Here is a 72,089-nt window from a genome sequence, read left to right as displayed (position 1 = left end):
GCTTCGTCATAAACCTATGGAGGGGATTATTTCTGCAATAGAGTTAAAAAGGGACAAAGCAAAAAGTTATTGCAATCAGTCCCAAAAACTACACAGAAACCTACAACCCATACATAGCAGAGCCAAGCATGCCCCCTGTAACCTCTTCTGGTCACTCCCTCCAGACTCCTCTGTCCTCCCTCCAGACTCCTCTTTCCTCCTCCCTCCAGACTCCTCTGTCCTCCCTCCAGACTCCTCTTTCCTCCTCCCTCCAGACCCCTCTGTCCTCCTCCTCCAGACTCCTCTGCCCCTTCCTCCATACTCCTCTATCCTCCTCCTCCTCCAGACTCCTCTGTCCCCTCCTCCAGACTCCTCTGTTCTCCTCCTCCAGACCCCTCTGTCCCCTCCTCCAGACCGCTCTGTCCCCTCCTCCAGACTCCTCTGCCTCTTCCTCCAGATGCCTCTATCCTCCTCCTCCAGACTCCTCTGTCCTCCTCCTCCAGTCTCCTCTGTCCTCCTCCTCCAGACTCCTCTATCCTCCTCCTCCAGACTCCTCTGTCCTCCTCCTCCAGACTCCTCTGTTCTCCTCCAGACTCCTCTGTTCTCCTCCTCCAGACTCCTCTGTCCTCCTCCTCCAGACTCCTCTGTCCTCCGACTCCTCCAGACTCCTCTGTTCTCCTCCTCCAGACTCCTCTGTCCTCCTCCTCCAGACTCCTCTATCCTCCTCCTCCTCCTCCAGACTCCTCTGTCCTCTTCCTCCAGACTCCTCTGTCCTCCTCCTCCAGACTCCTCTGTCCTCCTCCTCCAGACTCCTCTGTCCTCCTCCTCCAGACTCCTCTGTCCTCCTCCTCCTCCAGACTCCTCTGTTCTCCTCCTCCAGACTCCTCTGTCCTCCTCCTCCAGACTCCTCTGTCCTCCTCCTCTAGACTCCTCTGTCCCCCTCCTCCTCTAGACCCCTCTGTCCTCCTCCTCCAGACTCCTCTGTCCTCCTCCTCCAGACTCCTCTGTCCTCCTCCAGTCTCCTCTGTCCTCCTCCTCCAGACTCCTCTATCCTCCTCCAGACTCCTCTGTCCTCCAGACTCCTCTATCTCCTCCCTCCTCTGTCCTCCAGACTCCTCTATCCTCCTCCTCCTCCAGACTCCTCTGTCCTCCTCCTCCAGACCCCTCTGTCCTCCTCCTCCAGACTCCTCTGTCCTCCTCCTCCTCCCTCCTCTGTCCTCCTCCTCCTCCCTCCTCTGTCCTCCTCCTCCAGACTCCTCTGTCCTCCTCCTCCAGACTCCTCTGTCCTCCTCCTCTAGACTCCTCTGTCCTCCTCCTCCAGACTCCTCTGTCCTCCTCCTCCAGACTCCTCTGTCCTCCTCCTCTAGACTCCTCTGTCCTCCTCCTCTAGACTCCTCTGTCCTCCTCCTCTGTCCTCCTCCAGACTCCTCTGTCCTCCTCCTCCAGACTCCTCTGTCCTCCTCCTCCTCCGGACCCCTCTGTCCTCCTCCTCCTCCCTCCTCTGTCCTCCTCCTCCTCCAGACCCCTCTGTCCTCCTCCTCCTCCCTCCTCTGTCCTCCTCCTCCAGACTCCTCTGTCCTCCTCCTCCTCCCTCCTCTGTCCTCCTCCTCCTCCAGACTCCTCTGTCCTCCTCCTCCTCCAGACTCCTCTGTCCTCCTCCTCCTCCAGACTCCTCTGTCCTCCTCCTCTAGACTCCTCTGTCCTCCTCCTCTGTCCTCCTCCAGACCCATCTGTCCTCCTCCTCCAGACTCCTCTGTCCTCCAGACTCCTCTATCTCCTCCCTCCTCTGTCCTCCTCCAGACTCCTCTATCCTCCTCCTCCTCCAGACCCCTCTATCCTCCTCCTCCTCCAGACCCCTCTGTCCTCCTCCTCCTCTGTCCTCCTCCTCCTCCCTCCTCTGTCCTCCTCCTCTAGACTCCTCTGTCCTCCTCCCTCCTCTGTCCTCCTCCTCCTCCAGACTCCTCTGTCCTCCTCCTCCTCCAGACTCCTCTGTCCTCCTCCTCCAGACTCCTCTGTCCTCCTCCTCTAGACTCCTCTGTCCTCCTCCAGACCCATCTGTCCTCCTCCTCCAGACTCCTCTGTCCTCCAGACTCCTCTATCTCCTCCCTCCTCTGTCCTCCTCCTCCTCCAGACTCCTCTATCCTCCTCCTCCTCCAGACCCCTCTGTCCTCCTCCTCCTCTGTCCTCCTCCTCCTCCCTCCTCTGTCCTCCTCCTCTAGACTCCTCTGTCCTCCTCCTCCTCCCTCCTCTGTCCTCCTCCTCTAGACTCCTCTGTCCTCCTCCTCCCTCCTCTGTCCTCCTCCTCCTCCAGACTCCTCTGTCCTCCCCCTCTATCTGCCATTAGGAGAGGGTCAGGGCGCCCCCATACTCATTACACAGTCCTAGTATTGTATGGCCACATTAATCCAGCAGGTGGACCAGGTCTGTCCTATACTGGACTTATTGGTACTGGTGCTGATCCAACCCAAATATATGCATCTCTTTATTTTAATGGGCGTCCTATAATGTCATCTGCTTTATCCACTACAGGAAAAACAAAATGGAGGACTGCAGAGCGGCAGCTGTAGCGGTAACTTTGGCACATAGAACACGAGACGGAAATAATTGAAAGAAAAAAAGGCGAGAAAATCAGTTCCCGGGGGACGCGGCGGAGCCACTTGGCTAATGTTCTTGGCTACAGTCAGACAAGCATTAAGCGGCAGGGGATAAGTATGTGTGCTGTATCTTTAAGAGAGGGGGAAAAGCACGCACGCGAAGGAGCTGGCGAAATTGTCCCAGTGGGTAGACCTGCTATTTGAATGCTGTTGGGGGGGTGAAGTACAGTGAATTACTCCATAGATGATAGCCCTGACAGGTGCTATTTGCTCCGGCGCCATAATGGAAGTGAAATGCAGCAAACCCTGCGCGCTGACAGCTCTGCCCGTGGAGGGGGCGGCCGGCGGTGGGGTGCGTAGATTCCTGTCGCCTTGACAGATGGGACAGTCCAACCCCAAAACCTCTAATCCCATCATTTCTTCTTGGCACCTGATGATTTGAAGCTGCAGTGCGGCAGGCGCCCAACATACAGGAAGCCTGCGCAAAGTAGAATTACACCGGCGGCCATTGGCGTTCACGACGCGTTATTAACCCCGTTGTAACCCCGGCGGGCAGCGTGGCCTCTGCGTGTCAGGACTCTCCGTAGACTATCACTATCCCCAACCTGTGGCTCTCCGACAGCTGCGAAACTGCAAATCCTAACATGGTCTCACCATATGCTGCTCTATGGTTATAGAAAAACTACAACTCCCAGCATGGCCTCACAACCTGCTGCTGCAACTAGAGCAGTTCTTTCCAACCTGTGGTCCTCCAACTGTTACAAAACTACAACTCCCAGCATGCCCAGACATGTAATGCAGCCTTTGTTTTCCATGAATGTTCTAACTGAGGGTCAGGTGGTTGATCACTCCACCTGTTACTTTTATCAGGCTGCTAGTACTAGAGGTTACCCAGGTGAACTCATTAGACCTGTGTTTCCCAACCAGGGTGCCTCCAGCTATTGCAAAACTACTATTTCTAGCATGCCCGGACAGGCGAAGGCATGCTGCGAGTTGTAGTTTTGCAACAGCTGGGTGTAAGAAACATCCCCTCTGGGCCCAACTGACCCTCACAGGGTTTAGGTGATTCCCTGGCACAGAACACCCTAAATCCATGAGGTGCATCAGCAACACATATACAGGAGTTCATTAAAGCCATTGTGGCCCCTGGACCCCCAGCAGCTGTTCTCTGTGTCCGTGGTTCAGCAAATTTTATCCACCCGGGGTCAGAACCAGGATACATTGGAAACATACAATAATCCTAATATAGTCAGTGAGACCCACAAGGAACACAGACCTATGGCCTGATGATAGTTTATAGAGGTTAGGAGGAAATGATAGATAGATAGATAGATATGAGATAGATAGATAGATAGATATGAGATAGATAGATATGAGATAGATAGATAGATATGAAATAGATAGGTAGATATGAGATAGATAGATAGATATGAGATAGATAGATAGATAGATAGATAGATAGATATGAGATACATAGATATGAGATAGATAGATAGATAGATATGAGATAGATAGATAGATATGAGATAGATAGATATGAGATAGATAGATAGATATGAGATAGATAGATAGATAGATATGAGATAGATAGATAGATATGAGATAGATAGATAGATAGATAGACAGATATGAGATAGATAGATAGATAGATATGAGATAGATATGAGATAGATAGATATGAGATAGATAGATATGAGATAGATAGATATGAGATAGATAGATAGATATGAGATAGATAGGTAGATATGAGATAGATAGATATGAGATAGATAGGTAGATATGAGATAGATAGGTAGATATGAGATAGATAGGTAGATATGAGATAGATAGGTAGATATGAGATAGATAGGTAGATATGAGATAGATAGGTAGATATGAGATAGATAGGTAGATATGAGATAGATAGATAGATATGAGATAGATAGATAGATATGAGATAGATAGATAGATATGAGATAGATAGATAGATAGATATGAGATAGATAGATATGAGATAGATAGATATGAGATATATAGATATGAGATAGATAGATATGTGATACATTGGGGATCAAAAGTTTGGGCACCCCAGGTAACAATTTGTATTAATGTGCATAAAGAATCCAAGGAAAGATGGAAAAATCTCCAAAAGGCATCAAATTACAGATTAGACATTCTTATAATATGTCACCAAAAGTTACATTTTATTTCCATCATTTACACTTTCAAAATAACAGAAAACAAAAAAAATGGCATCCACAAAAGTTTGGGCACCCTGCAGAATTTATAGCATGTACTGCCCCCTTTACAAAGCTGAGACCTGCCAGTGTCATGGATTGTTCTCAATCATCATCTGGGAAGACCGGGTGATGTCAATCTCAAAGGTTTTAAATGCCCAGACTCATCTGACCTTGCCCCAACAATCAGCACCATGGGTTCTTCTAAGCAGTTGTCTAGAAATCTGAAACTGAAAATAGTTGATGCTCACAAAGCTGGTGAAGGCTATAAGAAGATAGCAAAACGTTTTCAGATGTCAATATCCTCTATTCAGAATGTAATTAAGAAAGGGCAGTCATCAGGAACAGTGGAAGTTAAAGCAAGATCTGGAAGACCAAGAAAAATATCAGACAGAACAGCTCGCAGGATTGTGAGAAAAACTATTCAAAACCCTTGTTTGACTGCACAATCCCTCCAGAAAGATCTGGCAGACACTGGAGTTGTGGTACACTATTCCATTATAAAGAGATACTTGTACAAATATGGTCTTCATGGAAGAGTCATCAGAAGAAAACCTCTTCTACGTCCTCACCACAAAAATCAGCGTTTGAACTTTGCAAATGAACATATAGACAAGCCTGATGCATTTTGGAAACAAGTTCTGTGGACCGATGAGGTTAAAATTGAACTTTTTGGCCGGAATGAGCAAAGGTACGTTTGGAGAAGAAGGGGAACAGAATGTAATGAAAAGAACCTCTGTCCAACTGTTAAGCATGGGGGTGGATCAATCATGCTTTGGGGTTGTATTTCAGCCAGTGGCACAGGGAACATCTCACGAGTAGAAGGGAAAATGGATTCAATAACATTTCAGCAAATTTTGGATGCTAACTTGATGCCATCTGTGAAAAAGCTGAAGTTAAAGAGAGGATGGCTTCTACAAATGGGTAATGATCCTAAACACACCTCAAAATCCACGGGGGATTACATCAAGAGGCGTAAACTGAAGGTTTTGCTATGGCCTTCACAATCTCCTGACCTCAACATAATTGAAAATCTATGGATAGACCTTAAAAGAGCAGTGCGTGACAGACAGCCCAGAAATCTCAAAGAACTGGAAGACTTTTGTAAGGAAGAATGGGCAAAGATACCTCAAACAAGAATTGAAAGACTCTTGGCTGCTACAAAAAGCGTTTACAAGCTGTGATACTTGCCAAAGGGGGCAGTACAAGGTATTAACTCTGCAGGGGGCACAAACTTTTGCCGACGCCATTTTTTTTCTGTTATTTTGAAAGTGTAAATGATGGAAATAAAATTTAACTTTTGGTGACATATTATAAGAATATCTGATCTGTAATTTGATGCCTTTTGGAAATTTTTCATCTTTCCTTGGCTTCTTTATGCACATTAATAAAATTTTTTACCTGGGGTGCCCAAACTTTTGATCCCCACTGTAGATAGATATGAGATAGATAGATAGATATGAGATAGATAGATAGATATGAGATAGATAGATAAGAGATAGATAGATATGAGATAGATAGATAGATATGAGATAGATAGATAGATATGAGATAGATAGATAGATAGGTAGATAAGAGATAGATAGATATGAGATAGATAGATAGATAGATATGAGATAGATAGATAAGAGATAGATAGATTTGAGATAGATAGATATGAGATAGATATGAGATAGATAGATAGATAGATATGAGATAGATAGATAGATATGAGATAGATAGATAGATATGAGATAGATAGATAGATAGGTAGATAAGAGATAGATAGATATGAGATAGATAGATATGAGATAGATAGATAAGAGATAGATAGATATGAGATAGATAGATATGAGATAGATATGAGAAAGATAGATATGAGATAGATATGAGATAGATAGATATGAGATAGATATGAGATAGATATGAGATAGATAGATATGAGATAGATATGAGATAGATAGATAGATATGAGATAGATAGATAGATAGATATGAGATAGATAGATATGAGATAGATAGATATGAGATAGATAAATACATAGATAGATTTATTGATAGGAAATAGATATGAGATGGACGGTTGGTCCCGCGGTGTGTGTCTTGCCTGTATCTGGCGCTCGCTGCGCCGGTGAGTGTTTGTTTAGGTGAGTGCGCATGTTTGCGGAAGCGGAGACCCTGCTGGCGAGCGCACAATTAGCTAACAAGTGGCTGTTTTGTGTTGGATTGTGGCTGATGTGTTTTAAGTGGTTTTTTTGAGTGGAAAATGTCTGTGTGCGCGAGCTAACACACAAAGGCCAAGGGCATTAGGTTTATTGGTTTGCTGCGCACACATCTGACGTTACTCTATTAAGCTCGACCGCCGCCGCTTTTTGGTTGTAAAAGGAAAAAAAAGATAAAAAAGCTTAAAAAGTAAAAAGCAAAGCAAGAATAAAAGGCATGAAAAGATTCCGAGTGACTCCGGCAATGGGATAATGGTCTGCCATAGTCAGGACCGGAGGTAACAGATGGGACCCACCATTTCAGCAGGGGCAGCTTTAAATAAGAATGGCGCTCAGGAGCCCCAATAAAATGCGGTATGAAATAATTAGCGGAGAATTATATTGTTACAGACATAATACCGCAGAGAGTGAACCGCCCCCGCCCTCCATCTGAGCACTTTACTAAAACCATGGCTGTGCAGCGCTTGGTCCCAGCCCCTCAAGGACACCTCTTAGGGGGAAATCAGGAAACGCTTCACAACCAGAGCGCCAACAGAAGTAGTGAGCGCGCGAGGCCGGGGATGGCGGTGGCCCCATCACAATACATAATGACTACAACCTGTACTCTACACATGATGACGGTCTGTTCACACTACGCAGATTTGTTGCAGAAATTTCTGTGACCGTCCATTTATATGAACTGGATAATAAACCCCATTGAGATGTATGGAGGGGACTGCAAGGACTGTGGGTGAATATGACAGATAGATATAGGAGATAGATATGAGAGAGATAGATAGATATGAGATAGATAGATAGATATGAGATAGATAGATAGATAGATATGAGAGAGATAGATAGATAGATAGATAGATAGATATGAGATAGAGAGATAGATATGAGATAGATAGAGAGATATGAGATAGAGAGATAGATATGAGATAGATAGATATGAGAGAGATAGATAGATATGAGATAGATAGATATGAGATAGAGAGATAGATATGAGATAGAGAGATAGATATGAGATAGATAGATATGAGAGAGATAGATAGATATGAGATAGATATTAGATAGAGAGATAGATATGAGATAGATAGATATGAGATAGATATGAGATGGATAGATAGATATGAGATAGATAGATATGAGATAGATATGAGATAGATAGATAGATATGAGATAGATAGATATCAGATAGATAGATATGAAATAGATAGATATGAGATGGATAGATATGAGATAGATAGATATGAGATGGATAGATATGAGATAGATAGATAGATATGAGGTAGATAGATAGATATGAGATAGATAGATATGAGATAGATATGAAATAGATAGATAGATAGATATGAGATAGATATGAGATAGATAGATATGAGATAGATAGATATGAGATAGATAGATAATCTTGAAGGAGATCCGCACTCCACTCCAGTTTTACAGGTGCATGCTGGTATAGCCCGGGTTCAGCAGCACTCTGATTCAGATGAATAGTGTTTGGCTTTATTCAGCAAGTGAAATAGCGACATTTCAACCATCTCACACGGTCTTTGTCAAGCAAGTAACAAGTGCTACATTATATAGGTAGTGCCTCTGTGACATCATCATACATAATTATGTATCCATTTATAATATTGTACACATAATTATGTATGATGATGTCACAGATACACTACGCTGCGGCGCTCTTCCTCCAAATAAGTTACCCAATGGTATGGTAAAGTACAGGGTAATTTTATTGGGCACAATTCAACGCGTTTCTGGTCCAGGGATTGGACCCTTCGTCATGATAGATGCACCGTCCTGACGAAGGGTCCGACCCCTGGACAAAAACGTGTTGAATTGTGCCCAATAAAATGACCCTGTACTTTACCATACCATTGGGTAACTTATTTGGAGGAACAGCGCTGCAGCAATCGCATATTTAAGCAGTTTCCTCAGCCACACAACAACTTCACATATATCGTAGCTGGAACACAGGTACCGGGACTCTACAAACTCCCCCTCTTAAAATAAGCCATCCTCAAGTTCTGTAAACATGACGATTCTGTGCAGTTATGATGATTTGCAGTCTCACGAGCTTACATCATTTCCCATCTCTTCTGCAGTCCTTTTTGTTCACTCCCAGACCCGCACAGCACATCTCCTCATCTGCTGTATATGAACTTCATCACTATATGGTGAAAAAATCAGCAAATAAAGTCCAGATTGTGGAGGCTGCAGTGATGGTTCTGGGCCTTCTGGAAGTTTCTCCCATCTGTACACAGAGTGTTTGGAGCTCAGTGCCCAATGGGTTCTCGGTCTCCTCTCTTACCAAGTCTCCTCTCCTCCGATTACTTAGTTTGGTGGGCGGCAGATCTAGGAAGAGTCCTGGTTGTTCCTTCTCCTTCCATGTAAGAATTATGGAGGCCGCTGAGCTCTTGGGAACCTTCAGTGCAGCACAAATGTTTAGTCCCCTTCTCCACATCTGTTCCTCCTCACAGTTCTGTCTCTGAGCTCTACAGGCAGTTCTTTCCACCTCATTGCTTGGTGTTTACTCTGACCACATATATACAGGGCAGAGTCTTGTCCAATCAGCTGAATTTACCACAGGTGACTCCTACCAAGGTGCAGAAACATCTCAGAGATGATCAAGGGTATGAATACTTTTAGCTTTGCCTTTTTAATACATTTGTGAAGTTTCTAGGTTCTGTGATCACTTTCTCGTTGTAGGAGAGAACCGAATGTGACTATAGAGTGACAGGGTATGAATACTTTCTGATACCGCACATTCCCCTGCTTCCCAGCTCTCGGGACGGTTGATGATATTTGTAAACAATTCTGGTTAAAGATCAAAATCCCCATAAACAGTAAAGTAATCTGAGAGGTGGGATCAATAGTAAGGACCCTCAGACATGTGACATGCGGCCTCCAGGAGCGATCGATGAGCGCAGAGACTTGTGCAGGTCAGAGGTTCGGCCTCACATCTGTCTCTAGGCCAGGGCATCCTCCATCCAGGGCGGCCCTGAGTGTACAGTGATACGGCTCCAGGGGCCCCGGCCTGGGGGGCAGTAAAAACAGATCAATAGTGGGATAGAGAGGGATGTGTGACCCCGTGACCTCCAGTAAATCTGTGTTATGACCATGAGAAGAGCCCGGGCCCCGGAATGTTCTGACATAAATATGACGCCACCGTGTTAACCGCGTCCAAGGCCCAGAAGAGCGCAACTTCTGCTGGTTAAGAATTCACCAGACGACTGCATTAATGGCAGAGAAACCGCACAGATGAGCCGCCATAGTGAGCACAGCTCCGGAGTATAATACAGCAGAATAGTGAGCGCAGCTCCGGAGTATAATACAGCAGAATAGTGAGCGCAGCTCCGGAGTATAATACAGCAGAATAGTGAGCGCAGCTCCGGAGTATAATACAGCAGAATAGTGAGCGCAGCTCCGGAGTATAATACAGCAGAATAGTGAGCGCAGCTCCGGAGTATAATACAAGATAAGTTATGTATGTACATAGTGACCTCACCAGCAGAATAGTGAGTGCAGCTCTGGAGTATAATACAGGATCAGTACAGGATAAGTAATGTAATGTGTGTACACAGTGATCTCACCAGCAGAATAGTGAGTACAGCTCTGGAGTATAATACAGGATATAACTCAGGATCAGTACAGGATCAGTAATGTAATGTATATACACAGTGACCTCACCAGCAGAATAGTGAGCACAGCTCTGGAGTATAATACAGGATATAACTCAGGATCAGTAGAGGATAAGTAATGTAATGTATGTACACAGTGACCTCACCAGCAGAATAGTGAGTACAGCTCTGGAGTATAATACAGGATATAACTCAGGATCAGTACAGGATAAGTAATGTAATGTATGTACACAGTGACCTCACCAGCAGAATAGTGAGTGCAGCTCTGGAGTATAATACAGGATCAGTACAGGATAAGTAATGTAATGTATGTACACAGTGATCTCACCAGCAGAATAGTGAGTACAGTTCTGGAGTATAATACAGGATATAACTCAGGATCAGTATTGTATGTACACAGTGACCTCACCAGCAGAATAGTGAGTACAGCTCTGTATATAATACAGGATATAACTCAGGATCAGTATTGTATGTACACATCCTATCTGGATATTATTCCTGTCGGGCAGTGTGAATGGCGTTGTACCTGCTGCAGGGTGACATTTGGCAGGACAGGTATTAGCAGCGGAGCTGAGTATGTTGTATGGTTTGGGGTCATCAGGTGTGACCTTTGCCCTTACCTGCCCCCCCCCCCTCTCTCTCTATTATACACTGCGCTGTTATATACAAGGATCGGACTGTTACCTGTGTGCTACCTCTCGGCTGAGGGTCCCTTCCCCCTCCCCACCATTTGCCCCTGGGTCAGGAGGGCAGGTGAGAGGGGCTGGGAACTGTCAGAGTGTTTTCTGAGCCCCTCACACTCGGGGTCCAGATGGGCGTCCGGGCCCCGGCTCCCTCTATGAAGTCCTTGTCATCTTTGTACACTGTATGTATGAATGGTGTCCCCTGGGGCGGCCGCCCTGTGATGTGTGGATTGGTGTGTGTGTATTTACCCTGCTAAATCTCTCATCCCACTTATAAAGGACATAAGCCCCCCCGGCCCCCATGACTAGGCCCGAACATAATGTGTCCTTTCAGGGACTGGTAACAGGGCCTGAGAAGGAGGTGAAGGCCGCAGCCTGAGCCACACAAAGACACCTTGTTATATCATCATCCACAGGGCCGCGCGTGACCGCAGTGTACGGGGCGCAAACTTCTACTCCATCCTAATGTCATAGGATAGGCTTAGATACACCTGCTCAGCAGAGTGTATCACACATCATCATGGCTTAGGTACAGCAGCTGTGCAGACAGTATCACACATGATAGGATTAGATACACTATCTCTGCTGACAACACGTTAGGCACTAGAGAGTATCACACATAGCAGCTTAGATACAGACAGTATCACACACAATTTAGGCTCTGCAGACAGTATCACATGTGATAAGATTAGATACCTTATCTCTGCTGAAAACACCACACGTGAGGCAGTAAAGAGTATCACACATAGCAGCTTAGATACAGACAGTATCACACATGATAGGATTAGATACCTTCTCTCTGCTGACAACACCACACGTGAGGCAGTAGAGAGTATCACACATAGCAGCTTAGATACAGACAGTATCACACACAATTTAGGTTCCTCAGACAGTATCACACATGATAAGATTAGATACCTTATCTCTGCTGACAACACCACACGTGAGGCAGTAAAGAGTATCACACATAGCAGCTTAGATACAGACAGTATCACACATGATAGGATTAGATACCTTCTCTCTGCTGACAACACCACACGTGAGGCAGTAGAGAGTATCACACATAGCAGCTTAGATACAGACAGTATCATGATAGGATTAGATACCTTATCTCTGCTGACAACACCACACATGAGGCAGTAAAGAGTATCACACATAGCAGCTTAGATACAGACAGTATCACACATGATAGGATTAGATACCTTATCTCTGCTGACAACACCACACGTGAGGCAGTAGAGAGTATCACACATAGCAGCTTAGATACAGACAGTATCATGATAGGATTAGATACCTTATCTCCGCTGACAACACCACACGTGAGGCAGTAGAGAGTATAACACATAGCAGCTTAGATACAGACAGTATCATGATAGGATTAGATACCTTATCTCCGCTGACAACACCACACGTGAGGCAGTAGAGAGTATCACTCATAGCAGCTTAGATACAGACAGTATCACACATGATAGGATTAGATACCTTATCTCCGCTGACAACACCACACGTGAGGCAGTAGAGAGTATCACTCATAGCAGCTTAGATACAAACAGTATCACACATGAAAATTAGGTCGGGTTCACACTACAGAAGTGGAATTTCGGTTGGAGATTCGGCTGCTTGAAAACAACGTTAACCCATTCGTCTGCTCAATGTTCTGGCGGAATCCGCGCCGCAGACATTGCCGTCTTTGCGCGGTCATAGAGGGAGATTTATCAAAACCTGTCCGAGGGAAAACTGCTGAGTTGCCCATAGCAACCAATCAGATCGCTGCTTTCATTTATGGAAAGGCCTCTTAAAAATGAAAGCAGCGATCTGATTGGTTGCTATGGGCAACTCAGCAGTTTTCCCTCGGACAGGTTTTGATAAATCTCCTCCATAAAGTGGCGCCGGCTGCATCCAGAAATTCCCAAGTGTAAACCTGACCTGGCTTAAATTTTACGGAATGCGAATTTTCAGTGTCGGTTTTGCTGCTTCGTGAATGGGACAACCGAACGCCATTAAAGCCGATGGACAGGTAAAGTAGATCTTCGGCGAAAAATAACTTATCCGCTATCCACAGGGACCCCTGTGATCTCCGGAACGGGCCCCGGCTGTCAGTAGAGAGCCCTGTGATCTCCGGAACGGGCCCCGGCTGTCAGTAGGGACCCCTGTGATCTCCGGAACAGGCCCCGGCTGTCAGTAGGGACCCCCGTGATCTCCGGAACGGGCCCCGGCTGTCAGTAGGGACCCCTGTGATCTCCGGAACGGGCCCCGGCTGTCAGTAGAGCCCCCTGTGATCTCCGCAACGGGCCCCGGCTGTAAGTAGAGACCCCTGTGATCTCCAGAATGGGCCCCGGCTGTCAGTAGGGACCCCTGTGATCTCCAGAACGGGCCCCGGCTGTCAGTAGGGACCCCTGTGATCTCCAGAACGGGCCCCGGCTATCAGTAGAGACCCCTGTGATCTCCAGAACGGGCCCCGTCTGTCAGTAGGGACCCCTGTGATCTCCGGAACGGGCCCCGGCTGTCAGTAGAGCCCCCTGTGATCTCCGCAACGGGCCCCGGCTGTAAGTAGAGACCCCTGTGATCTCCAGAATGGGCCCCGGCTGTCAGTAGGGACCCCTGTGATCTCCAGAACGGGCCCCGGCTGTCAGTAGGGACCCCTGTGATCTCCAGAACGGGCCCCGGCTGTCAGTAGAGACCCCTGTGATCTCCAGAACGGGCCCCGTCTGTCAGTAGGGACCCCTGTGATCTCCGCAACGGGCCCCGGCTGTCAGTAGAGAGCCCTGTGATCTCCGCAACGGGCCCCGGCTGTCAGTAGAGAGCCCTTTGATCTCCGCAACGGGCCACGGCTGTAAGTAGGGACCCCTGTGATCTCCAGAATGGGCCCCGGCTGTCAGTAGAGACCCCTGTGATCTCCAGAATGGGCCCCGGCTGTCAGTAGGGACCCCTGTGATCTCCAGAATTGGCCCCGGCTGTCAGTAGAGACCCCTGTGATCTCCAGAACGGGCCCCGGCTGTCAGTAGGGACCCCTGTGATCTCCAGAATGAGCCCTGGCTGTCAGTAGGGACCCCTGTGATCTCCAGAACGGGCCCCGGCTGTCAGTAGAGACCCCTGTGATCTCCAGAACGGGCCCCGGCTGTCAGTAGGGACCCCTGTGATCTCCGCAACGGGCCCCGGCTGTCAGTAGAGAGCCCTGTGATCTCCGGAACGGGCCCCGGCTGTCAGTAGAGACCCCTGTGATCTCCAGAACGGGCCCCAGCTGTCAGTAGGGACCCCTGTGATCTCCAGAACGGGCCCCGGCTGTCAGTAGGGACCCCTGTGATCTCCAGAACGGGCCCCGGCTGTCAGTAGGGACCCCTGTGATCTCCAGAACGGGCCCCGGCTGTCAGTAGAGACCCCTGTGATCTCCAGAACGGGCCCCGGCTGTCAGTAGGGACCCCTGTGATCTCCAGAACGGGCCCCGGCTGTCAGTAGAGACCCCTGTGATCTCCAGAAAGGGCCCCGGCTGTCAGTAGGGACCCCTGTGATCTCCGCAACGGGCCCCAGCTGTCAGTAGAGACCCCTGTGATCTCCAGAACGGGCCCCGGCTGTCAGTAGGGACCCCTGGGATCTCCGCAACGGGCCCCGGCTGTCAGTAGAGAGCCCTGTGATCTCCGGAACGGGCCCCGGCTGTCAGTAGAGACCCCTGTGATCTCCGGAACGGGCCCCAGCTGTCAGTAGAGACCCCTGTGATCTCCAGAACGGGCCCCAGCTGTCAGTAGGGACCCCTGTGATCTCCGGAACGTGCCCCGTCTGTCAGTAGGGACCCCTGTGATCTCCGGAACGGGCCCCGGCTGTCAGTAGAGACCCCTGTGATCTCCAGAAAGGGCCCCGGCTGTCAGTAGGGACCCCTGTGATCTCCGCAACGGGCCCCAGCTGTCAGTAGAGAGCCCTGTGATCTCCGGAACGGGCCCCGGCTGTCAGTAGAGACCCCTGTGATCTCCAGAACGGGCCCCAGCTGTTAGTAGGGACCCCTGTGATCTCCGGAACGGGCCCCGGCTGTCAGTAGGGACCCCTGTGATCTCCGGAACGGGCCCCGGCTGTCAGTAGAGACCCCTGTGATCTCCGGAACGGGCCCTGGCTGTCAGTAGAGAGCCCTGTGATCTCCGGAACGGGTCCCGGCTGTCAGTAGAGACCCCTGTGATCTCCAGAACGGGCCCCAGCTGTCAGTAGAGACCCCTGTGATCTCCAGAACGGGCCCCAGCTGTCAGTAGAGACCCCTGTGATCTCCGGAATGGGCCCCGGCTGTCAGTAGGGACCCCTGTGATCTCCGGAACGGGCCCCGGCTGTCAGTAGAGACCCCTGTGATCTCCAGAAAGGGCCCCGGCTGTCAGTAGGGACCCCTGTGATCTCCGCAACGGGCCCTGGCTGTCAGTAGAGAGCCCTGTGATCTCCGGAACGGGCCCCGGCTGTCAGTAGAGACCCCTGTGATCTCCAGAACGGGCCCCAGCTGTCAGTAGAGACCCCTGTGATCTCCGGAACGGGCCCCGGCTGTCAGTAGAGACCCCTGTGATCTCCGGAACGGGCCCCGGCTGTCAGTAGAGACCCCTGTGATCTCCAGAAAGGGCCCCGGCTGTCAGTAGGGACCCCTGTGATCTCCGCAACGGGCCCCGGCTGTCAGTAGAGAGCCCTGTGATCTCCGGAACGGGCCCCGGCTGTCAGTAGAGACCCCCGTGATCTCCAGAACGGGCCCTGGTTGTCAGTAGGGACCCCTGTGATCTCTGGAATGGGCCCGGACGTCAGTAGGGACCCCTGTGATCTCCGGAACAGGCCCCATCTGTCAGTAGGGACCCCCGTGATCCATGGAACGGGCCCCGGCTGTCAGTAGGGACCCCCGTGATCTCCAGAACGGGCCCCAGCTGTCAGTAGAGACCCCTGTGATCTCCGGAATGGGCCCCGGCTGTCAGTAGGGACCCCTGTGATCTCCGGAACGGGCCCCGGCTGTCAGTAGAGACCCCTGTGATCTCCAGAAAGGGCCCCGGCTGTCAGTAGGGACCCCTGTGATCTCCGCAACGGGCCCTGGCTGTCAGTAGAGAGCCCTGTGATCTCCGGAACGGGCCCCGGCTGTCAGTAGAGACCCCTGTGATCTCCAGAACGGGCCCCAGCTGTCAGTAGAGACCCCTGTGATCTCCGGAACGGGCCCCGGCTGTCAGTAGAGACCCCTGTGATCTCCGGAACGGGCCCCGGCTGTCAGTAGAGACCCCTGTGATCTCCAGAAAGGGCCCCGGCTGTCAGTAGGGACCCCTGTGATCTCCGCAACGGGCCCCGGCTGTCAGTAGAGACCCCTGTGATCTCCAGAACGGGCCCCAGCTGTCAGTAGAGACCCCTGTGATCTCCAGAACGGGCCCCAGCTGTCAGTAGAGACCCCTGTGATCTCCGGAATGGGCCCCGGCTGTCAGTAGGGACCCCTGTGATCTCCGGAACGGGCCCCGGCTGTCAGTAGAGACCCCTGTGATCTCCAGAAAGGGCCCCGGCTGTCAGTAGGGACCCCTGTGATCTCCGCAACGGGCCCTGGCTGTCAGTAGAGAGCCCTGTGATCTCCGGAACGGGCCCCGGCTGTCAGTAGAGACCCCTGTGATCTCCAGAACGGGCCCCAGCTGTCAGTAGAGACCCCTGTGATCTCCGGAACGGGCCCCGGCTGTCAGTAGAGACCCCTGTGATCTCCGGAACGGGCCCCGGCTGTCAGTAGAGACCCCTGTGATCTCCAGAAAGGGCCCCGGCTGTCAGTAGGGACCCCTGTGATCTCCGCAACGGGCCCCGGCTGTCAGTAGAGAGCCCTGTGATCTCCGGAACGGGCCCCGGCTGTCAGTAGAGACCCCCGTGATCTCCAGAACGGGCCCTGGTTGTCAGTAGGGACCCCTGTGATCTCTGGAATGGGCCCGGACGTCAGTAGGGACCCCTGTGATCTCCGGAACAGGCCCCATCTGTCAGTAGGGACCCCCGTGATCCATGGAACGGGCCCCGGCTGTCAGTAGGGACCCCCGTGATCGCTAGAACGTGCCCCGGCTGTCAGTAGGGACCCCTGTGATCACCGGAACGGGCCCCAGCTGTCAGTAGGGACCCCTGTGATCTTCAGAACGGGCCCCGGCTGTCAGTAGGGACCCCTGTGATCTCCGGAACAGGCCCCGGCTGTCAGTAGGGACCCCCGTGATCTCCGGAATGGGCCCCGGCTGTCAGTAGGGACCCCTGTGATCTCCGGAACGGGCCCCGGCTGTCAGTAGGGACCCCCGTGATCCCTGGAACAGGCCCGGTTGTCAGTAGGGACCCCCGTGACCTCCGGAACGGGCCCCGGCTGTCAGTAGGGACCCCCGTGATCTCCGGAACGGGCTCTGGCTGTCAGTAGGGACCCCCATGATGTCTGGAACAGGCCCAGTTGTCAGTAGGGACCCCCGTGACCTCCGGAACAGCCCCCGGCTGTCAGTAGGGACCCCCGTGATCTCCGAAACGGGCCCCGGCTGTCAGTAGGGACCCCTGTGATCTCTGGAACAGGCCCGGTTGTCATTAGGGACCCCCGTGACCTCCGGAATGGGCCCCCGGCTGTCAGTAGGGATCCCGGTGATCTCCGGAACGGGCTCCGGCTGTCAGTAAGGAGCACACGCTCCATTCCTATGAGTACAGCTCTCGAGCAACATCGGCGACTCATAGAAATGAATAGAGCAGGTGCCGTCTACCGATAGACTACATGTGCTGCTCACTGAGAGCGCCGGGGTCCTGTCCTGTGATCACATGGGGCCCCTGCAGTCGGACCCCCCCCCCCCTTTGCAATCGGATGCTTATCCCTGCAGATAGGGGATGTTATTTTTCACTCATACTTTAATTTCGTCTGAATTCTGCACAGAAATTCCGCCATCTGAATCTTACATCGGTATTTGGGTATTATATATTTTTTCGCGCCGTTTCGTTTGGCGTCACACATGGAACGTATAGACGTGAGGCGTTGTGTCCGGCAGCTGCGGGGTTAACCCATAAAGCAGCCATTAAAAAGGAGTTATCCGGTCGGCTGCCCCCACTCTCATTGCGTGGCGGTCGGCTGTCCCCGGGCGGCCGCTCATGTCCTATTCTCTCCCCCCGGCGGCTCCGGTGAGGACAGTGGCACCTTGTGAAGATCCAGGACACCTGCGGTGCCGCAGCAGCTGAGGGAGATTAGCCTTTTCCAGTAGAGAGGATCCATTAGAGCCGGGCAATAGACTATCACTTCCGCTAGGAGAGGCCCAGAGATGAGATATTGATCGAGGTCATCTCACCAGGCCTGACAGGCTTACAGATCAGCCTGGGAATCCGCCGCGCCGGGAGGCGAGATGTGCGCCAGCGGGTGGGCCCTGACCTACTCGCCACCGGGCGGATAATGGGACAACTTGTGGGTGATAACCAAGAAAATGACAAAATCCAGGAGCCGGGGAGGGGACACGTATACACAGCGCGCTCCCGCTCCACGGATGGCGACGTCCATAGACGTAAATAATACTTCTCACAGCGGAGGGTTTGCTACAATCAGATCCAGTCTAGACAATCCTCTGCCAACTAAAAGATACCGCAATAGTGTACACAGGACTGAAATACTGCAGGACATCCTGATACATTGTAACAAATAGGACAGGAGAGAGATTTTCCAAACGGTGTGACTCCAGCTATTGCAAAACTACAACTCCCAGCATGCCCGGACAGGCTAGACCAGTGCTCTCCAAACTGTCGACCTCCCAACTATTGCAAAACTACAACTCCCAGCATGCCCAGACAGCCTAGACCAGTGCTCTCCAAATGGTCGAACTCCCAACTATTGCAAAACTACAACTCCCAGCATGCCCGGACAGCCTAGACCAGTGATCTCCAAACTGTCGACCTCCCAGCTGTTGCAAAACTACAACTCCCAGCATGTCAGGACAGCCTAGACCAGTGCTCTCCAAACTGTCGACCTCCCAGCTGTTGCAAAACTACAACTCCCAGCATGACACCTGTTGGCTGTCCGGGCATGCTGGGAGTTGTAGTTTTGCAACAGCTGGAGGCACGCTGGTTGGAAAGCACTGCTACTGTAGATACAACTGTAGCAAATTCTATACCGTGATAAGCAACGAGCCTCCAGCAGCTGCCCGGGCATGCTGGGAGTTGCAGTTTTGCAACAGCTGGAGGCACGCGGGTTGGGAAACGCTGCTACCATGGATACAACTGTATTAAATCCTCTACTGTAGTAAGTACAGAGCGTCTGTTCGGGCATGCTGGGAGTTGTAGTTTTGCAACAGCTGGAGGCACGCTGGTTGGAAAGTGCTCTTACTGTAGATACAACTGTAACAAATCTTATACTTTGATAAGCAACTAGCCTCCAGCAGTTGTCCGGGCATGCTGGGAGTTGCAGTTTTGCAACAGCTGGAGGCGCACGGGTTGGGAAACGCTGCTACTGTGGATACAACTGTATTAAATCCTCTACTGTAGTAAGCAGCCAGCATCTGTTCGGGCATGCTGGGAGTTGTAGTTTTGGGCATGCTGGGAGTTTAGTTTTGCAACAGCTGGAGGCACCCTGAGTGGGAAACACTGCTACAGTGGATACAACTGTAACAAATACTGTACTGTGGTAAGCAACCAGCCTCCAGCGTATGTTCGGGCATGCTGGGAGTTTAGTTTTGCAACAGCTGTGGGCACGTTGGGTGGGAAGCAATGCTACCTTAGATAAAACTGTAACAGATCCTCTACTGTGATAAGCAACCAGCCTCCAGTGGCTGTCAGGCCATGCTGGGAGTTGCAACAGCTGGAGGCACACTGGTTGGGAAAAACTGCTCTAAGGCTAAGGTGTCCAACTTGAGTTCATCCAGTTGTTGCAAAACTACAACTCCCAGCATGCCCAGACACCCGTTGGGAGCGAATTTGTAGTGAAACCTGCCAAAAAAAGTGACGTGTGAATTGTTTCCTAAGTATTCAGAAAGTACGCTGTATAAACATACGTGCCAAAATCCCATTAAAATTATCGGTAATTTAATGCGGAATTCAGGGTGAGCTACGCCTGAAAATGTTTCCATTCACCGACAGCAAGCAGAGATCTGCCAAATGTTAAGGAATTGAAATAGAAAAGTTTATTAGAAAAGTTGCAGATTTTTTTTATAATGTATTCTTGCCTGCGGAAGAATCTTAAAGGTCCCCCCCCCCCCGGCTCTGATACATTTATGTGACTGACGTCCATGATTGCATGTCAGCCGCAGGAGCCGTCAGGAGGCAGGCATGATACATTGTGTCGTCTCACAGTGTGAAAAGGTCAGCGCGTACATCTGTATATCACTACATGCATGTCAGCATACATGTGCGCATTTATTATTACCAGCGTCCAGAGGGATCTGGATAAGAACCAGGATTTTGTGTTTATGGGACTCTGGCCTTTTAAGAATACGGCTGCTTTCCAAATTTGCCAAAAATGACTTGGCCACTAAGTGTCTCCCTTCTCTGCAATCTGCTGTCCACTGCCGGTTGTCAAGAGAAATCTGTCTCTAATGACAGCGAGTTTAGGACAAATTACAGGAAGTGGGCGGGGCTTACCATGTGCTAGGTGTTGAAAGCATAGAGCATGGGCTCCTCCTGCACTCTTTACCAATCTTTCATCTGAGGATGATCCAAACTGTTCCTCAAAGGTAGATCAAGGCTTCCCTCTAATATCTGACCACCCATGAAAAATAGGGAAGCTCTCCCTTGTTTAAATACCTATGTACCTACTGTTGTATGTCCAGAGTGCTGCAGTGGAATGTCCCCCTCCCTCTAGCTTCTCAGCAGCAGAAGTTCAGTGTTTAGTGTAACCCTTTCCTTGTTGTTGTTGTTGTGCTGCTGCTGTTTGCTTCCTGTTTTCTCACATAACACTGTATAAAATCAGTGCATTAGTAGCCACTTCTGCCTTCACATAACATTTCTAGTGTTATCATTAGTTCACCAAAGTGCAAGTGTAACTATGATACCTGGCCAGGCTGTGCACGCTGTGCTCTGCTCAGTGAGGAGTTACAGGCCCGGGTCAATCAGCTGCTGAGGAGGGGTATTTGATTTCTCTTCAGTCTTCTAGCTGTGCTCCTGATTTTAGATTTGATCTGGTTTTAGTCCTGTTGGTTTTCAATCAGACTTGTTCCTTTGTTGTTTCTACCTGTTTGTCTAGTTATCTGCCTGTACTATGGTCAGTAGTTTTATCCAGTCTAGTTTGTATCTATTATGTGAACTTGTATCATCACTTGTATTTAGTTTGTGTGTTTTGTGTTCCACCATGGTATGGGTCCTGATCCATTGCTTCTCGTGTTTTGCCCCTATCCCTGGTGTGTGTAGAGTTTCTGAGTATCCGTTAGAACTTGACCCTGTATCCAGATCTGTGTGTTTTGTACTTCGCCATGGCATGGGTCCTGATCCATTGCTTATTTTGCTTTGCCCCTATACCTGGACATTGCTGTGTGTAGTCTTGTATGATTCAGTACTAGTTAACCTGTTCATTACCTGCATTGCTGCTAAACCTACCCCTATAACTCCTGGTAACCTGTATAACCATTACTGTGATACCTGCTGTATATTGCTTTGGTCCTGAGGCTGTTGTCTGTACGCTTTATACCTGCCATTATATCTTTTTTTACTACTTTGCATTCCTGTCGTTATGTATTCTCCTTGTTCCCTGTTTGTTTGTTAAAGCTTGTTAATCTTTGGTATCCTGACCTGTTTCCCCAACCTCTGTACAGTTCTGTTTAATGTTTTGATTTGATCCCCCTGCACTTTAGTCCAGAGGAGGGACCGATGTCCAGTTCTGAAACTGCTTTTTAGGGCAGTTATGCAAAGAGGTAGGGAAAGGGTTTCTGGGTAATATCAGGGCCACACGATTCCCAGCTGTCATCAGCACTTGGCTATTGCATAGCAGGAAGAGGCATGTGCTGTGGTTGGCTAGAGAAGTAAGGGAGGAAGTAACTGTGTGAGTACTGCTGACAAATAATGAGAAATAGCTCTTAAAACCCACCTTATCAAAACTGTAAAGGCTTAAAGAGGTATTCCAGGGGCTATGCCACAGGGGCTAAAAAGTTAGTGTGGTTCATAATATAGTACCTGTGTGTGTCTGTACCTGTGTGTGATGGCTGCTCTCGCAATTCTTATGTGATCTTTGCTGCCCCGATGTTTATTTTTAACAGCATTAAAAAATGATCTCAGGTTTTCCCAGGTTGCAGTGTGGCCGAGACATTACATCACTAATCAGGTCTGTGCACCTGTCTGTGCTTCAGTGTATGGAGTGACCGCTGGTTGGAGGGGGGGAGGGGTCATTCTTCAGGGAATTGTAGCTCAGCTGTGCTGCAATAAGTGGGGTGGTTGTTGTGTGGGAGGGAGAAAAATGACCTCACACTTACAAACAAGGAATCCTGGGACTTGTAGTTGAAGGGAGGGAACACCAGCAGGAAATAGCCATTTTACAAAAGGAAGGAAGTAGAAAAAGAAGTACGGATCCTTACTAAGCATATCCGTTACTGTCTGGCAGGTAAGTATTAAAGTGGTACTCTGCCCCTAGACATCTTATCCACTATCCACAGGACAGGGGATAAGATGTCTGATCTCGGCTGCGACACCCCAGACATCCGGTGTACGGAGCGAACTTCACTCCGTGCCGGATGACTAGCGATGTTGGGCGGAGGCTCGTGACGTCACGCTCACACTCCAATCTTGACATCATGGCCATGCCCCCTCAATGCAAGTCTATGGGAGAGGGCGTGACGGCTGTGAAGTCACGAGGGACGTGGCCGTGACGAGCCTCCGATGCTGCACCCGATGCTCTAAACGAACGCAGGGACCCCCGCGATCAGACATCTTATCCCCTTATCCTTTGGATAGGGGATAAGATGTCTAGGGGTGGAGTACCCCTTTAAAGTCACCTTATTGTAGCTAATCCCTTTAATCTAAAAATACCAAGTGTTTTTTGCTTTTTAAAAAAAAATTTTTTAATGACAGGTAGGATCCAGAGCTGCACTCACTATTCTGCTGGTGAGGTCACTGTGTACATACATTACATTACTTATCCTGTACTGATCCTGAGTTATATCCTGTATTATACCCCAGAGCTGCACTCACTATTCTGCTGGTGAGGTCACTGTGTACATACATTACATTACTTATCCTGCACTGATCCTGAGTTATATCCTGTATTATACCCCAGAGCTGTACTCACTATTCTGCTGGTGAGGTCACTGTGTACATACATTACATTACTTATCCTGTACTGATCCTGAGTTATATCCTGTATTATACTCCAGAGCTGTACTCACTATTCTGCTGGTGTGGTCACTGTGTACATACATTACATTACTTATCCTGTACTGATCCTGAGTTATATCCTGTATTATACCCCAGAGCTGTACTCACTATTCTGCTGGTGAGGTCACTGTGTACATACATTACATTACTTATCCTGTACTGATCCTGAGTTATATCCTGTATTATACCCCAGAGCTGTACTCACTATTCTGCTGGTGAGGTCACTGTGTACATACATTACATTACTTATCCTGTACTGATCCTGAGTTATATCCTGTATTATACTCCAGAGCTGTACTCACTATTCTGCTGGTGAGGTCACTGTGTATATACATTACATTACTTATCCTGTACTGATCCTGAGTTATATCCTGTACTCACTATTCTGCTTGTTGCTCTGTATCTCATCTCACCCGTCAGTATCGCCCCCTGTCGCACACAATCACGCTGATCACACGGCTTTTATTTACTTTTAATTGACTACAGAAATAATACTGGCGCTGTTAACCCCTTCCATCCCACACACCCTCCAGTGTTTGTTTTTCGTTGAGGATCAGTCTAACCTGCGATTTAATGCACAAAACATTTGATCAAAGCGACCAATCAGAGATGGCGGTGAAGTAGAGATGGGATAGGGATAAGACGCACTCAGCGCCGCACTCCTCTTCTATCGCCGCAGCTTTGTTCGTGTTTTTTTTCTTTTCCTCCTGTTTTCATTTCGCGGGAGCTGTGACCTTCTTCCCCACTCGGTGATATTCTTTTAACCTGTAAAAACCGTAGAGGAGAAAACAAAGGTGGGGGAGGGGAACGAATTAGCGAAAGGTCGATGTCATTCATGTCAATTAATGGAAACGAGTCACAAGGTCAATTTTATTTGTTATTAAGTCAAGGGAGCGCTTTATTACGGATGCATGAATTATACGGGGGGGGGGGGGGGGGGGGGGATTATTATTTCTAAACGCCTTGGATGATGGGAAGGTGAATGCAGATCACCGACCGTTCAGAGCGCCTAATGGAGTCAAAGCCTTTTATGTAAATGCTGCGGTGGCCCTGAGAAAACCAGAACAATTAAGGGTTAACCCTATCAGCGCAGCCACTCATCGTACAACACATTGTCACCTATTCACACTGGGTTTCATTTTTGTGCATTTTATATAGGGTACAGAATAGGTTCCACATCGGGGCCTAGGACACAGGGGCCTAACTATAGGGGTTCAAAGGGAGCGGTCACACCTGGGCCCTTGTACCCGATGGGGTCCCAGAGCTTCTCTGCAGCATAATAGAACACACGTTATATAAATGGCGCATTATAGACAGGGGGCCAGAAGCCGTAAGTTATGTCTCAGCCAGGACAGGTCATCAAAAGAATCCACCGCCCCGTCTGCTGCAATGACATCATGGTCATGTGACTGCTGAGGCCAGTGATTGGCTGCTGTGCACGTGATGTCATCGCAGTAGGCCCGGCAGGAAACACCCGAGAGATCGCAGAATTCTAGGCCGGTGTCAAGCACAGTACAAATTTATTTTTAGCAATGGGGAAATATAAAACATTCTACAGACAATGCGGTTTTGTAGCGTTTGTTGTTTTTCACGATGCCGCCTGCTGCTTTCTTTAATTAGAACCTGTCACCAAACTAAACTTTTAATATATAGTTCCTTATGTCATTATAAGACACTTGGCTATTTACTTGCTGTTAAAATTCTCAACCTTTATATGTTTTTAATGTGATTGAAAAAACAGCCACTAGGTGTCTCTGTTCTGTTCTCGGCACAAGTCAAACAGTTAGTTTGGTCTCCTCCCGGCCGGGCGGGAGACCAAACTCAGGAAGTGCGTGCAGGGCATGTGGGACACAGCTCTCACAGGCTCCCGTGACATCGCGCCTGCTGGGGAACACCCACTTTCTCCTGCCGGGAGCTCATACAATGTGAGCAGGGGGAATGATACCCAGGTTTTTTAAAGCTCAGAAATGTATTTTATGGGCAGGAGGGGGTGTAAGTAGTAGTTAGGGAATATAATCTGAGTTAGTTTCTAAAATATGGTTTGATGACAGGTACACTTTAATGTTGTTTTGGTATAAAAGAAAACACCAAGAAAAAAAAAACATGCAAATGTAATGCATTTCTTGTGGCGTTTTTTCACACTAAATAATCGTGTGATTCAAAGAGAAACCATTTCTTAATCAGATTTATGAATCTCTCGCACAATAAAAGCACATGTGAACATGCACCAATTAGAAAAAGAGGCTACAAAAAAAAGGCATAAAGCATTAAAAAAGGGGTCCACACCCCAAAGAAAAACGTCTGTACTAAAATTCACTCATTTCAAAAAAAACAAAACACTGCAACAATTGCATCTTGGGAGTGCAATATAAAGGGGAAGTTTTTTTCCCCACGATTTAAAAAAAAAAAAAAAAAAAACTCCACAAAAAATTGTATGAAGCCTCGAACTAAAGAAAAATGCTGAATACTCAGACCAAGATTCTGAGATTCCTGTTGCAACATAGAGCCGTGCCATATATTCCCAAATGGTGGTACAAATATATCGCCACATTATATTATACAGTGGGGGGAAAAGTATTTAGTCAGCCCCCAATTGTACCCGTTCTCCCCCTTATAAAGATGAGGCTGTAATTATCATCATAGGTTATAACCTCAACTATGAGAGACAGAATGAGAAAAAATCCATAAAATCACATTGTCCGATTATTAAAGAATTTATTTGCAAATTATGGAGGAAAATAAGTATTTGGTGAATAATAAAAGTTCCTCTCAATACTTAGTTATATCCCCATTGTTGGCAATGACAGAGGTCACATGTTTTCTGTCTTCACAAGGTTCTCACACACTGTTGGTAATGACAGAGGTCACATGTTTTCTGTCTTCACAAGGTTCTCACACACTGTTGCAGGTATTTTGTCCCATTCCTCCATGCAGATCTCCTCTAGAGCAGTGATGTTTTGGGGCTGTCGCTGGGCAACACGGACTTTCAACTCCCTCCAAAGGTTTTCTATGGGGTTGAGATCTGGAGACTGGCTAGGCCACTCCAGGACCTTGAAATGCTTCTTATGAAGCCACTCCTTTGTTGCCCGGGTGGTGTGTTTGGGATCATTGTCATGCTGAAAGACCCAGCCACGTTTCATCTTCAATGCCCTTGCTGATGGAAGGCTTTCACTCAAAATCTCACAATACATGGCCCCATTCATTCTTTCCTTTACACGGATCAGTCATCCTGGTCCCTCAGCAGAAAAACAGCCCCAAAGCATGATGTCTCCGCCCCCATGCTTCACAGTAGGTATGGTGTTCTTTGGATGCAACTCAGCATTCTTTCTCCTTCAAACACGACAAGTTGAGTTTTTACCAAAAAGTTCTACTTTGGTTTCATCTGACCATATGACATTCTCCAAATCCTCTTCTGGATCATCCAAATGCTCTTTAGAAAACTTCAGACGGGCCCAGACATGTACTGGCTTAAGCAGGGGGACACATCTGACACTGCATGATTTGAGTCCCCGGCAGCGTAGTGTGTTACTGATGGTAGCCTTGGTTACTTTGGTCCCAGCTCTCTGCAGGTCGTTCACTAGGTCCCCCCCCCCCCCCCCGTGTGGTTCTGGGATTTTTGCTCACCATTCTTGTGATCATTTTGACACCACGGGGTGAGATCTTGCGTGGAGCCCCAGATGGAGGGAGATTATCAGTGGTCTTGTATGTCTTCCATTTTCTAATAATTGCTCCCACAGTTGATTTCTTCACACCAAGCTGCTTGCCTATTGCAGATTCAGTCTTCCAAGCCTGGTGCAGGTCTACAATGTTGTTTCTGGTGTCCTTCGACAGCTCTTTGGTCTTGGCCATAGTGGAGTTTGGAGTGTGACTGTTTGAGGTTGTGGACAGGTGTCTTTTATACTGATAACAAGTTCACACAGAAGCCATTAATACAGGTAACGAGTGGTGGACAGAGGAGACTCTTACAGAAGAAGTTACAGGTCTGTGAGAGGCAGAAATCTTCTTGTTTGTAGGTGACCAAATACTTATTTTCCACCATAATTTACAAATAAATTCGTTAAAAATCAGACAATGTGATTTATGGATTTTTCTCATTCTGTCTCATAGTTGAGGTTATAACCTATGATGATAATTACAGCCTCATCTTTATAAGGGGGAGAACTTGTATAATTGGGGGCTGACTAAATACTTCTTTGCCCCTCTGTATATGATCATTGTTAGGGCCCGGCCACCTCACCATGGAGCACATTATAACACATACATTAAAGGGGCGCTCTACTGGAGAACTGATCCCATCCATGTGGCGTTGGCGTTCCCGCCATCAATATAAGATGACCTCGGTGGGTCCCTGCAACAGGATCACCGTATGATCAACTCGTCGCCTTCGGTATAATAAACAGCCTGTCTGGCCAATCACAGCGGAGCTTTCATTTTACCACAGCAGGTAAGAAAATGAAAGCTGCACTCTGATTGGCTGCTGAAGGGAGGCAAGGCCGTATCTGATTTTGGTTGGTGGCTGTAAAGTGTCATGTTGTCCATAGCAACCGGGAATATAAGGCCTTAACTGCACAAGAGAAACTAAAGCTGGAATCTGATTGGTTGCTAAGGGGCGACAAGGCCGTATAGGATTTTGGTTGGTGGCTGTAAAGTGTCATGGCCGCCGGGAAGGAAAATAATTGTTACCCATAGCAACTGGGAAGATAACTGCACTAGAGAAATGAAAGCTAGAATCTGATTGGTTGCTACGGGTGACTACACTACTTCTGGTTGCCTTAGTTACCAATCAGGGCTCCATTTTGCTGAGAGACTTTAGGGGCCCCATGTACATTTGTGTTTCCCTGTAAATTTTGGTGAACAAAGCGTCAGGAAATGCATTTTATTCTATTAACGCTGTGCGCCAAACACGCGCCAGGGTTTAGATATTTTTCGACCAATCCATTACTTTTCTGCTTGTTTTCCGAAATGTGGGCGTGGCTTTTGATTTTTCTGAAAAATTTCCCATTTAGGCCAGTGTTTCCTAAATAGTGTGCCTCCAGCTGTTGCATAACTATAACTCCCAGCATGCCCGGACAGCCAACGGCTGTCCGGGCATGCTGGGAGTTGTTGTTTTGCAACAGCTGGAGACTCACTGTTGGGAAAACACTGATTTAGGCTGTAATTGTTGAAAACTTTTGCGCATTTCTGAAGTTTAAAGATTTGTGGAAATTCACAAAGAAAAGGGGAAATCATAGTTTATTAGGATCTGCGTGTAACTTACGCCCCCAAACACCCGTAAAACCCCAAAAAAGACTGAATCTCACCTGACAGCGTTGATCCTGATGAATCCAGAAGCGTCGCACGGCTCGTAGTCTCCCTGCTTGTCCATGCTGAGGGAAAGATAAATACATAGAACATTATACAAGAAACGTCACCCAGCTTCTCCAGACCCCTGAATGGCCAAGTCTGTCCCTATGCAGTGAATTGGGGCGCAGGTATAACATTGCATAACTAGGCAGGGCGGCGGTATAGAAGTCTGGATAATATTTGTAATGGTGGACACTCAGCTTTCCCAGACCCCAGATCTGCCATTGTGCAGTGATATAGAAGCCATAACTCATGAGATCTGGCATTCAGGTGGTATATACTGTATTTACCCATCAGTCACGTGTCATTTCCTAATTTGTTGCCGAATTCCACTGAAAGAATAAACCTTGTTAGACCGTGCCCACACAACACGACAAATTCCACTCAGAAATTCCTATGCAGCAGAGTCTCATTGTTTTCAATGGGACTCTGCCGCACACTTTACGCGGAGGAATTTGTGCGGCAGATTTTTCCACCATGGAAATTTCAATTCCGGTGTACGCAGAAAGAATGAACGCGTCCATGCTGGGAGTTGTAGTTTTGCAACAGCTGGAGACTCACAGTTTGGAAAACACTGATCTAGGTCGTAATTGTTAAAAACTGGGGCGCATTTCTGAAGCTTAAACATTTGGGGAATCATAGTACGTGAGGCCCTGTGTGTAACTTACTTCCCCAAATGCCCCGTAAGACCCCAAAAAAGACCAAACTTCTCCTGACGGCATTGATCCGGATGAATCCAGATGCGTCACATGGCAGGGAAAACAAATAGGAATTGTAAAAAAAAAAAAAAATGCCGCCTTTTTTCGAAATGTGGGCGTGGCTTAACATTTTTCTGAAACTTTTTGCCCTTTTTTTGGGTGTCCATTTAGGCCAGTGTTTGCCAAATAGTGCGTCTCCAGCAGTTGCAAAACTACAACTCCCAGCACTCCCAGCCAACGGCTGTCCGGGCATGCTGGGAGTTGTAGTTTTGCAATCTCTGGAGGTCTACAGTTCGGAGACCACTGCTATATACTGTATTTACCCATTAGTCACGTGTCATTTCCTAATTTGTTGCCGAATTCCACTGAAAGAATAAACCTTGTTAGACCGTGCCCACACAACACGACAAATTCTGCTCAGAAATTCCTATGCAGCAGAGTCTCATTGTTTTCAATGGGACTCTGCCGCACACTTCACGCGGAGGAATTTGCGCGGCAGATTTTTCCACCATGGAAATTTCAATTCCGGTGTACGCAGAAAGAATGAACCTGTCCATGCTGGGAGTTGTAGTTTTACAACAGCTGGAGACTCACAGTTTGGAAAACACTGATCTAGGTCGTAATTGTTAAAAACTTGGGCGCATTTCTGAAGCTTAAACATTTGGGGAATCATAGTACGTGAGGCCCTGTGTGTAACTTACTTCCCCAAATGCCCCGTAAGACCCCAAAAAAGACCAAACTTCTCCTGACGGCGTTGATCCAGATGAATCCAGATGCGTCACATGGCAGGGAAAACAAATAGGAATTGTAAAAAAAAAAAAAAAAAAAACGTCGCCTTTTTTCGAAATGTGGGCGTGGCTTTAAATTTTTCTGAAACTTTTTGCCCTTTTTTTGGGTGTCCATTTAGGCCAGTGTTTCCCAAATAGTTCGTCTCCAGCTGTTGCAAAACTACAACTCCCAGCATGCCCGGACAGCCAACGGCTGTCCGGGCATGCTGGGAGTTGTAGTTTTGCAATCTCTGGAGGTCTACAGTTCGGAGACCACTGCTATATACTGTATTTACCCATTAGTCACGTGTCATTTCCTAATTTGTTGCCGAATTCCACTGAAAGAATAAACCTTGTTAGACCGTGCCCACACAACACGACAAATTCTGCTCAGAAATTCCTATGCAGCAGAGTCTCATTGTTTTCAATGGGACTCTGCCGCACCCTTCACGCGGAGGAATTTGTGCGGCAGATTTTTCCACCGTGGAAATTCCGATTCCGGTGTCCGCAGAAAAAATGAACCTGTCCATGCTGGGAGTTGTAGTTTTACAACAGCTGGAGACTCACTGTTTGGAAAACACTGATCTAGGTCGTAATTGTTAAAAACTTGGGCGCATTTCTGAAGTTTAAAGATTTGGGGAATCATAGTATGTGAGGTCTTGCATGTGACTTACGCCCCCAAATGCCCCGTAAGACCCCAAAAAAGACCAAACTTCTCCTGACGGCGTTGATCCGGATTAATCCAGATGCGTCGGCAGGGAAAACGAAACATTGGAATTGTAAAAAAAAAAAAAAAAAACGACGCCGCCCCCCCCCCCCCCCCCCCGATAGAAATTACCAAAAAAAAAAAAAAGAAAGCCCTGAGAATGATTTTACCTCCCTTGATGTGAAAGTAAAGTATGAAGGAAAGAGACGGAGAAGAAAAGCGGCGCCTTTTATTTTTGCTCATTGAAGTGACTCTGACCTGCTCTATAATTACATTACTTTATACCCACTGAGCGGAGGCATTTCCACCCGCCGCTGGTTGGAGCAGCATGCACGCTCCCCCTGCTTCCCGTTACGCTGTCATTCAAAAGCTTTCAAAGCAAAGATGCAAAAGTCAAGAAGAAGAAAGGCAAATGGTTGGAGACGCGGCGAGTATAAATGCCGCCTCTCTACTGATCGCGCTCGCTTTAGCGGGTTGTGTGTTTTTTTTTGTTTTTTTTTCCCTCTTATTTTCACTTTATTCATCTAATCTCCCCAAGAGAGCGAGCGAGCGAAGAGAGTGACATAATGAAAGGGGTTGGATGGGGATTGAGAAGCTGATGATTTGGGAACGAAAAAAAAAAAAAAAGAAAACGGGAGGGGGGGGGGGGGGGGGGGGCACCTGAGGTAAGTGGGTGGTGGAGATGATAGGAGAGCTCCCTCCTCTGCTCAGGTATAATAAACCGCGGTCAGAGATATCGGAGCCGCCGCGTATCTGGTGGGCCCGTCTGAAAACTGCATCTCCTGACAGCCTGGGTCTCTCCAGCTGTTGTAGAACTACAACTCCCAGCATGCCCTTAAAGTTTAGGACTCCCCAGCTGTCACAAAAATTATAACTACAACTCCCAGCATGCCCTGGCAAACTGGGGCTCTTCAGCTGTTGCAAAACTACAACTCCCAACATGCCATGTCAGCTTGGGGATCTCCAGCTGTGGCATAACTACAACTCCCAGCATACCCTGGCAGCATGGATCTCTCCAGCTGTTGCAAAACTACAACTCCCAGCATGCCCGGACAGCCAATGTCTACAGTTGGAGGCACACTGGTTGGAATTTTTTTTTGTTTAAGGCAGTGGTCTCCAAAATGAGGACCTCCAGCTGTTGCAAAACTACAACTCCCAGCATGCCCAGACAGCCGTTGGCTGTTCAGGTATGCTGGGGGGTTGTAGTTTTGCAACAGCTGGAAGGCTGCAAGTTGGACACCTAAGCTTTAGACCAGTGTTTCCCAACCAGTGTGCCTCCAGCTTTTGCATAACTACAACTCCCAGCATCCCCTGACAGCCTGAAGGTCTCCAGCTGTTACATAACTACAACTCCCAGCATCCCCTGACAGCCTGAGGGTCTCCAGCTGTTACATAACTACAACTCCCAACATCCCCTGACAGCCTGGGGCTCTCCGCATAACTACAACTCCCAGCATCCCCTGACACCCTGGGGCTCTCCAGCTGTTGCAAAACTACAACTCCCAGCATCCCTGACAGCCTGAGGGTCTCCAGCTGTTGCACAACTACAACTCCCAGCATCTCCTGACAGCCTGGGGCTCTCCAGCTGTTGCAAACCTACAACTCCCAGCATGCCCTATCATGATTAGGAAAAATAAGATTTATTTGGATTTTATAAAAAATTTTTAGCTTTCGGTCACTCGCCATAGCCCCGTCTCCTGGCCTGTTTGTTGCACATTTGTATATTCAGGCCCACACTCCTATCTGGCGAGTAACAACTGTGAAGGGGGCGTGTCCTGACTACACCGACAGATGTGTGGTCTGGCCCCGCCCCCTTTCACAGCCATTATTAAAAAAGGACGTGTCAATTTCTGCAGTTTTCTTTAAATATATATATTTTTTAAATGCTGCTGCAATGTAATGTCTTTTCGCGGAAATTCCGTAGTGTGAACGTTGCAAGACGATCGCAACACACGCGCAAGGATTGATCGCTCTCACCTGACCAGCTCCTCGTTGTACAGAGATTGGGGCGACTCTCGGCCCAGCACGTAGACCTGACCCTTCAGGATGGACACCTGCACTTTACCCTCCACCTGCTCCTGGGACTTGGAGATACAGGAACGGACAAAGTCGCACTCGGGGCTGTACCAGAAACCTGCAGAGACATAAGACCAGAGAGCCAATCAGAACAGACGGATTCCATCACATGACTCCAAAAATACCATAAAAAACTATTATCCGGCACTGGGTCCAATGGTCGGGAAAATCTACTAGTCTGGTGTAACATATAGAGCAGTAATCTCCAAACTGCGGACCTCTATATGTTGCAAAACTACAACTCCCAGCATGCCCGGACAGCCAACGGCTGTCCGGGCATGCTGGGAGTTGTAGTTTTGCAATCTCCGGAGGTCTACAATTCGAAGACCACTGTAATTTCCTAATTTGTTGCAGAATTCCACTGAATCCGTGCTCACACAACACGACAAATTCCGCTCAGAAATTCCTTTGCAGCAGAGTCTCATTGTTTTCAGTAGGACTCTGCTGCACCCCCTTCACGCGGAGGAATTTGCGCAGCAGATGTTTTTTTGTTTTTTTTTTCACCGTGGAAATTCCGATTCCGGTGTCTGCAGAAAGAATGAACGCCTCCATCCTTTCGGAAGAATCCGCTCGGAAATGCTTTGCCGCCGCATTTCCGATCAGTCTTAGCGCCGACATGTTCCAGCCGGCGACCACTATTTATGTTTTCTGGACATTCCGCAAATTTTAAGCCGTGTGTCGGCCAAGGGCTATGTTCAGACGGCGGAATTTCCTCATTTCCGCAAAAATGGCAGAATTCCCCCGGAATTCAAGCCCCCCATCGACTTCAATGGGACTCGGCCGTGGAATTCCGCACAATATCAAGTCTGATCCTATATTTTTGGCTGAAAGGGGAATTTCCACTGTGGGAATGGATGGGACAGCAGAATCCCGTTGAAATGAATGTGCAGTAAATGGCGGAATTTCCGGCGGAACTATTCTGCGGAATTTTGCATGGAAATTCCACGGTCTGAACATGGCCTGATTCTTTTGGCGGGTGCGGAATCCCAAAATTCTGCAGTTGGTCAATGGGAAAAGAAAACAAAAAAAACGCATTCACGCCAATGTTAGATTCATGATGTGGACGTTCTGGGCGCAGATTCCTTGGTGTGAACGTTCCCCTTAGAATTCCGAAATATTAAACTATTTCGTTGTTACATTGTAAATTTATTGTTCCTTTTTTTTTTTTTTTTTTTTTTTTACACAGATTTCAGTTTTGTAAAGTGAAAAAGAAAAAAAAACGCATTCACGCCAATGTTAGATTCATGATGTGGACGTTCTGGGCGCAGATTCCGTGGTGTGAACGTTCCCCTTAGAATTCCAAAGCAAACAAACTATTTTGTTACATTGTAAATTTATTGTAATTTTTTTTATTTTTTATTTTTTTACACAGATTTCAGTTTTGTACAGTGAAAAAAAGCAAAAACAGAAGGTAACAATAACTTTTCCTTCCGCGCCGTATTAGTGACCGCTCACAGGTACAATTTCACTTTTTTGTCTTTTATTTATTTTTATTTTTTGCACATTTTTTGAGGGGGATGAAACGTGAGATTATTATTTGGAAATGGCTCCTGATATGTTCCCATCTATTCATGCAGGGCTCCACTTTATCGCCGTCCGGGGATCGGCGCGGAGAAAAGGGCCGCGGTGACTTTGTAATCCTAGAAAAGCCGAGGCCGGGCAGGGGCCGCCCAGGAGATCTCTGCTCCCCGGGATGAAAGGCACCAGGCTGCGGCCTGACCTCGCTCCTTATCAGGGTCAGGAATCAGAGACCATATGGACGGCTGCGCGCTGAGAGCCGGCTCAGGTGAGCTCACCTTCCATCGCATTCTCCTAAGGTAACATTAGTCACAGGCAGAAGAAAGGAGTGCGGGGAAAGGAATACCAGAGCACATCTGTCCCTAAATCTCCGGCAGAGCGGCCGCTCCCCAGGGCGATGGGGAAATCACTTGGGCACCGGCAGAAAAGGAGCTTTTTGTAACAGAAAAAAAAAAAGTTTCCTCTTTTTCTCAGGCCGGGTTCACACCGCGTCTTTGCAATACAGTCCCCGTATCAGGTTTTTGATTAAAAAAAACGGATTCCTCAAAACCTGACTAATCTGTATCAAAACGTGTGTACAAACTTTTATCTGTATACGGTTTGAAAAATGTCCGGTTGCATCCGTTTTTCACGAAAAAAAAATACGTTTTGAACTTTTCACTCCATTATGAATAAAGTTTCACTTGTTTGATTGAAAATCCAAGAAAAAAAACAACTGTGCAAAGTCAAAAACCGTATGGTGAAAACCGGATGGAACCGTACGCACATACAGGTCTGTACGGTTCCCATTGACTCCCATGTTAAAAAAAAAAACGTATACGGTTTAATACGATTTTTCACCCGGACTAAAAACCCTGGTAGGAAACGGTTTTCTGTCCAGAAAAAAAAAAAAGTAAAAAAAACGTGTGGTTTGAAAAACGGAGACAACCGTATACAATATGGTGCATACAGTTTTGAATGGGAAGTCTATGGCCACGGTTTGCTGTACGGTTGCATACGGTTAAAAAAAAAAAAAAAAAAAAAAAAACGTATCCAAAAACTGTATAGAAAAATCGTGGTGTGAACCCATCCTTAGCCGGATCTTTTCCAATATGGCCGACATTTAAAGGGGTTATCCAGGCAAAAACTTTTTTTTATACATCAACTGGCTCCGGAAAGTTAAACAGATTTGTAAATTACTTCTATTAAAAAATCTTAATCCTTCCAATAGTTATTAGCTTCTGAAGTTGAGTTGTTGTTTTCTGTCTAACTGCTCTCTGATGACTCACGTCCCGGGAGCTGTCCAGCTCCTATGGGGATATTCTCCCATCATGCACAGCTCCCAGGACGTGACATCATCAATGAGCAGTTAGACAGAAAACTTCAGAAGCTAATAACTATTGGAAGGATTAAGATTTTTTAATAGAAGTCATTTACAAATCTGTTTAACTTTCCGGAGCCAGTTGATATATATATATATATATATATAAAGTTTTTGCCTGGAATACCCCTTTAAAGCTTTGCCGGTGACTATCTTTCTGCATTTTCCAAATTGACATGTATTTCAAATTTGGTGCCGAAACATGGTGTCGTTCTCCCTGCTCGCCACCTAGCCGCTATTTTTATATTAAAAAATACCGCCAATGCAATGGTCGGTATTCATCCAAACGATCCTCCAACTCCCGGAATGTTGCACCATAACCTATACTAGTGTTTCCTAACCAGGAGTGCCTCCAGCTGTTGTAAAACTACAACTCCCAGCATGCCCGGACAGCCGTTGGCATGCTGGGAGTTGTAGTTTTGCAGCAGCTGGAGGCACCCCTGCTTGGGAAACACTGACCTTTAGCATGGAAATTCCACCGTCTGAACATGGCCTGATTCTTTTGGCGGGTGCAGAATCCTAAAATTCTGCAGTTGGTCAATGGGAAAAATAAATAAAATAAATAAAACGCATTCACGCCAATGTTAGATTCATGATGTGGACGTTCTGGGCGCAGATTCCGTGGTGTGAACGCAACCTTAGAATTCCGAAGCAAACAAAACTATTTTGTTACATTGTAAATTTTTATTTTTTCTTAAAAATATTTTTTTTTTTAACGCAGATTTCAGTTTTGTACAGTGAAAAAAAAAAACGCATTCGCGCCAATGTTAGATTCATGATGTGGACGTTCTGGGCGCAGATTCCGTGGTGTGAACGTTCCCTTAGAATTCCGAAGCAAACAAACTATTTCGTTACATTGTAAATTTATTGTTACTTTTTTTTATGCAGATTTCAGTTTTGTACAATAAAAAAAAAAAAAAGTAACAATAACTTTTCCTTACGCGCCGTATTAATGACCGCTCACAGGTACAATTTCACTTTTTGTCTTTTTTTTGCGCATTTTCGGAGGGGGATGAAACGTGAGATTATTATTTGGAAATGGCTCCTGATATGTTCCCATCTATTCATGCAATAGTTGCAAAACTACAACTCCCAGCATGCCCAGACAGCCGTTGGCTGTCCGGCCATGCTGGGAGTTGTAGTTTTGCAACAGCTGGAGGCATCCCTGGTTGGGAAACACTGACCTATACTATATACTACTATAAAGTTCAACATGCTGGGAGTTGTAGTTTTCGTTTGGGGCAGACGCTGAGCCACAGGCTGTATCAGGGCATGCTGGGAGTTGTAGTTGGTAACTAACTGCAACTACTGAATTGAATAAAAATGGTCCTGTTAAAAACTACAGATCAGGCGCCAAAAAAATTAGCCCTCATTCGGGCCCGTATAATGAGGAACAAAAAAGTTACAGGGGTCAGAATAGGACCTGTGATGTTACGAATGTATAATTATGCAAATTAGCATGGCCAGTATTTTTTCGCAAGAAAGGTGGCGACCCTATCCCCACCGCATACCGATGTTCACCCCCCCGCTCCGTCCCTATAGTGAGGCTCAGCATAATTCAATTCTATGGCGCTATAAAAACGAAACAGGAAGCTCCATCTCATAATGTAGGCACAGAGAGTAGCGCCCAACATCACCCCCCCCCCCACCCCCGTCGGCGTTTAGGCGCCAAATTTGAAATACATGTCACATTGAAAAGTGCGGCTGGAAAATTATCCACCTTTAAGAGGAACACTTTGACCTCCCATTGGGGGGTGGGGGGGGCGTCACCCAGCTTTCCTATAAGGGCCCATGCACACTCTGGGAGGGGCCGCACAGAATTGGCGCTTATTTCGCACAGAATTTTACAGCGGAAATAAACATTGGAAATAAAACTCTTATTGACTAATGGGCTTTTTCAGGATTATTGTTTTAGGAGGATCTGAATCCGAAGTTCCGCTATGGAACGTGCATTGAGCAGCAGAATTCCAATAGGAGGCTGCTGCAGGCAGATTTGGATTATCCGTAGTGTGCATGGGCCCTAACTTTACAGCAGTGGTCTCCAAACTGTGGCCCTCCACCTGTTGCAAAACTACAACTCCCAGCATGCCCAACAGATAGAGGTCCACAGTTTGGAGACCACTGCTCTGCAGCAACCCTATCCCCTGGACAATGTATCTGTGTATAGCCGGGAAGATGTCTGGGAAAGCTGGGTCAGGGCTGTAATGGTGGCCATATTGGCGGAGGAATGGGCTCAGTAGGATTTTCAATATGGCTGTAGATGCACCAAGAAGTTCTTTGATTTATAGGAGTACAGGATCAGAAAAACATGGCCGCTTCTTTATTTTATTTATTATTTATTTAATTCATAATTTTTTTAAAAATTATTTTAAAACAGCGCCATCTCAGAGTTGTGTCTGGTATTGCAGCTCCGCTCCACTGAAGTGACTGAGCTGCAATGCGAACCTGTGTGGCGCATTTTGTTGGGAGAAAGCAGCCATTTTTTAAATTTTTTTTTATTATTCCTAAACAAAGGGGAATTGGTTCATAACAAGCGATCCCTACGTGACCTTACATCAGTCTGAGGCGGTGTTTGTGCCTCCAGCTGTTGCAAAACTGCAATTACCAGCATGCCCCAATTTGCAACAGCTGGAGGATGTCTAGGTTGGAAAACACTGGCTTATACCTTATACCAGTGTTTCCCAACCAGAGTGCCTCCAGCTGATGCAAAACTACAACTCACAGAAATGCTGGGAGTAGTAGTTTTGCAACAGCTGGAGGCACTCTAGGTTGGAAAACACTGGCTTATGCCTTATACCAGTGTTTCCCAACCAGGGGGCCCCCCAGCTGTTGCAAAACTACAACTCCCAGGAATGCTGGGAGTTGTAGTTTTGCAACAGCTGGAGGCGCCCTGGTTGGGAAACACTGTTTTATACAGTAGGTGTAATGACACAAGGGCGTTCTTGTGTGGATGTCACCATTGGTGGAATCAGTGGTGGAATCCATGACACTAATCTGAAGCATATCCTGGGATTTGTGCCACGGATCTGCAGTGTGCATGCGGCGAAATCGGCCACGCTTTTGGTTACGGATTAGCGTCATCACTTCTAACACAAATTAATTTGCAGATTTCCATTAAAAACCTAAAATCTGTCTGCATGAAGCTCCTTAGCTCCCCCTAGTGGTGGCTTCAGACAGATAAAAGTTTATCATCTCCACCTGTTGCAAAACTACAATTCCCAGCATGCCCTGACAGCCGCAGGCTGTCAGGGCATGCTGAGAATTGTAGTTTTGCAATAGGTCAGGGAGATGACCGATCTATAGCATTGCAGAGGATCTGGAGCTCTGTATCAGTCGGTGATTTACTACCGTATCATGCAGCCTCCCAGGTGTCACCGCATGACAGGCGGCAGTCCGTACGGTGTCATTCTAGCGACAAGCCAGTGACACGACGGAAACCAGGAAAGCGCCGCGGGTCACCTACCATTGTAGACCTGCTCGGAGAACCTCAGCGACAGCTGCTGCTTGATCTTGCGCACCTCCCGGTCCATGGTGAACGTCTCGATGTCTAAGTGAGCGTGGTACAGGATGGTTCCAGCCGGCGTCTCGTAGATACCTAGGCGACAGGGGGGGGGGGGGGGGGAGGAGGGGGAGAGAAAAAAAAAAAGAATAAAGAAAAAATAAATAATAATAATAAAAGACAAGGATACGTGAAGCCCAAATTGCCGTCAAATGACACCATTAATGAGGCCGGTGACAGCAGAAGTGCAGACGGACTTCATTCACTCGCAGCGTGCCGCAAAGTGCGTGTGTCATTACTACCCCGCTGGGGGCAAAGACAGACCACTTCGCACCTTGTGGTGAAAATGTGCAGATTCCTCTCCTTCTGAAGAGGCTGAAATGACAGGTTTCAAGAACTGATGGCTTCACCGTCTCGAGCCCACCGGACTCCCGCAGGAAGGCTGTAATTAAAGCCAAGGAGACGGAGAAGGAGGTACGGAGGAGAAGGGCCCGAAATAACAGGCCTCCGCGGACCCCCTCCCCGCCTCCCCTCCCTCTATTCCCCGACTTCACTCTCACTTTCGGCCAAGCATAAGCGCTTAGGAAATAATACTATTTAAAACCAGGCGTGATTGGAAGGCGCGTCGGCTCACGTCGCGATGGAGAGCGCTGCGCCTGGCGACAAAGCCCAAAGTATCTCTCTCCGGAGGATAACTGCTCATTTAGATAAGTGTCCGCCGGCTTTGGAAGGCAGCCGAGCGGAGTGACAGGTTAATTCTCCGCCTGTCAGAACAATGTTAAACTATGTTGGACACCGAAAAACCTCTAAACTTAGTGGAGTCAGAGCGCCGAGCCGGTGAAACGGGGAAGAGATCGGCCATAGGCACCAGGGTTGGCAGGGCCTGAGAACGAACCGGCTACGACCGGTCACCTTCTATAGGGTCTATTCACACGTACAGTACATACAGCAGATTTGAAGCGCAGGATTTTCTGTAGCAGTTTTCAATGTAAACTAAATGACTGAACACAGCCTCAAATCTGCAGCATCAAATACTGTACGTGTGAATAGACCCTTAATGGTCTATTCACACGTACAGTATTCTTTGCAGATTTGAAGCGCAGGATTTAAAGCTGTGTTCAGTCATTTAGTTTACATCGAAATCTGCAGCAGAAAATCCTGCGCTTCAAATCTGCACAGAACACTGTACGTGTGAATGAACCATTAAAGATCTATTCACACGTACAGTATTTGATGTGTAGGATTTGATGCTGCAGAGTTGATGCTGTGTTCAGTCATTTAGTTTACATTGAAATCTGCAGCTTCAAATACTTCGCATCAAATGTGCGCAGGATACTGTATGTGTGAATACAGCCTAAATCTGGGAAAGCTGGGTGTGGGTACCTATTACTCAGCTACCCCCGGCCAACTACAACTCCCAGAATGCCTTGACAGCCTACAGCTACAACTGGAGCATTTAGAGCAGTGATCTACAGCCGGTGGCCCTTCAGCTGTGGCAAGACTACAATTCCCAGCATGCCTAACAGACCCCCATACACATTAGAGCAGTGATTCCCAACCTGTGGCTCTTCAGATGTTGCAAAACTACGACTCCTATTATACCCTGACTATCTGCAGATGCAAGTGCAATATCTAGAGCAGTGTTTCCCAACCATGGTGCCTCCAGCTGTTGCAAACTACATTCCATGCTGGGATTTGGAGTTTTGCAACAGCTGGAGACACCCTGGTTGGGAAACATCGCATCAGGGTCACTGTGATCCTAATATATTGCAAAACTACAATTCCCAGCATGCCTGGACAGCCTTTGGCTGTCCGGGCATGCTGGGAGTTGTAGTTTTGCAACAGCTGGAGGCACCCTGGTTGGGAAACACTGCTCTAGAGTACTGTTCCCCAACCATCAGCTCTAGTGTTGTTGCGGGACTATAACTCCTAGCATACCCAACAGATCCCCATACACATTACAGCAGCGTTTCCCAACCTGTGGCTCCTCATCTGTTGAAAAACTACAACTCCCAGCATGCCCTGACTTATCTGCAGGTGCAACTGCAATATCTAAAGCAATATTCGCTAACCTGCAGCTCTAGAGTTGTTGCAGTACTATAACTCCCAGCATACCCAACAGATCCCCATACACATTACCGCAGCATTTCCCAACCGGTGACTCTTCACCTGTTGCAAAACTACAACTCCCAGCATGCCCTGACTATCGCAATATTAAGAGCTGTGTCAATGCTATAATTCTCAGCATGCCGTGCAGCCTGTCATGCTATGCTGGGAGTTGTAGTTTTGCAGCAGCTGGAGGCACTGTGGCATGGCTGGTGGAGCGGGTGGTGATCAGCTGATCCTCTGATGAGTCTATAGGGTGACGTCCACCAGCCTGATGTCCGTATTTATCGCCTGCGCCCCGACTGTCCAGCTGAGATTCGTCGCTGACCTCGCTGACATACTGAAAGCTTATTAGGTTGTCAGGGGAGACATTGTGCTAAACCAGACGCAAAATAATCCGCCGCCGGGGGGAGCAGGGGGACATGACTCCCCTTAAAAGTAACTGGGAGGAAATGGAGACGCGAGGGGACCGGGCCTGGAGTATAAGGGAGCAGTGCGGCAGGGTAAAGGATGGGGGACAGGTGTATCTGAGCTTATCGAGTGTGATACTCTCCTACAGAGCTGCTGTATCTGATCCTATCATGTGTGATACTGTCTGCTGAGCTGCTGTATCTAAGCCTATCATGTGTGATACTGTCTACTGAGCTGCTGTATCTAATCCTATCATGTGTGATACTGTCTGCTGAGCTGCTGTATCTGATCCTATCATGAGAGATACTGTCTGCTGAGCTGCTCTATCTGATCCTATCATGTGTGATACTGTCTGCTGAGCTGCTGTATCTAATCCTATCATGTGTGATACTCTCCTGCTGAGCTACTGTATCTAATGCTATCATGTGTGATACTGTCTGCTGAGCTGCTGTATCTAATCCTATCATGTGTGATACTGTCTGCTGAGCTGCTGTATCTGATCCTATCATGTGTGATACTGTCTGCTGAGCTGCTGTATCTAATCCTATCATGTGTGATACTGTCTGCTCAGCTGTTGTATCTAATCCTATCATGTGTGATACTGTGTGCTGAACTGGTGTATCTAAGCTTATAATGTGTTGTACTGTCTGCTAAGCTTATGTATCTAATCCTGTCATGTGTGATACTCTCTGCTCAGCTGTTGTATCTAATCCTATCATGTGTGATACTGTCTTCTGAGCTGCTGTATCTAATCCTATCATATGTGATACTGTCTGCTGAGCTGGTGTATCTAAGCTTATAATGTGTGATACACTCTGCTGAGCTGCTGTATCTAATCCCATCATGTGTGATACACTCTGCTGAGCTCCTGTGTCTCATCCTATGGTGTAATGCTATATGCTGAGCTGAGTATCTAAATCTGTGATGGTGTCTCAGAGAACCACACGGCACTAAAACTCCCATCATCTCCTGCCGGACAATCTATCTACACGCGGTCACTGCACGGATGGGGCCCTATTATTCTGTGGCCCTATTATTCCGTGGCCCTATTATTCTGTGGCCCTATTATTCTGTGGCCCTATTATTCTGTGACCCTATTATTCCGTGGCCCTGTGAGAGATTTGCAGGTGTGCAGGGGATTGTGGGCCCCCAGGAGCGGTGTGCACTGTTTGTCAGTGTTGTTCTGTGTGTGATTCCCTCTCCGAAGTCACAGCGGGGCCCGGGGCCGGGGACAGGAGGGGGCCGGGGTCTTGTTTTCATGTTTTCTATGCTGTGACAGCTGTCAAGAGTTAAAGGAAAGTGCGGCGCATATCCTGTCAGCCCTGGAAGTGTGCGCCCCCCACCGGGCCGCTCTGAAAGGAACCATCAATATGACACATACCGCACACTACCTGCTGCACGACAACCGCCAACCCCACAACACACAAACATGTACACACAGCCGTCACCACAACATTACAACCCCTGAATACTGTGTCACTAACTGTGCTGCGACCCCAGAGCCCACAAACCTGTGCTGCGACCCCACAAACCTGTGCTGCGACCCCACAAACCTGTGCTGTGACCTCAGACCCCACAAACCTGTGCTGTGACCCCTGTGACCCCACAGACCTGTGCTGCGACCCCTGACCCCATAGCACAGTGCTGTCACTACCAAGGCCCAGACCGAATAGACCTGTGCTGTGACCTCAGACCCCACAAACCTGTGCTGTGACCCCTGTGACCCCACAGACCTGTGCTGCGACCCCTGTGACCCCAGACCCCACAAACCTGTGCTGTGACCTCAGACCCCACAAACCTGTGCTGTGACCTCAGACCCCACAAACCTGTGCTGTGACCTCAGACCCCACAAACCTGTGCTGTGACCTCAGACCCCACAAACCTGTGCTGTGACCTCAGACCCCACAAACCTGTGCTGTGACCTCAGACCCCACAAACCTGTGCTGTGACCTCAGACCCCACAAACCTGTGCTGCGACCCCAGACCCCACAAACCTGTGCTGTGACCCCTGTGACCCCACAGACCTGTGCTGCGACCCCTGTGACCCCAGACCCCACAAACCTGTGCTGCGACCCCAGACCCCACAAACCTGTGCTGTGACCCCTGTGACCCCACAGACCTGTGCTGCGACCCCTGTGACCCCAGACCCCACAAACCTGTGCTGCGACCCCAGACCCCACAAACCTGTGCTGTGACCCCTGTGACCCCACAGACCTGTGCTGCGACCCCAGACCCCACAAACCTGTGCTGTGACCCCTGTGACCCCACAGACCTGTGCTGCGACCCCTGTGACCCCAGACCCCACAAACCTGTGCTGTGACCTCAGACCCCACAAACCTATGCTGTGACCTCAGACCCCACAGACCTGTGCTGCGACCCCTGTGACCCCAGACCCCACAAACCTGTGCTGTGACCCCTGTGACCTCAGACCCCACAAACCTGTGCTGTGACCCCTGACCCCATAGCACTGTGCTGTCACCACCAAGGCCCAGACCACATGTGCTGCGACCCCAGACCCCTTGGACCTGTGCTGTGACTCCCCCCCTCCAGAGCTGTAAACCCAGACCCCATAGACCTGTGCTGTGATACCAGACCCCAGAGACCTGTGCTATGACCCCAGACCCCTTAGACCTGTGCTGTGACCCCAGACCCCTTAGACCTGTGCTGTGACCCCAGACCCCTTAGACCTGTACTGTGACCCCCCCCTCCCAGGGTGTAACCCCAGACCCCATAGACCTGTGCTGTGATACCAGACCCCAGAGACCTGTGCTGTGATACCAGACCCCATAGTTCTGTGCTGTGATACCAGACCCCATAGTTCTGTGCTGTGATACCAGACCCCATAGTTCTGTGCTGTGATACCAGACCCCATAGTTCTGTGCTGTGATACCAGACCCTATAGATCTGAGGCTGGATTGGACCCAACGGGCTTCACCCCACACACATCAATGAGCATTGGCCCCCATGGGCCCCGGTCGTCCTTCCTAGGACACTTCTGGTCAGTTCCATCCCCTACACACCGGGAGCCGACCACTGTGGTGATGATCTGACCCTGGAGTCTACACATCTCGGCCCTCCTCACGTGTCAGGGGTTTTATTGTTGTGGCCGATCACATGAGAAACACACGAGTCATTAATGAGAGACAGTATCACACAGGATAGGATTAGATACAGAAATACCATGGCGGTAAAACACATGATAGGCTTAGATACAGTGGCTTGGCAGACAGTATCACATGGGACTGGCTTAGATAAAGCAGCTTGGCACATAGTATCACACAGGATAGGCTTAGATACAGTAGCTTGGCACATAGTATCACAGGTGATAGACTTAGATACAGTAGCTTGGCACATAGTATCACACAGGATAGGCTTAGATACAGCAGCTTGGCACATAGTATCACACAGGATAGCAGGATAGGCTTAGATACAGCAGCTTGGCACATAGTATCACACAGGATAGGCTTAGATACAGTAGCTTGGCACATAGTATCACACAGGATAGGCTTAGATACAGTAGCTTGGCACATAGTATCACACAGGATAGGCTTAGATACAGTAGCTTGGCACATAGTATAACACAGGATAGTCTTAGATACAGTAGCTTGGCACATAGTATAACACAGGATAGTCTTAGATACAGTAGCTTAGCACATAGTATCAAACAGGATAGGCTTAGATACAGTAGCTTGGCACATAGTATCGCACAGGATAGGCTTAGATACAGTAACTTGGCACATAGTATCACACAGGATAGGCTTAGATACAGTAACTTGGCACATAGTATCACAGGTGATAGACTTAGATACAGCGGTTTAGCAGTCAAGCTGTGGCATACAGTAAGTGAATGGCGGGGTTTTACTCCTTGCCATTATCTCGGTGCAGACGCCATAGCGTCTTCATATTCGGTGTACCGCGGTGTCATTTAACAGATTTTTGGCTTTGTTACAAGCCCCGCGTTGGCTTTTCAGTAAAGTGAATTATTTTTAACGTTTGATGAATAAACATGTTGTTCCCCGCTGGATCGGGCTGATGAGTGTAACTGACTATATGGAGATAGGGAACGGCATCCAAAACATGGCGCTGCACTGCGGAGGGGCACCGCCGGGCACATGGGGGGCTGTCCCCGGGGAGATGGGTGCTGGGGGTCCGCAGGTCCATCCCGCAAGACCACCCCCATACTGATCAGAACTACTTCATATCCCAGCACCATAGAGTAGTGACAAGTGACTTCTATACTACCCTAGACCACCAGGGATGCTTCTAATAACCCCTTTACTGCCTGAGACCAGAGGGGTTATTATAATGAATCCATACACTAACCAAGACCACCATGGATTCACAGTTAACCTATTCTCTTCCCTAGCTCACTAGGGGGCTCTACTCATAACCTTTTATAACCCCAGACCACCAGGACCCTTGTCATTACCTTTTTATTACCCAAGACCAGTTTTTTCCAAACAGTGTGACTCCAGCTGTTGCAGAACTACAATTCCCAGCATGCCCAGACAGCCAAAGGCTGCCCTAGACCACCAGGAAGATAAAGGCAAGAAACAGTTTACTATTACCCCAATCTATCCCATAGCCGACCAGGGGGACGTTACGATAATCTCCTCCATTATCAGACACCACCAGGGTCATTTCTCATAATCTCTTTATTACCTTTGTTTACCTGGAAGACTTATTTACAACCTATAACTTCCCCAGACCATCAGGGGTAAAATGTAGGCCAAAACATGTATTTATAACTTATTATTATTAACCCATATCCATTCCAGACCATTATAATATATATATATATATATATATATATATATATATATATATATATATATAAAAACAGCTAACTCGTAAATCACCAAAGGCCATTAGGTACAATTATGTTACCCTAGGTCACCAGGACTATTATCATAAACCCCTAATTCACTCCAGACATCATATACACAACAGATAAATCACTGTAGGCATGTGAGATATTACATACTAACCTTTACATCATCTCAGACCACCAGGACTATTACTAACCCATAATCCACTCTGAATCACCATATACCGTATATACAATATTTGATTGCTAAATTACTGCAGTCCATAGGAAATATTAGGTATTAACATTCATGTCACTCCAGACCCCCAGAACTATTATTATAAATCCCTGATTCACTCCAGACCACCATAACAGGTAACTAACTAACTATACCACCATATGCCTGGAAGACCTTTAGGTATTAGCCTTAATGTCACCCTAGGCCACCAGGATTCTTTTTTAAATAAACCCCCAATCTACTCAAGGCCACCATATTAACAATAGATAACTTCTGGAACACCACAAGCCTTGGAGAACATTAGGCATCATCCTTTATATCACCCTAGGCCACCTGGACTATCATCATCAACCCCTGATTCACTACATACCACAGATACATAATGGGTAACTTACTAAATCTCCAGAAGAGAACCTTAGGTATCAAACTATATATCATCCTAAACCACCAGGACTATTTTATAAAACCCCTAATTGACTCCAGACCACCATATTATCATTAGTTAACTTTTGGAACACCATAGGCCTTGAAGAACATAGGGTATAAACCTCCATGTCACCCCAGACCACAAGGGCTATTATCATGAACCCCTGATTTCCTCCAGACCACCATATACATAACAGGTAACTTACTAAATCACCATAGGCCAGGGAGATCTTTAGGTATTAGCCTTAATGTCACCCTAGGACTCCAGGACTATTTTAATAGACCCCTAATCTATTCTCGATCACAATATTTACAATAGTTACCTCCTGGAACAGCAGATGCCATGAAGAACATTAGGTATCCACCTTAAGATCACTCTAGGTCACCAGAATTATCATCATAAACTCCTAATTCACTCCAGCCCATAATATGTAGAAATGTTGGGTATCATTCTTCAGGTCACCCCAGACTTCCAGGACTATTATCATCAACCCATGATTCACTCCAGACCATTGTATGATGGTCTTTGGGAACACTTGGTATCAATCATATCACCCTAGACCACCAGGACTAAAATTCATAAACCTCCTGACAACCCAGAACAATTAGTGTTAATCCAGGACAAGCAATAAAACCCATTATGTGACTCCATTTACAATAATACATCTACACAGAATGGTTCCTCGCGCTTTCCCTTTTATACAAGATAAAAAAAAAAAAAAAAAGCGCCGCACATTTTCGGATGTTAATTTGCCAATCTGAAGGAATTACACAGACCCCCTGCTACAAGGGGCGACCCCTTTCTTGGCCAAGACCCAATTCAAGAACTTTTTAGAAACTTTTTCTCCATTCATTTGGTTAAATGAAATAGTTTCTTGTCTTTAAAGGGTTTTAAAAAAAAAAAAACAAAGAAAGAAAAGAAAATAGAGACAAAAAGGAAAATTAAAACGAAAAAGAAAAAAAAAATCCCCTTTATTCTTTTGGCAGAATTAAAAGCCGGAACGTGCGGCACTTTTTTCCCTCCCACGGATTTAAATTACTTGACTTAATGAGGCCTCCTTCAGCGCAAAAAAAACATAATTTGATAATTAGGTTGTGAAAATACATAATATGCATCAAATCTATTGTAATTTCAGCTGCCCGAGCACCGAGCAGGGAACAGACTATTGTTAGGGGAGCAGTGGTGAGACGCACGCGAGCGCGGAGAGAGCACCCCCGAGAGACCAAACCAAACGCACACCTGCGGGGGGGACCCACTTAACCCCTCCCCTGCCAGACAAACGGCATTAGAGCACTCAGTGGCTTTTTTTCCCCTCAGGAAGCATCGCATGGCCTATAGGACTCCCTGTGCCAAGCTGGCAGGCTCACCAAGCAGTCACATGACCCTCTTAGGCTATGTTCACATGGCGCAATTCCTCATAAATATCATTCAGCAATGGAATTGTCGCGCAATTCTATCTTCTCAAAACACAGAATTCTGCTGAAATTCAAAGCCCCATTGACTTCTTTGGGATTCAGCCGCAGAATTCCACAAAATTAAAAACAGGTCTTTAAGTTTTGCTGAAGGAGCAATTTTCGTGGCAAAATTGCCATCGCGGAAATTCTCCTGTATGAATAAGACAGCAGAATCCCATTAAAGTCAATGGGCAGTAAATTTCAGGCAGAATCCTTCCGTGGAATTTGGCTCAGAAATTCCCCCGTGTGAACATAGTCTGAGGCTGTGGGACAATTGTGTGTGAAATGTTCGCCTGGAAAACACAAGCAAACATTTACGCACATCTTAATGATCCGGCGGCCACTAGGACTGCTCAGAAATGCGCCGTCTCATAGGCTACGTTCAGACACGTGTATTTTGCTGTGGATTTTATTCTGCGTATTTTCCATTGCAGATTTTGTCACCGACTTACCAGCAGAAAATCCATAGCAAAATCCGTACACGTGAACGCACCCTTAGGGCTCATTAAATAGGCACTGTCAGATACGTTGTAAAGCATGTATAACCAATAGGTTTTGCAATTGCTTTCATTAGAAATTCTTCAGTATTTCATACTGAAAAAGCCAGTCAAACAACTGCCCCCCTGCCTGCTTGGACACATACTAGTCCTGCTGTGTCCATGCATCATCACCTATGTCATGGACACACTTCCTTGATTGACAGCTGTGAGCGCAGGGATCAGAGCTGGAGGAAAAATCCTCTCACTGTCATCTTGTGTCCCGCTACTGTCAGTGAGGACATGCTGGGAGTTGTAGTTTTGCTAATGTTAGGGGAGATTTGAGAAGACAGCATACTGAGGGAGGGGGCGGAGACCTGCACAGTGATGCCACGCCCCCTCCCTTTGAGAGGAATTCAGACTAGTGAGCTAAATTGAAAGTGTAATAAAAACAATAAATAAAGGTTCTAGACACATAACAATTAGATGTACATGGTCAGGATTAGGTACTGAGTGATATATTAAAAAAAATGTTTGTTGGATCTGACGGGTACGATTTAACAATACAGAATCTCCATCATCCAAGGATATTTCGGGCAAAGATACCATATGCAGTGGGCACCACCGAAATCCATTAGCACTAGCGCCGCCACCATTGACGGCAATGCAGTTTGCGTGAAATTCTGCCAAAAGAATGAACACGTTCTTTGCCGTAGATGGTGAGGGCGGAAATGTGGCCCTTCAGCTGTTTCAAAACTACAACTCCCAGCATGCCCAGGCATGCTGGGAGTTGTAGTTTTGCAACAGCTGGAGACACCCTAGTTGGAAAACCCTGTACTAAGGTTATAGAGGTCTGATCGGGCATGCTGGGAGTTGTACTTTTGCAACAGCTAGAGGCAACCTTTATGGTAAACACTGCCCGGGCATGCTGGGAGTTGTAGTTTTGCAACAGCTGAAGGCACACTGGTTGGGAAACATTGCATTCGGCTCATTGTGATCCTAATATACTGCAAAATTACAACTCCCAGCATGCCGGACAGACCCCTATAACCTTAGTACAGGGTTTTCCTACAAGGGTGCCTCCAGCTGTTGCAAAACTACAATTCCCAGCATGCCTGGACAGCCTTTGGCTGTGAGTTGTAGTTTTCCAACAGCTGGAGGCACCCTGGTTGGGAAACACCACATCAGATTGTTCTTACTAAGGGAAAGAAGTTAACCATTAAAGGGGACCTCTCATCAAATAAACTTTTGATATATTTTAGATTAATGAATGATGAATAACTTTCCAATAGCAGGTTAATGAAAAATATGCTTCTTTCTATTGTATTTTTCCCGATCAGTCCTGTCAGCAAGCATTTCTGACTCATGCTGGAGTCCTAAACAGGCCAAACAGGCTGTGAACAAAGCAGGCTGGCAGCTCTGAGTGTTCTCCTTTGTGAACAAAGTAGACTGGGAGCTCGTAGTGTTTAGGACTCCAGCATGAGTCTGAAATGCTTGCTGCCAGGACTGGTAGGGAGACCCCTAGTGGTCATTTCTTCAAAAGGGAAAATTAAATAGAAAGAAGCATATTTTTTAATAACATGCAATTGTAAAGTTTTTCTGCATACATTAATCTATAATATATCAAAAGTTTTTTTGATGAGAGGTACCCTTTAAGAAATATTTTGGAAACCTTGTATAACTGCAGTTCTGATAATCCTGTCACTGAACCTGTATAGAAGAATACACAAACCTTCTCTAACTCTTCTTCCTATGTTATGTATAGGGAGCATTAACATGGGGGCCCCCAACCACAGAGGGATCACCCACATCATTCACCTTCATAGAGAACCTACCTCGTGACTTCATGCCAATGTATCGGTTCTCCACAATATCTATCCGCCCCACGCCGTGCTTCCCCCTGTATAGAGAAAAACATGACATCTGGTCATCTGAAAAACACCGAAAAATCCCCAAACTTCTGCCAACGCTGCAGCCGTACACCGGTGATCCCCAAACTACAACTCCCAGCATGCCTTGATTGCCTTCGGCTGAGAGTTGTAGTTTCACAAGAGCTGGAGAGCCTCAGGTTGGGGAACACTGCTCTATACCATTGTTTTCCAAACAGTGTGCCTCCAGCTGTTGCAAAACTGCAACTCCCAGCATGGCCTACTGGGAGTTGTTTTGCAACAGCTGGAGGCACACTGTTTGGAAAACACTGTTCTATACGATTTGATGTGCACAGCTGCTTCATCCTCCAGTAGGGGGCGCTCACTGTCTAGCCGGAGCTGTGTATGGGGATTAGGCTCTTGAGTCACAATAGGCTTAGACAAGGTTGTTCTGTTATTGTGGCTGCTTTTCATAATGTCTCAAGTGTATGTATATATCATTATAATGTATATCATATTATATGAGAGACTATAATGCACTGATATAGTTATTATAAGTATATCAGTGTATTATAATCTCTATCATATAATAAGTATATCAGTGTATTATAATCTCTATCATATAATAAGTATATCAGTGTATTATAATCTCTATCATATAATAAATATATCAGTGTATTATAATCTCTATCATATAATAAATATATCAGTGTATTATAATCTCTATCATATAATAAGTATATCAGTGTATTATAATCTATCATATAATAAATATATCAGTGTATTATAATCTCTATCATATAATAAGTATATCAGTCTATTATAATAAGTATATCAATGTATTATAATCTCTATCATATAATAAATATATCAGTGTATTATAATCTCTATCATATAATAAGTATATTAGTGTATTATAATGTCTATCATATAATAAGTATATCAGTGTATTATAATCTCTATCATATAATAAGTATATCAGTGTATTATAATGTCTATCATATAATAAATATATCAGTGTATTATAATCTCTATCATATAATAAATATATCAGTGTATTATAATCTATCATATAACAAATATATCAGTGTATTATAATCTCTATCATATAATAAGTATATCAGTGTATTATAATAAGTATATCAATGTATTATAATCTCTATCATATAATAAATATATCAGTGTATTATAATCTCTATCATATAATAAGTATATCAGTCTATTATAATAAGTATATCAATGTATTATAATCTCTATCATATAATAAATATATCAGTGTATTATAATCTCTATCATATAATAAGTATATTAGTGTATTATAATGTCTATCATATAATAAGTATATCAATGTATTATAATCTCTATCATATAATAAATATATCAGTGTATTATAATCTCTATCATATAATAAGTATATCAGTGTATTATAATGTCTATCATATAATAAATATATCAGTGTATTATAATCTCTATCATATAATAAGTATATCAGTGTATTATAATCTCTACCATATAATAAATATATCAGTGTATTATAATCTATCATATAATAAATATATCAGTGTATTATAATCTCTATCATATAATAAGTATATCAGTGTATTATAATGTCTATCATATAATAAATATATCAGTGTATTATAATCTCTATCATATAATAAGTATATCAGTGTATTATAATCTCTACCATATAATAAGTATATCAGTGTATTATAATCTCTATCATATAATAAATATATCAGTGTATTATAATCTCTCATATAATAAGTATATCAGTCTATTATAATCTATCATATAATAAATATATCAGTGTATTGTAATCTCTATCATATAATAAGTATATCAATGTATTATAATCTCTATCATATAATAAATATATCAGTGTATTATAATGTCTATCATATAATAAATATATCAATGTATTATAATCTCTATCATATAATAAGTATATCAATGTATTATAATCTCTATCATATAATAAATATATCAGTGTATTATAATGTCTATCATATAATAAGTATATCAGTGTATTATAATCTATCATATAATAAGTATATCAGTGTATTATAATCTATCATATAATAAATATATCAGTGTATTATAATCTCTATCATATAAGTATATCAGTGTATTATAATCTCTATCATATAATAAGTATATCAGTGTATTATAATCTATCATATAATAAGTATATCAGTCTATTATAATCTCTATCATATAATAAGTATATAAGTCTATTATAATCTCTATCATATAATAAGTATATCAGTGTATTATAATCTATCATATAATAAGTATATCAGTGTATTATAATCTATCATATAATAAATATATCAGTGTATTATAATCTCTATCATATAAGTATATCAGTGTATTATAATCTCTATCATATAATAAGTATATCAGTGTATTATAATCTATCATATAATAAGTATATCAGTCTATTATAATCTCTATCATATAATAAGTATATCAGTCTATTATAATCTCTATCATATAATAAGTATATCAGTGTATTATAATCTATCATATAATAAGTATATCAGTGTATTATAATCTCTATCATATAATAAATATATCAGTGTATTATAATGTCTATCATATAATAAGTATATCAGTCTATTATAATCTCTATCATATAATAAGTATATCAGTGTATTATAATCTATCATATAATAAGTATATCAGTGTATTATAATCTCTATCATATAATAAGTATATCAGTGTATTATAATCTCTATCATATAATAAGTATATCAATGTATTATAATCTCTATCATATAATAAGTATATCAGTCTATTATAATCTCTATCATATAATAAGTATATCAGTCTATTATAATGTCTATCATATAATAAGTATATCAATGTATTATAATGTCTATCATATAATAAGTATATCAGTGTATTATAATCTCTATCATATAATAAGTATATCAATGTATTATAATCTCTATCATATAATAAGTATATCAGTGTATTATAATCTCTATCATATAATAAATATATCAGTGTATTATAATCTCTCATATAATAAGTATATCAGTGTATTATAATCTCTATCATATAATAAGTATATCAGTCTATTATAATCTATCATATAATAAATATATCAGTGTATTGTAATCTCTATCATATAATAAGTATATCAGTGTATTATAATCTCTATCATATAATAAGTATATCAGTGTATTATAATCTCTATCATATAATAAGTATATCAGTGTATTATAATGTCTATCATATAATAAGTATATTAGTGTATTATAATGTCTATCATATAATAAGTATATCAGTGTATTATAATCTCTATCATATAATAAGTATATCAGTGTATTATAGTCTATCATATAATAAGTATATCAGTGTATTATATTGTCTATCATATAATAAGTATATCAGTGTATTATATTGTCTATCATATAATAAATATATCAGTGTATTATAATCTCTATCATATAATAAGTATATCAATGTATTATAATCTCTATCATATAATAAGTATATCAGTGTATTATAATCTCTATCATATAATAAATATATCAGTGTATTATAATCTCTATCATATAAGTATATCAGTGTATTATAATCTATCATATAATAAGTATATCAGTGTATTATAATCTCTATCATATAATAAGTATATCAGTGTATTGTAATCTCTATCATATAATAAATATATCAGTGTATTATAATCTCTATCATATAATAAATATATCAGTGTATTATAATCTCTGTCATATAATAAGTATATCAGTGTATTATAATCTCTATCATATAATAAATATATCAGTGTATTATAATCTCTATCATATAATAAATATATCAGTGTATTATAATCTCTATCATATAATAAGTATATCAGTGTATTATAATCTCTATCATATAATAAATATATCAGTGTATTATAATCTATCATATAATAAATATATCAGTGTATTGTAATCTCTATCATATAATAAATATATCAGTGTATTATAATCTCTATCATATAATAAATATATCAGTGTATTATAATGTCTATCATATAATAAGTATATCAATGTATTATAATCTCTATCATATAATAAGTATATCAGTGTATTATAATGTCTATCATATAATAAGTATATCAGTGTATTATAATCTCTATCATATAATAAATATATCAGTGTATTATATTGTCTATCATATAATAAGTATATCAGTGTATTATATTGTCTATCATATAATAAATATATCAGTGTATTATAATCTCTATCATATAATAAGTATATCAGTGTATTATAATCTCTTATCATATAATAAATATATCAGTGTATTATAATCTATCATATAATAAATATATCAGTGTATTATAATCTCTATCATATAATAAATATATCAGTGTAGAATAATCTCTATCATATAATAAGTATATCAGTGTATTATAATTTCTATTATATAATAAGTATATCAGTGTATTATAATCTCTATCATAGACATTATAATACACTGATATACTTATTATATGATAGAGATTATAATACACTGATATAATCTCTATCATATAATAAGTATATCAATGTATTATAATGTCTATCATATAATAAGTATATCAGTGTATTATAATCTATCATATAATAAGTATATCAGTCTATTATAATGTCTATCATATAATAAGTATATCAGTGTATTATAATCTCTATCATATAATAAGTATATCAGTGTATTATAATGTCTATCATATAATAAGTATATCAGTCTATTATAATCTATCATATAATAAGTATATCAGTGTATTATAATCTCTATCATATAATAAATATATCAGTGTATTATAATGTCTATCATATAATAAGTATATCAGTCTATTATAATCTCTATCATATAATAAGTATATCAGTGTATTATAATCTATCATATAATAAGTATATCAGTCTATTATAATCTCTATCATATAATAAGTATATCAGTGTATTATAATCTCTATCATATAAGTATATCAGTGTATTATAATCTCTATCATATAATAAGTATATCAATGTATTATAATGTCTATCATATAATAAGTATATCAGTGTATTATAATCTCTATCATATAATAAGTATATCAGTGTATTATAATCTCTATCATATAATAAGTATATCAGTGTATTATAATGTCTATCATATAATAAGTATATCAGTCTATTATAATCTCTATCATATAATAAGTATATCAGTGTATTATAATCTATCATATAATAAGTATATCAGTCTATTATAATCTCTATCATATAATAAATATATCAGTGTATTATAATCTCTATCATATAATAAGTATATCAGTGTATTATAATCTCTATCATATAATAAGTATATCAGTGTATAATATTGTCTATCATATAATAAGTATATCAGTGTATAATATTGTCTATCATATAATAAATATATCAGTGTATTATAATCTATCATATAATAAGTATATCAGTGTATTATAATCTATCATATAATAAGTATATCAGTCTATTATAATCTCTATCATATAATAAATATATCAGTGTATTATAATCTCTATCATATAATAAGTATATCAGTGTATTATAATCTCTATCATATAATAAGTATATCAGTGTATAATATTGTCTATCATATAATAAGTATATCAGTGTATTATATTGTCTATCATATAATAAATATATCAGTGTATTATAATCTATCATATAATAAGTATATCAGTGTATTATAATCTATCATATAATAAGTATATCAGTGTATTATAGTCTATCATATAATAAGTATATCAGTGTATTATAATCTATCATATAATAAGTATATCAGTGTATTATAATCTCTATCATATAATAAATATATCAGTGTATTATAATCTCTATCATATAATAAGTATATCAGTGTATAATATTGTCTATCATATAATAAGTATATCAGTGTATTATATTGTCTATCATATAATAAATATATCAGTGTATTATAATCTATCATATAATAAGTATATCAGTGTATTATAATCTATCATATAATAAGTATATCAGTGTATTATAGTCTATCATATAATAAGTATATCAGTGTATTATAATCTATCATATAATAAGTATATCAGTGTATTATAGTCTATCATATAATAAGTATATCAGTGTATTATATTGTCTATCATATAATAAGTATATCAGTGTATTATAATCTCTATCATATAATAAGTATATCAGTGTATTATAATCTCTATCATATAATAAGTATATCAGTGTATTATAATCTCTATCATATAATAAATATATCAGTGTATTATAATCTATCATATAATAAGTATATCAGTCTATTATAATGTCTATCATATAATAAGTATATCAGTCTATTATAATGTCTATCATATAATAAGTATATCAGTGTATTATAATCTCTATCATATAATAAGTATATCAGTGTATTATAATCTATCATATAATAAGTATATCAGTGTATTATAATCTCTATCATATAATAAATATATCAGTGTATTATAATCTCTATCATATAATAAGTATATCAGTGTATTATAATCTATCATATAATAAGTATATCAATGTATTATAATCTCTATCATATAATAAGTATATCAGTGTATTATAATCTATCATATAATAAGTATATCAGTGTATTATAATCTCTATCATATAATAAATATATCAGTGTATTATAATCTCTATCATATAATAAGTATATCAATGTATTATAATCTCTATCATATAATAAGTATATCAGTGTATTATAATCTATCATATAATAAGTATATCAGTGTATTATAATCTCTATCATATAATAAGTATATCAATGTATTATAATCTCTATCATATAATAAGTATATCAGTGTATTATAATCTATCATATAATAAGTATATCAGTCTATTATAATCTCTATCATATAATAAATATATCAGTGTATTATAATCTATCATATAATAAATATATCAGTGTATTATAATCTCTATCATATAATAAGTATATCAGTGTATTATAATCTCTATCATATAATAAGTATATCAGTGTATTATAATCTCTATCATATAATAAGTATATCAGTGTATTATAATCTCTATCATATAATAAGTATATCAGTGTATTATAATCTCTATCATATAATAAGTATATCAGTGTATTATAATCTCTATCATATAATAAGTATATCAGTCTATTATAATCTCTATCATATAATAAGTATATCAGTGTATTATAATGTCTCTCTTCCATGTTCCGGCTGATATTTTGCCCATAGCCGGATCGCTCAGCTTTGTTTCTGGAGGCCGCGGTGCGCTCGCGGTGATTTCATGTGGCGTTGAGGGTTCGCAGGTTAATGGGCGGCTGCAGGGTCATAGAGGCCTTGGTGTAATTGCACTTATGGCCTGATGTCATTTTACAGGGGTGGGGGGTCCTGAGGGGTTGTGGGCTCGGTCAGTGCCCTGATGTGGTTGAGGTCTTATAGAGCTTGTCTAGCTATGAATTCTGGACCATGATGCTTTGCAGCTTATAGCATGCCCAATTCTTCAGGACAGGAACCCATGTAGGGTGGGGGACATGGAGGGACTGGCACCTCGAGTGAGTGGGCCGATGATATCACCCAGTAATGGGTCCAGCAGTGCATTACATATCTGAAGGGAACAGGCAACTGGTTGGTGGGATATATCGTTATGTCCTATTATTGATGCCTCCATGTCCTGTATAACTAGAGATGTGTAAGGTAAAGGAGGACACAGGAGAGGAGACCCACCCTGCACCAATACAGAGGAGGAGCACAGAGGAGTCTGGAGGAGAAGGACAGAGGAGACCAGAGGAGAAGGACAGCGGGTCTAGAGAAGGGGACAGTGGAGTCAGGAGGGAGGAGGAGGAGCACAGAGGAGTCTGGAGGAGGAGCACAGAGGAGTCTGGAGGAGGAGGAGCACAGAGAAGTCTGGAGGAGGAGGACAGAGGAGTCTGGAGGAGGAGGACAGAGGAGTCTGGAGGAGGAGGACAGAGGAGTCTGGAAGAGGAGGACAGAGGAGTCTGGAAGAAGAGGACAGAGGAGTCTGGAAGAGGAGGACAGAGCAGTCTGGAAGAGGAGGACAGAGGAGTCTGGAAGAGGAGGACAGAGGAGTCTGGAAGAGGAGGAGGAAGACAGAGGAGGAGGAAGACAGGGAAGTCTGGAGGAGGAGGAGGAAGACAAAGGAGTCTGGAAGAGGAGGACAGAGGAGTCTGGAAGAGGAGGACAGAGGAGTCTGGAAGAGGAGAACAGAGGAGTGTGGAGGAGGACAGAGGAGTCTGGAGGAGGAGAACAGAGGAGTCTGGAGGAGGAGGACAGAGGAGTCTGGAGGAGGAGAACAGAGGAGTCTGGAAGAGGAGGAGGAAGACAGAGGAGTCTGGAAGAGGAAGACAGAGGAGTCTGGAGGAGGAGGACAGAGGGGTCTGGAGGAGGACAGAGGAGTCTGGCGGGAGGACAGAGGAGTCTTGAGAAGGGAACAGAGAGGCCCCATATCATGGGTGGCTACTATGGGGTCCAATACCCCTGCCCCATAGGTATAGGAGGACCCTTGGGGCGGTGTCACCTTCCTGGTCTGGTAATGTTGTGGCTGTGAAGCGGAGGTGCAATGAACCAATTTACACCAGTTCCTGGAAGGGTAGATAGCGCCACCTTGGGCTGTGGCCCCACGGCAACTACACCGGTATGTAAGTGCACTCTGTGGGGACCTGTATACATTGCCTCCAGTTTGGGGGTGCCCTGTGCTCATCTATCAGGGTGCTGCAGATAATATTCCCGGGTGCCCCACATACAGTCACCTTTTGTAGTTTTACACGTTTTTACTTACGCCACTTGGTTGAGATAAGTGAAGAGGTCCAGTGCGGAGTGATGCCGCGTCCCATCCCGCACGTTGGTGACCTGTACGGGGACACCTGTGATGGAGATAATAACCATTATAGACGGGGCCTGGATAACATGCGGGTATTTGTGAGACGACATTTTATAGACAGAGAATGAGCCCCTCGGGGCCGGGGCCGCGGTTCCACCACACACAGCAGCGTTTAATGGATGAGACAGATATGAACTCTAAATAACTCCTTAAGAACCAGAAGGTGGCGGGGAAGAGAAGGGGGAGAGGTTACAGATTTAGGGTAAAATAGAAACTGCAATAAAATGAGCCCCCCGCACCCCCCCGGGCCCGCGGCCTGTCTCCACTGTCACCCTGCCTTTCATTTCATACACTGTGAAATTGCCACCAGCCCCATTCTTAATTGCATTTCACGGTTGGCCATTGTCTTACGGCCCAGCACCTTCTGTCTCACCACTCGGAGATTTGAGCCTGACAAATGGGGACAGAGGAGGGGGAAGCTGGTGGCCAGTTGCTCGGTGGGTTTCCGACCCACCCATCCAACCCTCCCGTAATGTCTGTTTCAATGAGCGCCAACCAAGTTCTAGACCTGTCAAGACTCAATGGAGGGAGGGGGGTCCGTCAGTAAGAAGTTAAAGCCTGGCAGCCATAGGGAGACCCCATGAATTAATTATTACACCTTCCACAAGAAAGGCCGAGGGAAGGGTGTGGTGTACGGCAGGGCCTGGGGGGGCCGGGGGGGATTTTGGGATGGAAAGGGCTCTGGGTGGGAGGGAGAGGACAGACTATGAAAAGAAAGGCCGCATTATTCTTCTGCAAAGTGAAATGAGCAATAAATGTATCAGCAATGTGACAAGGGGTTGTTCTGCCACAAAGCGGAGCGGGGACTAGTTCTGTGCTTAATCTTTTCTCCATCTGTTGCCCCCATTAGTATTGATTGCCCCATTCAGTGCCAATCACCTCTTCACTCCGCACCCTCACCCTCTTATGCTATTAAATGTAATTCTTTGCAATAATGAACTTTAAGCCGCCTCCGTCAGTCTGCAGATCCTATTTAGATTTAAAGGGCCTTCTTTTCGGGGGCTCTGTTTTTTTCTCCTATTGGCCGCCCGTCACTTTTGCCCGTCCCAGACTCCTCCGCTCCCTGATCCGCAGCTTATAGTTTTCAAATAGTCAATAATTAGATTAGAACTTCAAATAAATAATGTGCGGGGAGAAGAATAGATAATCTGATGGGCCGCAGTGAATGGAGCCGCCATTGTCCGCGCCGGGCGGTGATGGGACTTTAATTTCTCGGAGATATTCCGTGACAACAGCAGAAGTTCGTATAATGCCACGTGTGAATGTGTCGTGATGGCGCAGACTCCGAGCAGCTGCCAGACACCGTGTCCTGTGAGCTATATGTGACAGCAGGATCGCCATCGTATATGAGGATATATATATAAATATATATATAACCGCGCCATTAATTGTATATGGGGATATATATAACAGCGCCATTATTCGTATATGGGGATATATATAACAGCGCCATTACTCGTATATGGGGATATATATAACAGCTCCATTAATCGTATATGGGGATATATATATAACCGCGCCATTAATTGTATATGGGGATATATATAACAGCTCCATTACTCGTATATGGGGATATATATAACAGCGCCATTACTCGTATATGGGGATATATATAACAGCTCCATTACTCGTATATGGGGATATATAGAACAGCGCCATTACTCGTATATGGGGATATATATAACAGCTCCATTATTCGTATATGGGGATATATATAACAGCTCCATTTATCGTATATGGGAATATATATAACAGCGCCATTATTCGTATATGGGGATATATATAACAGCGCCATTAATTGTATATGGGGATATATATAACCGAGCCATTAATTGTATATGGGGATATATATAACAGCGCCATCCTATATGAGGCTATATATATATATATATAAAACAGCGCCATTATTCGTATATGGGGATATATATAACAGCGCCATCCTATATGAGGCTATATATATATAAAACAGCGCCATTATTCGTATATGGGGATATATAAACAGCGCCATTAATTGTATATGGTACTATGTATAACAGGGCCCTTAATGGTGTATATGGTACTATATATAATGTAATAGTGTCACCACACAGTGAGCTCTGCTTAGTCCATCCATCCATTTATTTACTATGGTAGTTTCCAGAAAGAATAATGGATTCAGGGGGAATGAGCTCAGATTGTTCAGATTCAGATTTCACGGATGCATAGACTTCATATCACGGAGCGCGTGTTATAGCGAGGGTCAATATTTGTGAGCGGGAGGTGGTGGTTGGGGAAAAAAATTAAGAATAAAATAAAAAATCTAATTTATTTTCAATATTATTAGTTTTATTTATTTTATTCATTTAGTTTTTGTTATATTATTAATATATATATATTTTTTTTAAATAATATTACTATTGTACAATATATTATTATATTAATTTACAATTATTTTTTGCATCATATTACATTGTTTGATATGTTGTTTTAGCATTTTTTTGACATATTGTGTTACATTGTATATACTGTTACACCTATTAATAATTTACATAACTCTACCCTGTGAAATAAATGGTGATACGCCCGTCCCGCTGTCGCCGCTAATCACCAAATATTTATCCTTGTCTCCATTCCCTACATTCGCCATATCTTGCGAATCCCAGAGATGAGATGTAACAGACCTGTCATATTTTCTTTACTGTGTTATATCGGTAAAAGCTTCTACCAGACGTGTATAGCATCAGCCGGACTGAAACATTCTGCGCAAAAATACACGGCAGAAATTACGCACACAAAAAAATATGCCACGCACTCCCTGTGTGAACGACAACGCATATTCCCATTAATGACTATATGATGCCATGTTTTGAATAACTTTATATATAAGCCCACAGACACTCACCCCTCTTAAATTCAATTTCCAGGATGTCAGGGGTACTCGGGGAGGTGCTGGGGTCTTTCGTTTTCACAAACAGTCCTTCTGGTGCGTGGTTCTATAGGTAGATAAGAACAGGTTAAGAAATAGTGGAGTGGAATCGGCCATTTGTCTTTATACCCCTGATGAGGTGGCTGGTAGCACGAAACATGTAGGGGGAGAAAAAGTGTAAAAGTAGGTGAAAAAAATCTCTTTTAATCGCATCTAGCTGGTCTTAGTAGCACAGTGTACTGCAGACATGCTCATAAATTGTGTCTTTAGTTGAGACCTATTTAGAGACAAATAAGCTTTTCACTTTGGCTTCCCTACATGTTTCGTGGCACCAGCCATGTCATCAGGGGTATAGAGACAAATTACCTTTTCACTTTGTCTCCTCTACATGTTTCATGGCACCAGCCATGTCATCAGGGGTATAGAGACAAATTACCTTTTCACTTTTGCTCCTCTACATGTTTCATGGCACCAGCAATGTCATCAGGGGTATAGAGACAAATTACTTTTTTATGCATAAGGCTTTTTTTTTACCCGTCCTCCAGTTTATCCTGGAGACTTCGGGTTTGGGGGGGAATGTAAAGCTTAGGGAAGAGCCCTTCTTGCTCCTAGCTTTAACCCCATCATTCACCAAGGAGTCCTAAATCAATGTTGTCCTCTCCAGACCGGCCCATGTTCACGTCCCTGCACCTGAATAGGAATTACCCCCTAATGTTACGAATAAGAGCAGGAAAACTGTCCCGTATGGTTCTACCACAACTTATGGGAAGCTGGGCGAGGATAGACGATACAACCAACACAATACAGAGGCCGTCACCTCTTTATAATATCTGCCTAATAACTGCAGTAGTGAGAGATTTTATACCTAAAAATCAAAGCAGAGCCATTTATTACAATGCGGCGCGGGCCGAGTGCGGAGCGGATGGGATTCGCCTAAAAAAGCCGACGCACAATCAGAAGCAGCCAGACTGAAGTCTTTTCTGCCTAAAGACACAGTCGGTTTATATCACAGCAGTTTATTCTGCAAAAATAGAGAAAGAAATCAGTGTGGGTGACCCCAGCAGGTGCTCCGCAGGAACGCACTCGTACAGTGTCCCCGAAGGTTAATACATCTGGGGGAGCGGAGAGGAACAAAGCAGAAACTCATCTAAAAACATATCAGCCTAATGCCAGCCTTGGCAGAGTTACAATAAGAAGGCGCCTTCTCTTAGCGCTCATCATTCACGCCCTTTCTGGGTTAGTGGCTAAAATCTGCTTTGGCCCATTTGATTGCTTGCTGTCCCTGACTTGTGGGCGTGGTAATGCCTGTCAATCACTCCGGCACCCTGCGTTCTGTGCTCCGAGAAAACCACAAACACCGAAAAAAAACTGCCAAAGCAGCATTCCTAGCCGGGAACAGGGCCGAGGCCGGGAAACGTCAGGGGCCCCGAGGGAGGTAGACGGCTCGGGCCCCCAGTACCTTATATGTCAGGGATGCCAGGAATATTCTAGACTACTGGGCCTCACAAGGAGGAATTCACATAACTGGGAATAACGTGAAGAACCCTGGAAAAATAGGACCAGCGACCAAATGTTCCGGGGGCCCTGATGGTCCGATCCCACCCGGGATGGGAACTGTTCTGCACTCAGTCCATGTGTGATCAGTAAATTCTGTCATCCTGGGTGCAAAGTGTCCAATCCATACAGTCTGTGAGGGGTCAGGCTAGGTGGGGGTTACACTAAATGATGGGGGTCCAGTGGTTGGATCGGGTAAAGCAAGGCATTTGGGCAATGTGAGGGGTTCAATCAAATTGAGAAGGGCAGGCCCAGTGTGAGGATGAGGTTAAGTGAGGGAAAAATGAGGGGGTCATGCTACAATTGAGTGAAGGGGGGCCAGGATAAATGAAGGGAGGCCAGGATAAGTGAAGGGGGCCAGGATAAGTGAAGGGGGCCAGGATAAATGAAGGGAGGCCAGGATAAGTGAAGGGGGCCAGGATAAGTGAAGGGGGCCAGGATAAGTGAAGGGGGCCAGGATAAGTGAGGGGGGTCAGGATAAGTGAAGGGGGCCAGGATAAGTGAGGGGGGTCAGGATAAGTGAGGGGGGCCAGGATAAGTGAGGGGGGCCAGGATAAGTGAAGGGGTCCAGGATAAGTGAAGGGGGCCAGGATAAGTGAAGGGGGCCAGGATAAGTGAAGGGAGGCCAGGATAAGTGAAGGGGGGCCAGGATAAATGAAGGGAGGCCAGGATAAGTGAGGGGGGCAGGATAAGTGAAGGGGGGCCAGGATAAGTGAAGGGGGCCAGGATAAGTGAAGGGGGGCCAGAATATGAGAGGGGTCAGGATAAGTCAGGGGGTCCAGAATATGAGAGGGGTCAGGATAAGTCAGGGGGTCCAGAATATGAGAGGGTTCAGGATAAGTGAGGGGGGCCAGGATAAGTGAAGGGAGGCCAGGATAAGTGAAGGGGGCCAGGATAAGTGAAGGGGGCCAGGATAAGTGAAGGGGGCCAGGATAAGTGAGGGGGGCCAGGATAAGTGAGGGGGGCCAGGATAAGTCAGGGGGGCCAGGATAAGTCAGGGGGGCCACGATAAGTCAGGGGGTCCAGAATATGAGAGGGGTCAGGATAAGTCAGGGGGTCCAGAATATGAGAGGGGTCAGGATAAGTCAGGGGGTCCTGAATATGAGAGGGGTCAGGATAAGTCAGGGGGTCCAGAATATGAGAGGGGTCAGGATAAGTCAGGGGGTCCAGAATATGAGAGGGGTCAGGATAAGTGAGGGGGGCCAGAATAAGTGAAGGGGGCCAGGATAAGTGAGGGGGGCCAGGATAAGTGAGGGGGGCCAGGATAAGTCAGGGGGGCCACGATAAGTCAGGGGGGCCACGATAAGTCAGGGGGTCCAGAATATGAGAGGGGTCAGGATAAGTCAGGGGGTCCAGAATATGAGAGGGGTCAGGATAAGTCAGGGGGTCCTGAATATGAGAGGGGTCAGGATAAGTCAGGGGGTCCAGAATATGAGAGGGGTCAGGATAAGTCAGGGGGTCCAGAATATGAGAGGGGTCAGGATAAGTGAGGGGGGCCAGAATAAGTGAAGGGGGCCAGGATAAGTGAGGGGGGCCAGGATAAGTCAGGGGGGCCAGGATAAGTCAGGGGGGCCACGATAAGTCAGGGGGGCCACGATAAGTCAGGGGGTCCAGAATATGAGAGGGGTCAGGATAAGTCAGGGGGTCCAGAATATGAGAGGGGTCAGGATAAGTCAGGGGGTCCAGAATATGAGAGGGGTCAGGATAAGTCAGGGGGTCCAGAATATGAGAGGGGTCAGGATAAGTCAGGGGGTCCAGAATATGAGAGGGGTCAGGATAAGTACGAGTCATGAGGATGATGGATGAAATTCTATGTTTCTCACCTTTACTAAACATTGGAAATCCAAGTTACTTAGCCCTCAGTGCTGCCCCTATTGCCCCTCCGGACCTCGACCCCTATCACTCCCATATCCCCAGCTGGAGAACTACAGGAATGTGAGGAAGTGAAAAAATAAAATAAAAAATAAGTAAATAAATAATGCTAAAAAATAAATTAAAATAAAAAAACACATTAGAGTAAGAAAATACATTAAAATGAAAATCCAAACAATGAAATGTAAGAAGGAGAAGTGCAGAGCGCAGCATTGTATGGAGAGTGTGAGAGAAAAGAGCGAGAGGGCAGCAAGGGGCGAGGAGATTAGGAGCAAATGGGGCATGAAGTGAAGGCCGGTGTAAGGATGCTTGTGCCGTCAATGGTTTATTCACCCAGTTGATGTTGTTGTGTCCGAGTCTGAATGAACTCTTTCAAAGCGCCATATGAAGTTAAAGCAAGTAAATTTCTATCTTTCTAACATTAGAATGCCTCATTGCCCCTCAATCGCGTCTCAGGGAGGCAGAAAATGGCCCAACCATCTGGTTTATTTCTTTTATAAATCCCTGCAGTGGGTTTGGGAAGATGAGGAACGAGAAAAAGGGGGAGAGAAAAAGATAGATAGATAGATGATAGATAGATAGATAGATAGATAGATATAAAGGAGATAGATAAGAGATAGATATGAGAGATAGATAGATATGAGAGATAGATAGATATGAGATAGATAGATAGATAGATGATAGATAGATAGATAGATAGATGATAGATAGATATAAAGGAGATAGATAAGAGATAGATAGATAAGAGATAGATATGAGAGATAGATAGATATGAGATAGAAAGATAAGAGATAGATAGATATGAGATAGATAGATAGATAGATATGAGATAGATAGATAGATATGAGATAGAAAGATAAGAGATAGATAGATAGATAGATAGATAGATAGATATGAGATAGATAGATAGATATGAGATAGAAAGATAAGAGATAGATAGATAGATAGATATGAGATAGATAGATATGAGATAGATAGATAGATAGATAGATATGAGATAGATAGATATGAGATAGAAAGATAAGAGATAGATAGATATGAGATAGATAGATAGATAGATATGAGATAGATAGATAAGAGATAGATATGAGAGATAGATAGATATGAGATAGATAGATATGAGATAGATATGAGATAGATATGAGATAGATAGATAAGAGATAGATAGATATGAGATAGATAGATAGATAGATAGATAGAGAGATATGAGATATATAGATAGAGAGATATGAGATAGATAGATAGATAAGAGATAGATAGATAGATAGATAGATACAGAGATATGAGATATATAGATAGAGAGATATGAGATAGATAGATATATAGATATGAGATAGATAGATAGATAGATAGATATGAGATAGATAGATAGATAGATAGATATGAGATAGATAGATAAGAGATAGATATGAGAGATAGATAGATATGAGATAGATATGAGATAGATATGAGATAGATAGATAAGAGATAGATAGATATGAGATAGATAGATAGATAGATAGAGAGATATGAGATATATAGATAGAGAGATATGAGATAGATAGATAGATAAGAGATAGATAGATAGATACAGAGATATGAGATATATAGATAGAGAGATATGAGATAGATAGATATATAGATATGAGATAGATAGATAGATAGATAGATGGATATGAGATAGATAGATATGAGATAGAGAGATAGATATGAGATAGATAGATATGAGATAGAGAGATATGAGATAGATATATAGATAGAGAGATATGAGATAGATAGATAGATATGAGATAGATAGATATGAGATAGATAGATATGAGATAGAGAGATATCAGATAGATAGATATGAGATAGATAGATATATAGATATGAGATAGATAGATAGATATGAGATAGATATGAGATAGATAGATATATAGATAGAGAGATATGAGATAGATAGATATGAGATAGATAGATATATAGATAGAGAGATATGAGATAGATAGATATGAGATAGATAGATATATAGATAGATAGATATGAGATAGAGAGATAGATATGAGATAGATAGATATATAGATAGAGAGATATGAGATAGATAGATAGATATGAGATAGATAGATAGATATGAGATAGATAGATATGAGATAGATAGATAGATATGAGATAGATATGAGATAGATAGATATGAGATAGATAGATATATAGATAGAGAGATATGAGATAGATAGATATGAGATAGATAGATATATAGATAGATAGATATGAGATAGAGAGATAGATATGAGATAGATAGATATATAGATAGAGAGATATGAGATAGATAGATAGATATGAGATAGATATGAGATAGATAGATATGAGATAGAGAGATATGAGATAGATAGATAGATAGATAGATAGATATGAGATAGATAGATAGATATGAGATAGATATGAGATAGATAGATATGAGATAGATAGATATGAGATAGATAGATAGATAGATAGATAGATAGATAGATATGAGATAGATAGATAGATAGATATGAGATAGATAGATTGATAATGTACAGCATTCCCCCTGCAGGATCACACATTAATTCGGGGGTGCATGTTGCTATGGGTTACTCTGAGACCCCCTATCCCTACCCCCCATCGCCCCCTGTTGCTCTCACACCTAATTGTCGCCTCAGTTAAGAACAAACACAATAATACATTTCCGGGATTCCAGGACTGATCCGCTCCTCTCGGATGACACCTGATCAAAGCCGGAAGTGTTTATAAAATATTGGGACAAAGTGTCTTCTCCCCTCAGGCTCGTGCACACTCATCCCCTGCGGGCGTCATTACTGCTGACAGATTGTGACCTCCATGACTGACAGGAGGACGGGGACAACGTGTCGGCCGCCCACCACCAGCTCAGAACCTGTGCCCATAGCAACCAATCAGATCTTTCCTTTCATTTCTCACAGGCCTTTTCAAAAATGAAAGCAGTGATCTGATTGGTTGCTATGGGCAACTCAGTAACTTTACCTCTGCACAGGTTTTGATAAATCTCCCCCATTTTGTTAGAAATCTCAGTAAATGATACAGGGATTAATCATATTCTGTATAGAAATGGCCTCGCTGCCAATAGCAACCACAGTCCGGTTATCTTTATTAACGTCTGTAACAACCAATCAGATTTCAGCTTTAAAAATAAAACCAGACCTGTGATTGGTTCCTACGGCCCAAGGCTCCAGGACATACGAAATGTCAGATTAGTGACGCAGCCCCCCAACACCCCCCCATAGAGAACGACTGTTAACCCTTTATTCTCCAGAACACTCACAATGATATCAATATTATTAGTAAAGACAACAATCATCACTAACCTTAGGGTTCTCCAGGATCCCCCCTTCATAGCTGTAAGAAAAGAGAGAGGTGTGTATTATCCTGTACCCCAATTATCATCCTGTACCCCATTTATCACTCATCCTGTACCCCGAGTTTTATCATCCTGTACCCCAAGTGTTATCATCCTGTACCCCAAGTGTTATCATCCTGTACCCCGAGTGTTATCATCCTGTACCCCGAGTGTTATCATCCTGTACCCCGAGTGTCATCATCCTGTACCCCCAGTGTCATCATCCTGTACCCCAAGTGTTATTATCCTGTACCCCGAGTGTTATCATCCTGTACTCCAAGTGTCATCATCCTGTACCCCGAGTGTTATCATCCTGTACCCCGAGTGTCATCATCCTGTACCCCGAGTGTCATCATCCTGTACCCCCAGTGTCATCATCCTGTACCCCAAGTGTTATTATCCTGTACCCCGAGTGTTATCATCCTGTACTCCAAGTGTTATCATCCTGTACCCCTATGTTATCATCCTGTACCCCGAGTGTCATCATCCTGTACCCCGAGTGTCATCATCCTGTACCCCGAGTGTTATCATCCTGTACTCCGAGTGTTATCATCCTGTACCCCAAGTGTTATCATCCTGTACCCCAAGTGTCATCATCCTGTACCCCGAGTGTTATCATCCTGTACCCCAAGTGTTATCATCCTGTACCCCGAGTGTTATCATCCTGTACCCCATTTATCACTCATCCTGTACCCCAAGTGTTATCATCCTGTCCCCCAAGTGTTATCATCCTGTACCCCAAGTGTCATCATCCTGTACTCCAAGTGTCATCATCCTGTACCCCAAGTGTCATCATCCTGTACCCCAAGTGTCATCATCCTGTACCCCAAGTGTTATCATCCTGTACCCCAAGTGTCATCATCCTGTACCCCGAGTGTTATCATCCTGTCCCCCAAGTGTTATCATCCTGTACCCCAAGTGTTATCATCCTGTACCCCAAGTGTCATCATCCTGTACCCCAAGTGTCATCATCCTGTACTCCAAGTGTCATCATCCTGTACCCCAAGTGTCATCATCCTGTACCCCAAGTGTCATCATCCTGTACCCCAAGTGTTATCATCCTGTACCCCAAGTGTCATCATCCTGTACCCCGAGTGTTATCATCCTGTCCCCCAAGTGTTATCATCCTGTACCCCAAGTGTTATCATCCTGTACCCCAAGTGTCATCATCCTGTACTCCAAGTGTCATCATCCTGTACCCCAAGTTTTATCATCCTGTACCCCAAGTGTCATCATCCTGTACTCCAAGTGTTATCATCCTGTACCCCAAGTGTTATCATCCTGTACCCCGAGTGTTATCATCCTGTACCCCGAGTGTTATCATCCTGTACCCCGAGTGTCATCATCCTGTACCCCAAGTGTTATCATCCTGTACCCCAAGTGTCATCATCCTGTACCCCGAGTGTTATCATCCTGTACCCCGAGTGTTATCATCATACTGTACCCCGAGTGTTATCATCATCCTGTACCCCAAGTGTCATTGTGCTGGAGACATGTTGGTATCTCATACCTGATGTGCATGATGTTCTCATCCATACTCCAGGGGCTTTTTGGGGTCACCGGTACAGGGATCCCATGTTTCTGTAAGGAGACGTATTACATATTTATTACCTGCACAGGAATATTCACAATCTCCCACAAACCATAGTGAATAAATATGACAAATCCCCAGCATCCCCTTCTCTATGGAGACCTCGTGTGGGGTGGAGCGGTGCAGCCATGTGTGTGCATTGATATGGATGATGACAATACTGCTCCTGTTATCAGAATCTCAGTAGTGCAGCCTCAGGCTTTCGGCCTAATACTTTACCAACTGATATCTCAGCCTAGAAATAAGATATTACAAAATGGTTTTCACGTGTTTAATGGTCGTCCTTCCAAGAGATAACATTGGGATGGGGGGTGGGTGTATCGCCATCTATACTCTTCACTTCAGGTCTGAATACCCAGGACCCCTTTAGCCTCCACCATGGCCCATTATACCATTGGTGAAGGGGCTATGGGTGGTCATCTTCCCTCTATACGCCATATGCATGAACACGAATGCAGTTAATTGTGCGACTTTAGGTCTATTGAGGTCCGGGCTACGCCCCTGATCTTCTCCGATGCTGAAGTTTCAGGAAGCAAATCTATAAAATGAATTGTCGCTTCCCAAGTCAATCTGTCATTCTCCGCGTTGTGTGGCGGCGGCCATTGTCCTCTGGTTTATAAGTAATCGGA

At 44.2% G+C, this 72,089-nt stretch overlaps 1 protein-coding gene across 1 annotated transcript; it reads right to left on the bottom strand.

Annotated features, from left to right (window-relative positions):
* Positions 1–24,015: 24,015 nt before the first annotated feature.
* Positions 24,016–71,450, bottom strand: ASS1 (argininosuccinate synthase 1; the record flags this gene model as incomplete). Its single annotated transcript, XM_056540639.1, is given in 9 exon segments — positions 24,016–24,324; positions 28,860–28,925; positions 33,051–33,207; positions 39,491–39,622; positions 51,281–51,345; positions 60,088–60,172; positions 63,071–63,161; positions 69,838–69,868; positions 71,380–71,450. Coding segments are annotated over 9 exon segments (750 nt in total), but the record flags the coding sequence as incomplete, so codon positions are not given.
* Positions 71,451–72,089: the final 639 nt, after the last annotated feature.

Source organism: Hyla sarda, chromosome 9, assembly GCF_029499605.1.
Source record: "Hyla sarda isolate aHylSar1 chromosome 9, aHylSar1.hap1, whole genome shotgun sequence".
NCBI classification, from domain to species: domain Eukaryota; kingdom Metazoa; phylum Chordata; class Amphibia; order Anura; family Hylidae; genus Hyla; species Hyla sarda.
The sequence above is the reverse complement of the archived record's forward strand: the minus strand, read 5'-3'. Positions and strand labels throughout refer to the sequence as shown.